The 72,089-nt window shown below is 43.3% G+C and overlaps 1 protein-coding gene and 1 long non-coding RNA gene across 3 annotated transcripts; one reads left to right on the top strand and one right to left on the bottom strand.

Annotated features, from left to right (window-relative positions):
• Positions 1–35,323: 35,323 nt before the first annotated feature.
• LOC147250485 (cilia- and flagella-associated protein 91-like) lies at positions 35,324–44,862 on the bottom strand. Of its 2 annotated transcripts, XM_086222482.1 has the most exons (17): positions 44,756–44,862; positions 44,603–44,685; positions 42,122–42,261; positions 41,938–42,018; positions 41,744–41,800; positions 41,477–41,646; positions 41,207–41,384; positions 40,671–40,828; positions 40,377–40,550; positions 39,632–39,750; positions 39,439–39,552; positions 39,282–39,353; positions 39,045–39,191; positions 36,385–36,606; positions 36,112–36,260; positions 35,926–36,017; positions 35,324–35,744 (listed from the first exon to the last, which is right to left on the bottom strand). In XM_086222482.1, the coding sequence occupies exons 1-17, from the start codon at positions 44,838–44,840 to the stop codon at positions 35,653–35,655; spliced, it is 2,133 nt and encodes a 710-aa protein (XP_086078608.1). In that variant the 5' UTR covers positions 44,841–44,862; the 3' UTR covers positions 35,324–35,652. The 2 variants fall into 2 exon arrangements, with proteins under 2 accessions (XP_086078608.1, XP_086078609.1); XM_086222483.1 differs by lacking the exons at positions 35,324–35,744; positions 35,926–36,017; positions 36,112–36,260; positions 36,385–36,606 and adding an exon at positions 38,295–38,710.
• On the top strand, positions 39,260–51,341 carry LOC147250484 (uncharacterized). The gene is made up of 3 exons (XR_015118994.1): positions 39,260–39,372; positions 40,738–40,913; positions 51,205–51,341. It is a non-coding gene; the product is annotated as an uncharacterized LOC147250484 (long non-coding RNA).
• The last annotated feature ends 20,748 nt before the right edge of the window (positions 51,342–72,089 follow it).

Genomic DNA, 72,089 nt, shown 5'->3' with positions numbered 1-72,089 from the left:
TTACTGAGGATGGAGCCTAAGCCCGTGTGTCCTTGTATGCTGGTCTTGACCTGCGGTACAAATGACAAACAGACTCAGGAGCTTTTCATATTAGTCAAAACATCCATCCATCCATCCATCCATCGTCTTCCGCTTATTCCTACATTAAGGGTCGCGGGGGGCTGGAGCCTATCCCAGCGTCAACGGGCGAGAAGCAGGGTTCACCCTGGACAGGTCACCAGTCCATCACAGGACCAACACATAGAGACAAACAACCATTCACACTCACATTCACACCTACGTTCAATTTAGAGAATCAATCAGCCTAGTCCCCTCTTGATGTCTTTGGACTGTGGAGGAAGCTGGAGTACCAGAGAGAACCCAGCAGGAACAGGGAGAACATGGAGACTCACACAGAAAGATCCCGTGCCCGAGCCGGGACTCGAACCCAGAACCTTCTTGCTGTGAGGTGACAGTGCTGACCACTGCACCACCGCGCCGCCCCAAAACAAACACATTTTTCAAAATTCTTCTTTGTTGCATTTCCATCCCACCAAATCTATCTGCGCAGATGATCATACTTTTCAAAGAATCCATGCAAATATCATTTTACTTTACACAGGCACGAAACATCTGTCTTTGTGTATTTTTCATCGCACATGAAAGATCATAATATTCTGTATTCTCTTTGGTTGTCTCAGTCTTTGAGCAGACATGTAGGCCAATAATTTTCCCCTTAAAACTTTCCAGAAAGGTTTTCATGTTCTGTTTGCAGCCTGGGATGAGGCAGCTGCTTCCAAAGACACATGCTGTTTTGGTCTTACTTAATGGCAGTTCAAGAAATATGAGTCAACGGATGGAAATGAAAGTCAATTATTCTCCCAACTCTCTGTTTAACCCCAGTTTACTGTAACAACATCAGTAATCGATAGGAAGAGAAAACATAATCCACTCTGCTGTGTTTGTTTACCCCTTTCACATCAGCCCTCATAAATTTGTTACCATTCAGAGATGCTGGAGAGAGACTTTAAACCCAAATATTTTTTTCCCCCTTTTAGTGCTTTCAGAAGAGTAGATATCTTTTTCCATGTTGTTGCAAATATCCCAGCAAGGCTAACTATTACTCCTTATGAAAGATTAATGGTGCTGATCATTAATTCAACCTCAAGGCTAACACTCCTCTGCTCTCAGAGGCCATTGATGTTACTTTTTCTCTCCCTGTTTCTCGTTCTGCCTTTATGAAATAGACATCACGCCGTGTGTGTCAGAGTGTGTATGTGTGTTTGAGAGTGAAATGGACTTAGGGATTGCTCACAAAGTGTAGGGGGCGACGGAAGATCAGAGAGAGAGACACGTCGTTTATTTCTACTGAGGGGAGGCTGGTTGAAGATTAGACCACATTCAGATTCAAAGTGTGTTCCTCCGAACCTCAACCTGACAGTCCTAATAGATGCCTGCTGCAGTCCATTCTTTCTTTCACATGGGAACAAGCATTCTGACACATGCTTTGACATTTAATGCTCCAAACATCTCCAACTTGTCTCACTATCAAATCTGATCGTGATGGACGGTCAGACTTACAACCTTACCCTCAAAACACCTTGACATGGGGAGACACAAACCAATCAAATTTGCACAGCAGCCCTCTTAGCAATTGACAGAGCAAATTTTTTCTGCCACTGTTCTTTGATGGTGACACAGAGGATAATATCTTTCTGAACAAACAACAACAAAAAAACCCTTTTTGACATGTAGAAACATCTGGCTTTTGTCTGCATTTTTTGGGAACATCTATCATCTGCATTCACTCCCAAGTCCAATACCCCTGCAGTAGACAGGTATTAATCAGCAATACAAACACAGAACCCAGGTATACGCTATAATGTGAGGCCGGCTTCCAGCGCTTTCAATCTTGGCCCCAAATTGGATGAGAATTTGGGGCTCCACTATCAGCAACACACATGGAGGCAGTGAATGGTGCCTCGGCCCAGGACTTCAGTGACTTTTTGTCATCTCAATCTTAACGTTGGAACGCGCTTCCATTGTTCAGTTGGCACTGACTTGAAAAACAGACAAAAATGATATAAAAAGGCAACCACAGAACACTGTCACTGTCCTCTATGCTGGATCAAACTATATCCAAGGTTACAAACAAGCCCAAGTACAGTCGGAAAATCAAACAAATAAATAGGCCTAACCTTGTCTTCTTGCAATGGGAGGACACTCAATCTTCTGTTTCAAGTGGGCTTTAAAAATGTGCATTAAGTTTTGGAGATTAGCGCTCATGTTTTTCACTCATTAAATAATTCATCCCTCTCAAATAAACAAAATAGTGATGACCGATTTTGACAGCGGCCACCCAAAAGAATTAAAAATTGATTTTGTTTTTAGATCTCATAGGAGCAGATATTTTGTAATTCCATCGTCGTCGTCTTCCGCTTATTCCTCACTAGTAAGGGTCGCGGGGGGCTGGAGCCTATCCCAGCATCTACGGGCGAGAGGCAGGGTTCACCCTGGACAGGTCACCAGTCCATCACAGGGCCAACACACAGAGACGAACAACCATTCACACTCACATTCACTCCTACAGTCAATTTAGAGTATCAATCAGCCTCGTCCCCTCTTGATGACTTTGGACTGTGGAGGAAGCTGGAGTACCAGAGAGAACCCACACAGGAACAGGGAGAACATGGAGACTCACACAGAAAGATCCCTGATGGAGCCGGGACTCAAACCCAGAACCTTCTTGCTGTGAGGCCACAGTGCTGACCACTGCACCACTGTGCAGCCCATATTTTGTAATTGTTAACCTTAAAACTGTTTGTTCACAGAATGAATGTTATTTAATCAATCAGTTGAATACATCCCATAATAATCTGGGCTGTTGAACTGTAAATCAGAATCCAAAACAATGTCAAGTGAATGAGGTTTTTCAATAATGTGAAATTATCACTAAGATGAATAAATAATAAGCCCCTCTTCTGCTCCTCATCACACATTCTTCTCTTTCTTTCTGCTTTTCGCTCCTTCTCAACTCCTTCCCCTCACATCTCTCCTCCTCTTGTCCTGTTTCCTCTGCTGCTCAACAGGTTTAATCCCCCCTTTCCTCTTCATTTTCTAACTCTGTTCCATAAAAGAGAGTTGTCGGCTCGCTTGCTCTGCTGAGGCCGCACAACCGACGGGATTTGTGCTGCTTGCCGCTGAGTTCAGGATACTGCTCTGGGGAGTCGCAGCATGCAGTGGTGAAAGTTCAGGCTGGTTGAGCCGAGTGGTGCCCTGCGCTGCACTTGTCCATTGATTTTCTGTTCAAGTCAGAGAGACGGAAGGGACATGGCACAAAGTTAAAAGTTATTTTAAAAACTTAAGAGGTTTGAAGCAAACATTCAGGGCTGGAACAGGGATACACTGAGAGAAATATCAGTGAAGTGTTGGGTTAAACACCACAGACATCAGGAAAGAAGTTAAATCAGCTGACCTCAGTCAGCTGGGAGGCTTCAAATGCCTCCAAGCAAAAGATTTGTTCAACAAATCGTTCAGTCCCTGATCAGAGCTCCCACCCCACAGTCCGACTCCATGTTCTTCAAACTCTTGTTTTGGCTAATGATGATCCTGGCTTCCAGAAATGCTGCTGCTTTCAAAAAATAGATTCTATTCATAAATCTTAACATTTCAAATGTTGATTGCCTAATGTCATACTTAAATACTAGCTTTTAACTGATCTACAGTTCTGAATTTGTCTTCTGATCAAAAACAGTGGTCTAAAGCTTAATCTGAGGCTTTCCAAAATATTTTTCAAATAAATAATAAATGTAGCAAATTCTGATTAAATGTTAAACCCTGATAACTTCCAGTCAAAGTTCCTCCCATTTCTGAAATAGGCCCCACTCCCTCCAAGTACAGGCATGGATACAAATAATTTTGGTGGTTGTACAGATACAGATAATGGTATTCATGCGGCACGGTGGTGCAGTGGTCAGCACTGTGGCCTCACAGCAAGAAGGTTCTGGGTTTGAGTCCCGGCTGGAGCATGGGATCTTTCTGTGTGGAGTCTCCATGTTCTCCCTGTTCCTGGGTGGGTTCTCTCTGGTACTCCGGCTTCCTCCCACAGTCCAAAGACATGCAGACGAGGCTGATTGATACTCTAAATTGACCGTAGGTGTGGCTGTGAGTGTGAATGGTTGTCTGCCTCTATGTGTTGGCCCTGTTGGCACCCATCCACTCGTCAACCCCGCCTCTCGCCTCTCGCCTGAGGGCTGCTGGTAGCTTACCCCCATGCTCCAGCCCCCTGCAACCCTTAACAGGATAAGCTGTAGAAAATGGATGGCTGGATGGTATACTCACTCATCCCTAATACACACACACACAAGTTTGACTATGAGTCCTTCTCCCACCCCATTTCAGGTGAATTTATCTGCAAGCAAAGCTCACCCACATATACATGACATGTGCTATGAACAAATCTCTAGAGGTGTCTGGAAAAAGAATTCAATTGAAGGCTTTTTTTTCTGTTTCATTGAGCTGACAACAATACAATGGCATTCCGTTGTGTCTGTAAACGCCAGCAAGTTAATGAATGTTTAATTAGAAAACTTTCTCCGCTCTGTGCTTGTGTGTTAATTTAGATGACTGTTTTTTCCCCCTGCAAAGTTCAATTATTCCCAATCTGTTTTCCAAAAAAAAGATCCATCTGTGAGGGTTGATTCTGAGCTTGGAAGGCTGGGTTTAGTTAAGTTCAGCGGCACTGGGGTGAACTTATTTCAGTAGCTGGAACAGACTTCTACATTTTAGAGAACCAGAGCAGTGTTGAGCATGTGCTTGAACACACACACACACACACACACACACACACACACACACACACACACACACACACACACACACACACACACACACACACACAAACAGACGGACACAAACACACAAACAGACGGACACAAACACACAATCAGCTCTCACAAAGACATATCTTCTGTGAGTTTCTTTCTTTGTCTCCAACTAAGCACAGCCTGAGGTAATCATTGGTTTTCATAAACATGTTTTTCATAAACATGTCGTGAACTCAGCTACACACTCATAATAAATGACATATATGGAGTGGCGTGGTGGTGCAGTGGTCAGCACTGTCGCCTCACAGCAAGAAGTTTCTGGGTTCAAGCCCGGGCACGGGATCTTTCTGTGTGGAGTCTGCATGTTCTCCCTGTTCCTGCGTGGGTTCTCTCTGGTACTCTGGCTTCCTCCCACAGTCCAAAGACATGCAAATGTGGACAAGGCTGATTGATACTCTAAAATTTAGATTACATTCATACCTACGGTTAATCCAGACTCTAAATTGACCGTAGGTGTGGCTGGGAGAGCCAATGGTTGTCTGTCTCTATGTGTTGGCCCTGCGATGGACTGGTGACCTGTCCAGGTTGAACCCTGCCTCTCGCCTGAAGGCTGCTGGGATCGGCTTCAGCCCCCCCCCCCCCCCCCCCCCAACAGGATAAGCGATGGAAGATGGATGGATACGCACACACACATATCTATCTATCTATCTGTATAGTTCTTTGATTTTAGCCAAAATTCACAGCTGATTAATTATCACATCACATGCAGGGGCAGGCTGCGATCCATTTCAAGAATCAGGTTGGATTTCTGGAATGTCATACATTTTAATGGTCCACTCATTTCATATGGGGCCACTCTAATGACTCCAAGAAACTCAAGTGTAACCCTGCTATGAGAATCAAGAGCATTATTATGAGTTATTTGAACCTGCTTGACAAAGGTGTTTTATTTCAATGGTCATTGGTTGTATTTGTGGTGCTACACTGGGGTACAGGTTTGAATATATTTGAATGGATGCACAGTGCGATCATAATCCCTATCCAGGTTGAGGGGTGACTCATTCAGACGCCCTCATTTTCTCCCAAATTATTCATTGCCAAGTAATCTTATCAAGCTATCCTGGATGTTGCTCCACCCCTTTTTGCCGCTAGCACTATATGCTAACCCACGCTACATCATCTAGTGATGGACCAGGGGTACGTTGCAGATAAGAGGAGCACACTATTCACTACAATTCCCCGCTCCCCAAAATGGCACCCTGACAGAGGAGATGCTGGTGCGCTGACCAGACCACATGTCCTCATTTGGCCTCCCACGGTGGGAGTCCCACCCAAAGACACAGCCAAATACGCGGGAACCAAACCTGCGGCCTCGTGTTGGAGGCAGAACCGCAGACTGCTGCATTCCATTCAAACCTGTCATTCATAGGTGGATGCGCGTCACAGAAAGGCTGCACAAATGGTGAAATATTTGCTGCTTGAAGTACATTCCCATGTAAGTCCACGATTATGAGTAATTATGGACGAGAAGATTGTTGACATTTGACTCTTCTACTGCTGCAAGCCTACCAAGCTTCTCTTGGCCTGTGAACATTAATCAGAAGATGTTGATGGAGGTTCTCAGTCGTGGTAGTCTAAGAGTTAGGCGTCGGCAACTAGACTTCTTTTTGGAATGGAAGACGTTTCATCAAGAAGCCTTTCTTTTTAAATGAAGAAAAGAGATGCAAGGGTGTCTCCTCTGTGCTCCCCTGTGAAGACCATCCCTCAGTCTGATCCCCCCTAGTCCTGTCTGCTCTGGATGATACAGTATGCAGGTAGGGGGTCTATCAGTGTGAGCAGAGCATGCCCAAGCACCTATCCTGAGGCCCTGTGAGGAAGGAAAGGGGGTCTTAGCTGCAAGTCTGATGACTGAAGACTAGTAAAGAAACCTCTCGATCTTTCTTTTCGTACAACCCACCTCCCTGTGAGCCCCCTGCTTACTCCTTCCTTTCGCTACATCTTGATCAGCATTGGCTTCATCACTTCCTTTACTTCTTCGACATCTCTTTCTCTCTCCTTTTTGTCTCCACATTTTAAATGATTTCATCCAACTCTTAGCCACTTCTCGTCTCTTTCCCCCACTACATTTCTCCAAATACTCTAAAGACCAATCTTAAGACAAGTAATCATTATCACGTGCTACAAGTATGTCAGTGCGTTGTGTTCAACAGTGGCACTTTAGAAACCTTTGCAATTTGTATCAGGATTTCATATAAATAGACACTTTTTATGATATGTTCCATGTCGTAGAAGAAATTCAATAAAAAAAAAAAGCCTGTTGAAAGAAAATTCAAACTTGGCTATGGCGAGGCACAAAACATTTGGTTGAGGTTTGGAAGGTCTGAATACAAAGTTGAGGACTGCACTCAACTCAATCCACTGCAATCTAAGTCCAGTATTTACAGGTAATTTCTCCTCAGCCTTGCATTTGTCACAAATATTGATGTAACACTTCTTCTTCCAGAAATGTTGAGATTATATGTTTTGCAGAGATGTTCCACGCCAGTATCTTATTCTGGTGTCTGGCTAAGAAACATCTCCCAGTGTCAAACACACACACACACTCACACACTCACACACACACACACACACACACACACACACACACTTAGAGGCTTTGAAACACCACGCGTCATTACCTTGCTGAAGAAGCACTGCCAGACTGCCTGCCATCTATCTGTCCCCACTCTTCGGATGAATCATACTTTGTTGGAATCCTCCACCTCCTTTTGGATGGCTGAGGTTACAGGGTCATCGCTTAAAGGGAGGGACTGTGTATTGACAGGGTTATAACAGGCAAAGCTAAAAGGTCTTCTGCTCTTGTATGTCATAAACTCCTGCCTGAGGGCTCTAACTTAGCATGGAGGGGACAGAACTGTGTGTGGATTCTAAAGGAAAACCATTTTCCCCTCAATTCAAAGGAAGGAGGCACAACTTCTTCTTCATTTCAAGTTGACAGGGGAAATATATTTTGGATTTGGTTATGTAATTTCCATTTTCTATGAGTGTCCTGAAAAAAAAGGTGGTTTTGATAGCCTTCCTGCTGCAACCAGCAGCCCACTCAGCTCTGAGCAGAGCCCAGAAAGATCCCCATGGCACTGCTACATCTGCGGCTCTGCTGCTTTTGAGCTAAAAGCCTTGGGGTGCCAATTTACAAGACCTATCTGACTCTGAAGTTAGAGACTGAAATCAGCGCCTGGATGATGCTGTCTTGAAAGCAAAGAGCTGCACTCCTGTTAAGATGTGTAGGCAACATAAGCCATGTATGACTCTCCTAAATTCAAAGGGCATAGACCATCACAGCATGTGTCTAGAGCAGCAAGGTCTGCTGCATATTGAATGAGGATGGTAGGCGAGATGGCTCCTTATCAGTGAGTGGCTGTGACACGAGAGCTGTTGACTTCTTTGAGTTTTTATGCTATATCCTTTAAATATTCCATAATTGTGTCCAGACAGAATGCAGAGTACAAACCCAGACTGCAGAGCAGGATTGATTTATTCAACTTGAATTACGTTACAGGTCAGGAAATATTGACCAGGGAGTCAAGGGGACTTGCCTGCACCATTCAATAGATGGGATGGGTCATCTTCCTTAAAGGGTTGTTAAAGCTACAATTGCCTCTTAGTCTTACATTAAAATGTGGAGATTTCATGCCCCATGGTGGTTCGAATGACCTTTTGAGAGAGTTTACAGCACAGCTCCAAAGCACATCTATGACAAATACAAAACTTTGAATTCTCGTACTGATCACGTAGGTGAATCATCCCTGTAACTGTCTAAAGCCTCAGTTCTACTGTGGAGCATACACAGTGAAGCTTTTCACACTGCTGCATGATAATTCACCACCACCAGTCATTTATGTAAAAAGGGGACATAGTTTTGAAAGCAGATGTAGGGGAAAGGCACAGTTGCCACCATCAGGAAAGTGCAAAAAAAAAAACCTTTCTGCTCGACCATAAAGTTGCTGAATTTATGAGTCGGACTAACACTACGAAATTCACCAAAGCCCTCGACTGTTGTTGCAGCCTCCAACCACAGCCTTTAAAACCAGGGCTGTAGTGCTATTTGTATTAATACTGCACCACACCCTTGACACATGCATATAGGAACACAGGCATGGTTGGCATCGTAGCTCCTTCCAGAGCCCCCTATAGGTCAACTAAGGCCCTGCCGAGGCCCACGTGACTGCTACGGGGCCCACACCTCATGTATCATATGCTGAATTTAGTCTGACCTGGCAACCTTGGAAACTACAATAAACCAGGCGGAGTGCTTGTCATCATAGGACACCATCACAGAAAACCACTTCAAAAAATAAAAAAAACAACCTCTCTGACACATGGCAATGGCAGGGTTCTCTCTGTGTTGATTGGACAGGCAGGAGGACAGAAAGCGAGAGCGTTTGTTCAAGAGCGCGGACGAGTTCATGCCCGTCTGTAACTATGTGTGAATCAATCTATCAGTGGGAAGTGAGCATAGCAGCTGCATGCAGATAAGGCCATTATTACAGCACCATTGTGTCTGACAGGAGAGAAGTCCTTGTAAAAAATTAACTCTATTTTGCAAGGGATTTATTTACAGTAAAAAAGCTACTTGAAGTCGACATCTGTACTGCTTCAGTCCTGTTTGGAGTGAAAATTTTTTTCTATGCTATGGAGTACTGTGACATGATTATTGAGTTGTTTTTGAACTGTGTCTCTTTCAAAAATATATTTGTGTCAACATGGCTCCTGACCAGAGCAAGGCTGACTTATACAAACACTTGAACAGGAGCTTATGTTTCTGTGTAGGTTTTACATTTTGTTAAATTGGCTTTTATTTCAGTAAAGGGTCAGGTCCTTCACTGAATTTGTAGAGCTCTCTCTCTCTCTCTCTCTCTCTCTCTCCCTCTCTCTCTCTCTCTCTCTCTGTATATATATATAATTAGTTTAGGCTGATCTTAATGCGAAACAGACAAAGCCTGGTAAAACCCTTGTGTACGCAGATGTGATCACTGATTGGAGTATTGATGAATTCATGGGGGTGGGTGATGGAATTGTGTAGATCAAAAAAGAACAGCATATTCAGTGACTGAAAATTTTTTATTCTCCATTTGTTTCCCTTTATGCGATAGATGAAAGAGCAGAAAGACAGTTTCAAATCTACAAATGGAAGTGTAATTTCCATTGGCGGTTTAATATAACACACGTCAATTTCTTACTTTACCTTTAACATTGAATTTGCATCAAAATTGCACCCCTATCACAGCAGTACACTCCACACACAGCCTGCTGGAATCAGTTCAGTTAAATCTTTCTGTTGACATTACCATCGTCTGTCACCAATAAGATCAGACTTTTCCCATTTCAAATATACAGTATTCTTCAGTCTCAAAGCTGGTGTGTGCATTAAAACTAGCAAGCTTTAAGGTAGATATGTTCAACAAAAGTACAGAGGAAAAGAATGAGGGATTAAAAAAGAGAAATGGAACCCATGAGAACTAATATTTGTTTTACGCAGTCTGTCACAGCAGTCAAGGCTTCAGAATGATTCCAGCAGGTGCAGGGCTAACAAAAAGGAGTGAGATGTAGACTCATGTCTGGAAGGTCCCTGGTGCAGTCCCTGGATGAGCAGAATCATCAATGTCCTGAAATGTTTGGCTGCAGGGGTGTTTCAGTGTCTGTTTGCCAGCAGCTGGAAGGGTCAGCTTGTTCTGTTAGCGCCAATGAAGGCTGACTGTTGCCTCGCCTCAGGTTGTCTGTGCCAAAAACTAGCATATACTGTATGAGAAGAAATGACTCTCCACACCAGCAGGTGGCGGCAGTCTTTTTTTTTTATTCATTTAATGGGGAAAAAAAAAAACCTGGAAGACCTTGGACAACAGATGAAGCCAGTTTTGTTGACCAATTTCAAGCCACTCTCACTTGGCCTTGTAATGTAGCTACTTCTGATTGAGAATATGTCCCATACAATGTTGAACAAAAGAGGTTTTGTGCTGCGTTGTTCACCTCCAAGCCTCTTGTCATGCACAAGGTCACAGGTCAAAAATGTAATATACGTACCCAAGAAACCTGCAAACGTACCAACCAGACCCAGAGCAGAACTAAAAAAATGAAGGACCTGTGTGACCTGTTATTATCAATCAATCTATCAATCATCAATCTTTATTTATATAGCGCCAAATCCCGAACAAAGGCCATCTCAAGGCGCTTGACACAAACAGCAGGACTAGAAACCTACTCTTTAATTCAAATAAAACAGCGACCCTTCGGTTGCTCGACAGCCACTCTACCCCTGAGCCATGCCGCCGGAGGTGATTGGAAACACAGTGCCACTCACACCAATGCACCTCCAAATGAGGTGCATTTGTTGATTCGATCGTTTGGCCTTTTGAAAACAGAAATATGATCCCCAATACTGACTCTTGATGTTAGCAATGCTAACTTGCTGTCAGCACTGCGTCTGCCCTCGGCTGTCTCATCCTCCCTGAGCACCTACACATGCACCCACAGAATGGCACAAAACAGACACACATCCTTTTAATTGTGGACTCAACAGATCTCAGTTCACTAGGTCTTAGGGAACCTGTGATGACCTCTTGCACAGACTTGCTCATGACACCCAGCCAATTACAGTGATTTCACTTACTCACGGCTACCACAGGAAACACAACATGCCTCGTTGGCTGGAAGAGCAGCTAGCATCGAAGCGCAGGACACACTGGATAGAATGGAGCCACAAATGCTAACTGATTGCTCGACATTGACCGAACAGCACACAATAAGGAGCAGAGAGAAAGTTTACAAACTGTTGGCAGACACTGCCTGAATTTGAAAGCCATGACACCAACATCAAGCCAGTCCCAAGTACTTGTTAGGGTGCTTTTATGCTGTTTAATGTGGCACGGCTGAGAAGTCACTTACATATCTTGTGCGATTGTTTATTGTTTCAATTTGATGGAGCAGAATCAACAAACTGGAGCTAAAACCTTCCCTTCACACTTCCATGGTTCATTTTAATGTTGGCCTCTTGGCTGCACTGTGCAAACACAACAAAGCACAAGAACAATGGAATCCCAAATCCTCCCAGATTCCCCAGCTGAATTCACAATCCATTGTTCTGTTTTCCCTGGCGAGGGTCTTGCCGGCATCACACTGCATCCATCTATCCATCTAGCCAGGCAGAAATAGCAGCGGCGGAAGCACCAGCGGCCTCCGCCCCTTCCATGCCACATTCATCATGATGGAAGTGGTGCACTACCGTTGAGATGCCAGTGAACCCAATCATGCAGAAAATACTGAAACACAAAGTCATTATGTTCCAGTGCTTTTGCTGAAGGTAATTAAACAGCAGATTCACACTGCAATAGACAAAGCGCCTGTAGCATGAGCAGATGTGACTCACACTCACACACACTTTTTATTTGTTCATTACCTGATATTACATCCAATCACCATAATGGTATTTTTGAATATCGCTTTCACTGTTTCAGCAGTAAGAATTCCAAAGATTGAAAAAATGATTTAACAATCACAGTAAAAATGTATTTAATATGTGCCTGCACAATGATCTTTGTAAAGAAAAGCAAGAGCAATAACAGCACCGTTCAGACACCAGGAAACATTCGAAAAAATACTTACAGTATACCAAACCAGAGATATGCACACCTTGTATTCATAGTTGTGGAATAATGTGCGATTAAAATAAAACGTGGAAATATTAGTGGTCGATTACCTGGTCACATCAGCAGACTCCTACGTCACAAAATCTGGTTTGCTATTCCAGCAGGTAGATCGACCCTTGGGAACAATTGAGCAACAGGAACATTTTCTAGTCAGTGATGGGTCGGTTTGCAAACCTGAGCTAACGTTTTGAAGCAATTGTGGTGTTTTGGAAACTAAATGAATGCCACACAAACACTTGACAGCATTGGTAGCTCGGGTGCGTTGTAAGATATTCATTAAAAAGATAATGGTCCAGTCTCCAGGGTAACTATATAGTTGAGAATGGCGTGTGTGTGTGTGTGTGTGTGTGTGTGTGTGCGCCTCATCCAGTCACAGGGTTTAACAATAATGACTAAAAAATTTGAATCAGAGTTAAAGGAATGATGAATCATAATATTCTACCAATGGTACAATATTTTTAGAAGAAAAATGTTACACGATGATGTCTTGAAGTGCAATATCCTGCGATAAAATTAAAACATGCTGGGAATATGAACGAAACTTACAGCTGAAGCTGGAGTGACTCCATGATTGCTCTATCTGCTACATTTGTGTTGGTAGAGAATGTCTCCGCCACAAGTCCCCTGTCTGATTCCTGACTGAAGGGATCGTTTGCAGTTTGTCATCCTCTTACTCTCCTTCCCATTTCCTGTCAGTCTCCACTATCACTTTCTATTAAAACATAAAATGACCCAAAAATAATATGAGAAAAAAATAATATTAACATAAAAAAATTGGTGAATTTCTTTCATTTAGTTTTACTTTTGTTTTCCAGAAATGATGGCATTCTGCTTTTAAGAACCAAGTATTGAGGAGAGAAGGAATAATATTGGGACTGCATTTTGTAAATCCATGAATCATTTGGTCATGATATGTCAGTGATGATTTCTCAACGTGTTTCCGCTGGGGCAAAGAGACATTTGCAGTAGCAACCACTCTCCAGACCTGCAGGAGAGGTGTGGGTCAGCATTACATTAGCTTCACAGCTCAATACGCCAGCAATGAATACCAAGTGCAACAGCTAAGCCAACCATGGCTGGGACACAGCATTCTTATTTGACAAAAGCAAAGGCAAAAAGAATTCAGTTCATTCATCAGCTTTATAATAGATCAGCAACTGATTCAAACACTCACATGAGTCATTCACATACAGGCTTTTTCTGAAAAAGGACAATTTTGGTCACTTACGATGGACTTAAACAAACATAATTTATTATGGCTTTGAAACTATACTTTTCTGCTGGTGATGATATAAAGCAGGTTGAGAATCTATGCAGTCTTTCTTTATGTTCCTTTTTGTTTTAGAAGATGGCTCAGAAACCCATCTTAAACACACTGTGTATTAGCATTTAGCTAAATTGACTCTGTTTTATATCATTTAATATACTGAGAGAGCATCACTTTGTCATTTGTGGTTTTTTTGTAACATTAAAAAAACCATAAATGGATGAATGATTGTGCACCTCTAAATGACCTCGAGATGGTGGCTTGGTGTCTCAGTGGTTAGCAATGTTGACTCACCACAAGAAGGTCCCAGGTTCGAGTCTAGGCTGTGCCAGGTGCCCTCATCACCTATGGAGGGGTGCACTCTCGCCTTCCCCTCAGGTGAGAGCTCCCAGGATGCCACTGTATTGATTTGTTGAGATGCTCCAAACTATGCCAGGATAACCGGCCAGAGTCTTGGTGTCCACACAGTTTCCTTCTTGTTAAGAAACAGATGTTTTCCCCACCTCTGAAATGTGTATTCATCTCATCGAATACAGGAAGGAGTATGTGTGTGTGTGTGTGTGTGTGTGTGTGTGTGTGTGTGTGTGTGCATGCCTTTTATTTCCCTGTCTTGATCACTCACTTTAGCCCCTTTTACACTGCATTTCCAAGGTGGCAACACGACGCTGCTGTTTCGTCCTGTCTGTACATTTATCAGAAACAGAGAAGGGCAACGGAACGTTGTGCATCTGACACACCATCGGAGGTTGTAACCATGTTGAATTAACAGCTGTGAAAGGGAACTGTGGAACAGCTTATTCAAAATGTTGCGGTGGAATTAAGACGCCATCCGCCTGCTGTGGCGCGCCAGGACATTATACTGTACCAAAATGGCAACATCCTTTTTTTTTTCGCCACAATTGCAGAGTCCCTGTGGCCACTGATATGGATGGAAGGAATGAAAGTTTGAGTGTCAGTGGGAGAGAGGAGAGAGAGAAACTCACCTCTTGTCCTGACAGACCAATTGGTATCTGCATAAGAGTACATTATTAAGTGAAATTATGTTAAAAATTTGTCATAAATGGCGGTGATTCATCAGGAAATTTATGTATCAGCAGCAAAACCATCATTTCCATTTTTTTCTTTTGGTGAGTGCATATTCATTATCTCACTTCCTGGTTGCCTTCATTACGATGGCAGACAGATGGTGGTAGTAATTATAACATTTCTTCATAGATGCCGGTGTTAGATGCATGTAGTATTCATGTCAAGCTCACACACGCTGCCCTCATTGTGAAACATCTGCGTACAGTTCAGTTGCAAGAGTGTCTGCTGCTCTCACCCTGCTCACAGCTATCAACAGTGTCCCTGCACTTTGCAACCAGCAGGTAAAAACCACATTTACAACCCAAAGGCAGACACAAACACACACCCACACTCACACACAAACTCCTGTACTCTTTCTTGCCATCGTTAAGACCATGATGTAAGCTTTGGCAAGGCAACAGACATAATCACTTCTGATCCCTGAGCTTCCCTTCACTGTCTTTCCCGTCTTTCACATACACCCCCTCCCTCGCCCGCAGAAAATCCCCCCCCCCCCCCACACACACACACATACACAAAACCACCTTTCAACAGAAATCCCTGAAGATGCGCTTCAAAAACCAAGGAGACCTTTTTGGCGTCTGAGTGCAAGTCAGAATCAGCATTTGCAGTGTGTTGCATCAGCGCACACATAAACACACAGTGATGGGGGGGGGGGGGGTGTCAGCTGGGTTGTTTGTCACAGACACTGTCTCATGGCTCAGGGATCTCATCATCCCTTGGGGCGGGGTTACCTGTAAGTGAATGTCACACCTGGTGCTTCCGGCTGACACTCAGTGCCTTACACTGACATCTACTAAAATGATTGCGGCACCTGAGCCGGGACCATCAGTCAGGGGTCAAACAAGGTCGTTGGTACTCCTCTATGGGGTCACTGCCACCGACCAATGCAGGGTAAAAGCTGCACCCTCGTACTATCACTCATACATCCTGCACTGTAGTACAGTGGATGTTCAAACCTGGTAACGGGTTCCCGTTAGAATCTAAGAAATTCAGATTGTGTGGGGTGTTTTCTTTCCAACCTCTTGTTTCCTAACTTTTTGTTATTTCAACCACTTTTTTAGGTTTTTTTTTTTTCAGCGATAAATTAAACAAAAATACGTCCTTCAAGTATATTTGCTTAATTTGTGGTGGTGGAAGGAAAAAAACAAACAAACAAATAAACCTGATTAAGCCTAAAGTAAGGCAAAATCACTTAACAAGCAACAACTCAGTCACATAAAGGTCCTCTTTGATAAAGTTCTATATTTTAAACCTAAGTCAATCAGTCTTCTGGTGTTATTTTTTTGCCATTGTTATTTTTTGAACCAGAAATTAGATAAAATGCAAGGCAAGATTTTACTTATGCGTAGATCTAAATACCTTAATCTTATATATTTCTATCAGTCGCACATTGATCCATTTGTGTTAACGCACCTAAGTGGTTCTCAAAACACCCATCCTCACCCACTGATGGTGGACGCTGCCATGCAGGACACCAACCAACTGCTGGAGCAGCTGGAGGTTCAGCTGCTTGCTGAGAACACCCATGACAAGTGACCAAGAGAGCTGAGGATCAAACTAGTGACCCTTTGGTCACAGGGCTGGAGCCTATCCCAGCAGCCTACAGGTGAGAGGCGGGGTTCACCCTGGACAGGTCACCAGTCCATGGCAGGGCCAACACATAGAGACAGACAACCATTGGCTCTCCCAGCCACGCCTACGGTCAATTCAGAGTCTGCTAACAGATTTTAATGTCGAACCCTTGTGTAAATGCATTCTTTAAAACATGCAGAGCCGCAGATTGTCAGCCTTGTTTTGTAATTTTCATCAGAATACTTGAGTGAATCCCTCTGGTTTTCACTGAAGAACTTTTCATTTGAAGAGGCGCCCTTGAAACAATAATCCTCACTAGGAAATTATGCATATTCAAACAATAAATGGCTTCACGGTAACGCTTAGACTTCCCCAAGGTAGCCTCCTTGATCTCCTTCAGGAGAGCAGCAGAAGTTAATATTTGCAGCACTGAGATGCGGCAGTGACAACAGCCTGATTGCTGCTGCCAGTTGGAGAGCGCTGTGGCCCTTGAGCCAGGGAATCTGTTTCATAATTCAATCGAAAACTTTGAATGTGTTTGTTGTTAAAAAAAAAAAAAGTCTTGTGGACTGAATGAGTCTTGTACAGAGGTTTAATATTTCTGGGCCACGACAGGCACATTTGACCTTCGATATCAAGAGAAAACTTTCTTACCTGTGTGGTGTTGACAGATACCAGGTTTCTTCAAGAGGAAAACACTTTTAAAAATCCTCCAACACAAGGCTCAGCGCACTGATGTAATTAAATGTAAGTCCAGCTTTGTGGATTTGCATTAATCGTGTTATCAGGGTTCACTCAACTGTGAACTTTGTTAAGTTTTATCAACATCAAAAGTGAGCTGGAAAACATTTTTGGATTCAGAGTTCTGAAACCCGCACAATGGACATGAATATTAGACTCAGGTTCAGAGCTGCAGTGACACGGCAACTCGCCTGTCTATCTGATACTTTTATGATTATTATTATGATTATTATTTGGTTCTTTCACACTAAGCATCAACCTAATGATTAGTATGAATACATCTTAAAGAAGCGGTGTCCTGTCAGCGAAGATGTGGGAGAATTATACGTCAATACAGAGACATGAGATGAAAACATGATCAGATGGGATTGTGTATAAAGAACATGTCACTTTTCAGGATATTTGGCATGCCACATCTACGGATTTCAGTTTCCACGTCTCTTATTGCAACAGACTTCCATTTTGAAGCGATGCCTTGTCATGAGCCTGTGCGGTGACATCATTGGTGACAATTATTTCCAACATAGCACGTAGCAACATATTACAAACTATACACTAAAGTGTGTATCTGAAGACATTTCATGCAAGAAGAAGCCATACAGTAAAAGAGAGCACGCATCCACCACCAGAGCAAAGAGTAGAGCGTCAAACTCTGGAATTATCGTGTTGTTTAAAAACGAGACGAGCTGGAACCAGTCAAATATGATGTCACCATTTTCATTTTTCCTTTCGTTTTATTGCGTAAACTCATTACGATCAAAACCAGAGCAATGACGTGGCAGCACACAGACTCCTGTCACTTTCACATCTCATCTTCACGGCTTACACGTGGACTGTTGATCATAAAGTCAGCAAATAAAGCCACAATTATGACCCTCCTCATCCTCAGTATCAGTGACGTAATCACAACGCAGCCAAAGTTGCCATGATCAAGCTTGACGATGTTTTCAATCCTCCTCACCTATCAAACATCTTTATCAAGTGACATCAGGAAGCGGCGGATGGATGACATCATCTTGTTACAGTGTAATGTCATGTCACTGACTCCTGTTCACACCAAGCAACTCAGGAAAAACATTGATATGTGTTAATCAGAGAGCCCACAGTGATCACAACAGTCTCTCTGTGGCTCTGTCTCTTTCTCCTTCGCTCTCGCTTGTTTCCCGGCTGTCTGTGGATGAAGCAGTGGGGAAAATTTAATTAAAAGTTAAAAGTTGGAGTTGCATTTACCACACACCAAAAGCAAGCAGGTGAAGAAACAGGCCAAAGTGACATCTAGTGTGTGCCTATTGCTGCGAGGCGTGCGGGTCTTAATACCTGCAACCTGCAGACCACCAACTACATAATTAACAATTCAAAACTGTTTTTCTATTTTTTTTAAATTATTTAAACACCAAATAATTTGAAGAAGAAAAAAAAAACGCTGGAGAAACCCAGCAACTCTGCACAAGGTCAGCTGAGATGAACACACTCAGAGGACCTGCTTGTTGCCATGCTTCCGTTACAGCAGTGTTAACACAATATGTCAGGGACACAGGGAGGGAAGTTCGACAATTTTTTTTTTGTCCACGTCCACTAGGACTTGAAGATGGACTGAATGGATTTGGTTGGTAAATGTCACTGTTGCAGGTGCACATCACAACATAGAATTGGAATGTGGTATTTGTAGTTAGAACAAAAAAAAGACAGAGCTGGGAGGAGACTAGAGACGAGTAATGAACAGCTGTGGCTCAAAATATCTCTATAAGTGCATTCAAAATAAGTAAACTGCACTGACTGAATATATGATGGATAATGTGGGTCACAACTTAAGTTACCGACCTAATCAGTAGCAGCTGTAGAGTGAGCTGCACCCGTCAGCCTTCCGAGAAGCCCTATTTGGAAATACTTATGTCTAATTTGGAAATACTTCTGATTTCGGGAAGACGATGGTGGCTTGGGATAAACTTCTGAGCAAGCTCTGTAAGTATTGACAGTGTTTAAATAAAATGTATCATTTGATCTTGCGCCAAGATGCTGTGTGTTCACGTTTCTAACTCCGAACAGTACACAGAGAACAAAGTATAAAGATGTCTGCTGCTGAGATGAATTTTTTTGGTGGATTTGCTTTGGGTTTTTTTGTAGTGTGTAGAGGTGCAGATTATGTGTTTATTCAAAGGACAAGCTATCTTTTTGGGAAATACACTTCTTGTCCGTCATTTTTAGTACAGACAAGCAGAAAGATCCCCTTCTTCCCCTCTTTGGTGCAGAGCTCCAGTCCCTCACCAGAGGGCTGAAAGAGCTCCAGAGCTCCAGTCCCTCACCAGAGGGCTGACAGCTAGTTAGCTTAGCTGCAATGAACACTGGCAGGAGGACACAATCGTCGTATCTTGCATTAGTAAAACTAGCATTGTGCTGGAAGTTCAATGTGAAAAAAGTAATCTCACAAGATATTATTTGATCAGATTCCTGTAGCTACTTGGACCGTCTCAATCTCCTGTCCCATCTTGCTCTCTCTGCTTCCAAAGCCTGAAGTTCTGTGTTCTGTGTGTATTCTGCTTCACATAGATCAGGATAAAGGACTTGGTATGTCCAGAAGAAATCGTGCTCCTCATTTCTCAGCCAAGTCAGCCATGACTGGTAGCAGGAGTCGCTACTTTAGTTCCATACCCTGACATTATTATTGTTTTTTGTCTGAGTTAATAGAACTATTGAGGTAAGGCATCAAATCGCTACATCTAGGCAGGCTTATATATATATATATATATATATATATATATATATATATATATATATATATATATATATATATATATATATATATATATATATATATTTCACCCAAGCAAAAAATAATAATAATTGATGCTCCAGCCTTTCGTAAACTCTCTTTAGTAAACTCACACAACACCTCTGGACTGCTCTCCCGCAATCCAAACCAAGTCCTGTTCGCACATAAGCTCAGCTGGTTAGGGCAGACACATTATGCAGTCTAGCAACATAGAACGTTCTGAAGAATTCCAGCCTTTGTGATCTTTTAAAACGTTGAGTGCAGCCTCAACTGGTGCCTGCATTGATTAGCACGGTGAGCCGTGCAGTGTTATCAGAGCAGATTACACATCATCTGTCCTTGGAAATCAACAATCAGCAGCACATAATTGCATATAATTACTAGAGCGCATACTTAAGAAACTACTCCACATACATTATGGATACATGAAGGCATTTAGAGAACCACAGTAAGCACTCTTCTGACAACCTGAGTCAAAACAATTACCTCAGTGGTGGTAAAGAGAGTCAGCGCCGGGAGAGCACTGCTGGCAAACCGATAAGTCAACATCACGACACAAGTTGAACTGACGCACGCAACAAAGTCACTGCAGCGAGGAACACGTGAGGAAAAGACACTGTGGCTTGAGTTGGTGAGAATCACACACCACCCACACAAATACCCACATGCACAAACAACCACACACACACAGCAGGTGTGTGCCTAAATGCTTGAAAGTGATGTAAATGTGTGTATTCTGAAGGATCTGCTACTAAACCGATTGATATTGTGCTGCTTGATGGGAGCTTTACTTAACATGACACACCTGGCAGCTACTGTGACATCTGTTGCACTCAATTACATCACCATATGTGTTTGTGTATGTGCGTATGTGTGTGTGTGTGTGTGTGTGTGTGAGAGAGAACGTTAAGTGCCTCGACACACTGTTCCTGTACTCAGAGTCCTCTGAGAATCTGTTCAGATTTTACACCTTCTGAGAGCACCCTTTCCTAAGTGAAGCCTCTTCATCCATTAACACGTCGATGAGATGAGCTGAGGATTTGAACTTAAGTGTTAAAATGAAAGTCGGTTCAGCTAATGTTGGCCTCACACACAACTATTTTCCATGACATTTCACTGTTGCAGACAAATTGCTGATATAAGTATAATGTGATGGGTTCTGCTAGAGTTGTAGCTCCTGTCATATTGATGGTTTGGTGCCACTAAGCTGTGTGCACCTCCCTGCTATCCATTATAGCTTCACAGCGTCCTGGATATACACTCATTTACTAAATTAAGAAGCATCCATGTACATAGAAATATTTTCTTGACACCACTAATTTGTGCTGTCACACAATACAAATATCAGTGCCTGCATGTGGATCCTATGTGTCTTCTTACAAAACACAATGCAAAACACCTTCTGTAATAATACTGTCCTTTAATTTTGTGATAAATATTTGTTTTCGTTTTTTGAATACTACAAAGACCTTTAGGCACATTCACTCTGAACATTATTTTGATGACCCTGTTCCTAAATTTGTCTCATGCTTGTCATCACTTTTCCTGTCATCTCTTTAGAAAATACTTTGTAAAACTACATTTGGACATTCTACAGATCAAACAAAAGACATTTTCTCTAGAAGCACTGTAGCATCGCTGTTGTGCAAATACAGAGAAGTTGCCAGATCTGCAGTATTTATAAAAAATCTTGGTGTGTGACTAAAAATTGTCTGTGGATGTGAGAGGGTGTCTTCCGAGTCTTTTCAAAGTCTTCAAATGTATAGTTTAAGGTCAGGTTAAGTGGCCTGTAGCTACTGGTCAAAATTTGTATCTTTTTGTTGTTGTTGTTCAATCTTTATTGATTCTGGAGTGTTACAGTGATGCATTTTTTTTGCAGGTACTCCAGGATCACATTCACACCTGAACCTCAGTCTGATCTGTGCCACTGAGCAGCTCCACTGGAGCAGCGAGGTTAAGAGTCTTGTCCCCCCTAGAGCCTGACAAGAAGATCGATAGGCATCTCTCCTCTGTGTGTGCATTAGAGAGCTGAGTCCCACATAGACAAGCTGACCGCTAGTTAGCTTAGCACAATAAATGTTTGTGGATGGGAAGTGTTAGTATGCCTCCAACTTGCCCACTCAGTTTCCACAACCTGCAGTTCCTCTTGTGTATTCTGGTTTAAATGGATCAGGATCAGGATCTTGGTTTGTCCAGGAGTAATCCTCTTCCTCCTTGCTTACAGAGCATGATAGCAGCAGTTGCTCATGCAGTCATCAACAAACACTCCGGTTTTGGTGGAGTTACGGTGGCGTTTTTGAGATGCTGCAACAAATTCCTTCCCAGAAAGGCAAGAAAAGCACTTCATACTATATGACTGATTCTGAAATGACAGTGTCGTATTATTTAAAATGATAATTTCATGCTTATATTTTCTGCTCACCATCTTTCATGGTGCCCAGCTTTGTAGCGAGGGTCTCAGCTCCCCAGTGCACCACAAAGACGAGCAGGTTTCCTGTCTTCTTGTGTGACTCTGGCTTGGATGACAAATACATTTTCCTTTAAAATAAGATGCCCATAGAAGGAGTTTTAAAACTATTTTCACATTTTAGACAACCAAGTTGACTCTTGTGGTTGTTAGGATAGAAGACATGTTGGCAACATCTATTTTACACATTCAAATTAGATCATGAAAATTAGTATTTTATAAGAGGCATATACAATGAAATCAAAATGTTGGCTCATTAAAATGTTTTCATGTGTGTTTTAAGTTATTTTACCTGTTAAATATCTAAAACTAATCCTGAGACTTGGTAGAACTTAAAAGTTTTAGATTACACTCCAGCAAGCAATGTCATCACGAGGCTGTGTTTGTGTGTGTGTGTGTGCGTGCGTGCGTGTGTGTGTGTCACACACCACTACATGGTGTGGGTACAGTTTGCTGAAGACACATCACATCAGACACAATCTGTGGTGTGATGTCTCTGTTCAAGAGAGGCTCTCATCAACTTGCTCACTACCTCTTCACCAACATCAGCTGTGCCTGCCGCAGCAACACTTTTACTGATTTCATGTATCATAATATTAATTAAAATCACTTTGGCAAAACACACTGTAATAACTGTTTAATTCATACAAGGGAAATTAACTCAGTTGCTAAAAAGCAACACATGAGTTTATTGCTTACAAATCACCACCATCTAGCTGACAAGCGATTCCATTATGATGATGAATCACATTAATGGGCGCTTAAAGGGGAGCCTTGGCCTGGTATGAGGCAGTAATGAACCTCAGGCTTGGGAAGGATGAAAGCTGGACCTCTGGCCCACAGTTAAAGCTTGCAAAACTGCTGGGAAGGATGGTAGAGAGTGTTTGGGAAGAGGAGGTTGAGGGAGGTCAGGGCATCTGTCAGACCCTGTGATGGGAGCCATACCACAGGCGGGGGTTGGGGTAGAGAGGGTCTCCATCAGCAGCCCAAGGCCACTTTGGATAGCTCGAGGCTGCCTGGGTGGTGAAAAGATTACCCTGAAGTCGGAGTAAAACAGGCCCACGACACAGACCTTCAGCCAAGGACACAAGAACCCCAGTCCAGCAGAGACTGCCTCCACACCCTCCCTAGGGGCTGGAGTAGGCCAGCAGACACAGGGACAGAGAGAGAGAGAGAGAGAGAAAGAGAGAGAGAGAGAGGTGGGGGGTGAGATAGGGCAAGAAGTGAGAGGGTTATGGGAAATACAACACTTTGTTTCCTGCACCAATGCACAGCAGTGCAGCGCCCTCCCCTTAACTTTTACACTACAAGACAAAGATAAAGAGAGGGATTCTGGAACAAAGTCACAGCAGTCTTAAAAGTCAAGTAGTATATGAAGGGCTGGAGAGGCTCAAATTACACCATTGATGTTAATCAAACATCTGGCCTTCAGAATATTAACATATCATGACATATTTTTTTATTTAACTGTCATTTCTCTTTCTTATGGTGTGAGTGATTCACACCTTTGATAGTTGTCTTTCAGAGTCCTAAATGGGTGAAACGTCCCGAAATGTTTTTGTTCTGTCTTTTTATTCGTCAGAACCCCTCTCTCTCCTTGGAGGGAGTATTTTCAATGCCTTTGATTCAACCTTCCGTAATGCAACAGAAATCAAATAACCAGGGGTGCATTTGAAAGACGTCCTCCATATACTCTTGAAAAATGCTTCACAATTATAACTGACACATTGAGTCTCCCCGCTATGGATGAGATTTTGAATAAGGGCTACTGCTGTTACATGTGGTACAGTGTTACTGCACACCCTGTGAAAGAGTACGACACATCTACGTCCAAAAACAAGCAAGCAGGAAGGCTCCAGAAACTGGAGGACGCAGCAGATAGATCGATGTTGTGCTTCTCTGAGGGGCCTGAGACACCCCACCAGGCTGATTTGGGAGCACTTAAGTAAAGCAGAGGAAGCAGATGGATGTGCTGGTTGTCAAGTGGGGGCTTGTGGAGCCGGCCCTGGGGCAGCGGGTGTGGCTGCTCCAGGCCCAATGGTAAAATGGGCTCACCTCTGGGGATAGGTGCCAAAAAGGCCGAACACCCATGGAGACAACTGAGCTCACACAGAGAAGACTGAACAGTCACTTCTGGCTCCATGCTGGTCTGGACTGATAGGAAACTCGCACTGAGCTTACAGCAGCAGCAGCAGCAGCAGCACTGTCACATGAGCCCATATAAATCAACAACTACGACTCAACTCGTTAGCAAGCATGGCTCAACCTCAGTCAGTGTCATCAAAATGGAAAAAAAAGTATCGGGATTAAATCAGCTCCTTTTTCCAAATCTAAAATTATACAGGCAATGTTTGGACAGAAGCTTTATCTTGGGGGTAGGGCAGGACTTCTGACTGATTCCCCACCGGCAGAAACATGGATCGGCACCTATGGACGGGCCCACCTCGCACCCTCTGAGATATAAGTTGCTCATGTTAAAAACACCTCTCAGAAAGTCAGTGTCTGTGGATGGTGACAGTGAAAATCATTTGCACCCATCTGTTTGCAAAGAAGGTGGAAACCTTCTATTTCAGTCTGTTCAAATGTCCAAGAAGCACTTCATGGCTTCCTAGTGTCTTATACTGTGATTTGAGTCATTGGGTTGTGTCAGTATGTTTGACCTGCCAACCTCAAATTTGAAGTTTCTCAAGATGATTTTCTGTTGCCATGTGTCAAATGTGCAAAGGTCAAAAAGTCTCCAAATTTGAACTGAACATGAAAGTTTCACATAAAAGAATAGCCTTAGACAATCAAGCACAGCTTTTTGACTCGCAGTCAACAGCTGGGACGTTCCATTTATAAGGATAAGTTTGTTAGAAATTCACACTCTGGCTCATAAAGGACATGTTGCATGCAGTGTGAGGGTTTTGCTCTTAAACAAACCAAAGCGTGTTAATGTTAGCACTCTATCATTCTGACTCTTTGTTTGTGGATTGTGCTGCTGTTTACTTGGTCTGCTCTCTCCTGTGAATTAAGTTCTTTTTTAGTCCAACACTCTTTGACTGGAAATCAGTATAACCTCTTTGCACCTGAGCAGTGTCTGGGTCACGTCAGAAAACAAAATGCACCGCTAAGCATGACCCCTCCCGGTTAAGGTTTCTGTTGTTTACCTCTGGGCTCGCCAAACGCTCTATCACACATTAACCCTGGGGCCTGCCTAACGAGCTTTGGCGCGCGCCGCTCTCCAGCATCATTAAGGAAACACTAACCACAGTGGGACGGCGCATGAGACTGATAATAAACTCTTCCTACCTACTGCCATGCATGCAGCCGGCCAGCTAACACAACCTTTGCGCACCGTCTTAATTGAATGAGCAGGAGAGCGTAAGACAAGTGTCTGGGGAGAAGGTCAGGGGGAGATAAATAAGACAATTTCCAATCCTGAGTTCAATACCCATCAGGGGAAGTAGTGTGCAGTGAGGCAGAGGTTTTACAAGTGCCCACTGGTGCTTAGATTGCATTGACTCCTGCCTCTATTGCTAATACCTCATGTTATTGTGTAGAGTTTAGAAGTGCTACACGCGGCTATGTTTGTAATTGAGTCCTAGCATCTTACAGCTCACAACCTCCTCTCTAAAAACAAGCAGCCCTGATTTACTTTGTCTGCCCTCTTCTGCATGTTGCTGAACTCTTTATTTACACGGCAATCACCATCTATTACGGCCTCTGTGGCTTTTCTGGCTGTGAAAAAGGAGCTCAGTGCCTCCAATAGCTCCGGGGGATCCTAGCAAACAACACTCCTGAGATAAGCTAAGCTATATCGACTGCAGGACTGTTCACCCAGCCAACTATGTTAATCTTTTGGACTTTTTCAGCAGAGGGGATCAAGCTAAGAGGCCTTGGAGATGTTAAAAATGAGCCAGCACTCCAAATGGCATACACTTCAGAGGTAATGTGTTTGGTAGTTAAGAAGAGGACAGTGACTTATTCCCCCTCTGCCTTCAGCCGGCCGAGACGTCTTCCCGCACTGCAAATGGACCATCTGGATCGCCTGTAATAGCTCTCGATCAATCATCAATTTTTAAGGGGCCTTTTGTATTTCTATATAGAGAAAAAGGCAATTAGCTCATTAAGGTTGGAGGAGATGAAAAAGTATGGAGTTATAAACAGATCTAATGGGCAGAATTTAATGAATTTTTGGAATGGGAAAAGACAAAATCCTCAAAGCTCGGGCCGGTTGGCGAGGAGACGAGTGGCGAGGAAGCAGTCCTGACAGCTGTATCTTCCTTTGCAGAAAAATTGCAGTGATTTTAGAAATCATTTAAAATTCTGACAGCCCAGTTGTGAAATATAGATCTGTGCAGGTATTTTGGAGAAGACTTTTTTTTTTTCTTTTTGTACCGCCCTTCCCTGCTCTCCCTGAGAAGCTTTTGGCATGTGTGTTCGTTTCACTATAGCGGGCTACAATTGTGTGTCATCTAATTAGTATTTATATTAATTATCTTAAATTAACTGTCAAAGTGCTTAATTAGCATTATTAATGTTGTGTGGCATAATCACTGAGTGGTGGCTAAAAAATGAGAAAAAAAAAAAACGCCCCACACCCAACTTCATAGTAAGTCATCAAAAAGAGTTAATTACACTAATTAATACAACTTCAGCCGAGGGACTCATTTAACAAAGACTGAACAAAGCACAAAGCAGAGAAACCCACTGAAATATCATTCATTGTGTGGAGTAAAAGGACACCTTATTGTCATCTCATTAGTTTTGCCAGCATCTTCATCCAACTAAGTTGGCAGTGGAACTGAGGAGATGGCGAAATTCTGATGTCGAGTCCCTCAGAGGCCAAGTGGAGGTTGTGTCCCCTGAATTATTAAAGGCTGAATTTAGCAGAATAAAACAAACCATCCAAACATTAAGTGGTCTGCTAATACGTTGACCGTGAGTAGGCAGTAGGGCAGGCGATACTGAGACTCCAAGCTACAAGCCCAGCTGTGACATTTGTTTCATTTTTTTACAATGTGTCAATCAAAAGAGTTGTTCTTTTTGAACGAATCATTCATGACCGATACACCCCTTCTGCTTAGTCAGCCTCAGGATAGATGAGAGCTCATTAAGAAGAGTGTCAGGTGTTGGGGTAGAAGTGGAGCTGAATTTATGCTGTGGGGTAGTTAGTGATGGGGCGGGGGGGGGGGGGCTAGGACTACTCACTCGGTAACCTCACATATTCACACGTTTATTTTAAAAGTTATTTACCTCACAACTGATGTCAGCGATCACAGATGTTTCTTCAGTGCTGGCGTGGTCAAGACTTCTCATGCTTTCCTCATTTTCCTTCCATTTGTCCTCCATGTCTATAAACATTTTGGTTTCCAGAGCATCAGCATTGAAATGTTCATGAATTAAGCATCGCAAAGAAGGCCATCCTGATGAATTGGAAATCCAAGAACAACCTAAGCATGACTCAATATAGAAACCTTTTATTAGACCACATTTCCATGGAGAGAATGTCTGCTTGGGAGGAAAGTCGATCGTCAGAGTTCGAACAAATCTGGTCCCCGATAATTAAATCCATCACATAGTTTTGATGGGGGGGGCTGGGCTTCGTGGCTCTGGCCGCGGGGCGGGTGGCTATGGACGCTGGCTGCCTTGGGTGTCCGTGGCTCGCTGGGCTGGTGGGCCTGGGGTTACTGCCTTCTGGGGCGGCTTTGGGTCTCGCCTGTTGAGGGACGGTGTGGGGGGTGTGGGGGCGGCTTCCCCTATCATGGCGGCACCCTATGGGATTGGGGGTTGGGGGTCCTTGGGCTGGGTTGGGGCCTCCACCCGGCATGGGGGGGTCGGGGGCCCTCTGCTCTGCTGCCGGGGATTCGCGCCGGTCCCTCGGTGGGGTCCCGTGGTGGGGGGGCTGTGGTCGCCCGGTCCCCGGGCTCCGGCCGGGCGTGCTGGGGCCTGCCGTGGCAGCTGGGGCATATTTGCCCCCGGACGATGGGAGGAGGGTGGGGAAGGAAGGTTAGGTGGGGTTGGAGAGGGAGGGGGGTTGGGGGAGGGGGAGGGGGTCGGGAGGGAGGGAGGTAGGGGCTGGAGAGTGAGGTAGAGGTGGACTGCTTGGCGCCTGGGATTTGCTGGCCTGGGGCCCGGCCGCTCCCCCGGGGGGGTGACACCCACATTTGGGAGGGGTTTGCTAGCCTTGGCCCATCCTCGGGCAGGCTGGGCCCTGGCACGGTGTCCTGGACTGCCGCTACTCCGGACAAAGGGAGGATGCTGGGGGACGTCTGAGGGATGGGGGCTGACCTCCTTGATGCTGATCAAACTGGGGGCCCTGACCACGGGCTGCTGGCTGGGGGTTCCGCTGTGCACTGGGGGCCTGGGCCCTCCCTGCCCTCTGACTGCACGGTGGTGGGCCCTCTGCCCGGATCTCCGGACAGTGCTCCTTGGTGCTCCCATCTGACCTCTGGACCAGGGAGGCTAGACTCCCTGTCAGCTGGTTGCAGTGGTGACGGGGTGGTCAGCGGGGCCAGTCTGGAAGCTGACCCCCTGCAGGTCTGGCCCATTCCTCAGCCCCTCTCATTGCCTCTCTGTCCCATCACATCACATCTTATGTATCACTAGGCCTTGAGGGGCTGGACCCCCCCAATTTTAATCACATCGTAGACATTTAGGGCTTGGGGGAGTGCATGAGGATGTACTGGGAGACTCTGCCGTCTGCAACCGGCGGGGCTCCCATGCCCTGGGTGCTTCCGCCAATTTTAACTACATTCTAGTCATCCACATCATCACATCTACATTCCCATGCACAACACGCACCCTGCACCATGTTGGGATGGGGGGGCAGCTGGGGCAGGGAGTGGGTCCAGTGCTGCCTCCTTTGCTAACTGCACCATTGCAGGCCTGGGGGCCTGGCCGGGGCTCTTTGGGGGGGGGGTGGTCCTCTTCCCGGCATGGTGGTTGGGCTGGGGTTGGTCACGGGCCCTGCTGTTGTACGGTGGATCGCCCGCTGGCGGTTTCACTAAGTCTGAGGTGCCCTGGACCGTATCAGCATCTATGGTGTTCTCAGCCCCTGTATGGAAGAAGATGAGAGTATGATTGTTTTGTCCGGGGGTGGCGGTCCTGGGTGTGCGTGCCTTCGGCTCACCCCGGCGGGTGGGCTGGACCTCTCCGGGGAGTGGGGGGTCCCGGCTGGCTGGCTGGTGGTGCCCTATAGCCTGAAGCCCTCCTGCTCTGGGGGGAGGGGGAGAACAGGGGATGAGTAGAGGGGATGGGGATCGAGGGTTGGGGGGGGGGGATAGCTCTGTTCGGGGGCGGTGGGCCTGGTCGTTGTGGTGGGCTGTGGCTGCCCCGCCTGGGTGTGGGGTTGGCATGGGTGTTGGCCTCGCCGCTGGCGGACCGCTTGGGGGGCTCTGGTCGGGTCTCGGGCCGGAGGGGCCCTGTGCCCCTGGGCTCTGCTCATGCTGTGGGGGGTGCCCGGCGGGACCAGGGGTCATCTCTGCCCCGTCTCTCTGTGGGTTGCTTCTGGGTGGGGGTTGCAGCTCCTATGCTTTCCTATGGGTCCTGGCATGGGTTGGGCCTGTGGCTGTTTCCTGGGGGGGTGGCCTGGGTCTCCCCGTGTCCTGGGGGTTTCGGGGTGCTCTGGTGGCCTGGTCCTGACCTACCTGCCATCCTGGACTGGGGGTGTGATGTCCTGGCCCCCCACATCAGCTACAGCCAGCCATGCACAGCATCCAAGACAAACCGTAGCACACACACACACTCACGTACACACGCGTATACACACATACACGCATGGAGCGCACAACTGACCCATGAACACACACTCAGACATTTATCTTAAAATTATATTAAACCAAATGGTAAGCCTGCACCGGAAATTCTGCAACCAATGTTTTTTTTCTTTCTTTTTCTTTTGTTGTTGTTACTTTTTCTTTGTTTGTTTATTTGGTTTTTGTTTGTTTTTTGTGTGTTTTTGTTTTTATTGTTGTTGTTGTTTTTTTCTGCTATTGCTGTTGTTGTTTTTGTGTCCCCCCTCCCCCTTGTCTTCCCTATCCTGTCCCTGTTCTCTCTTCCTATCCACTCCTGAGCCTCAGTCCGGTAGCTTCATCGATGAACCAATACCATTCCCAATAAAATTAAACATAAATGGCGATAGGAGGAGTTTATCAGATTCCTCCTTTGCAGAGTAAAACTGCTTCAGTACAACAAGGCACCAGGAACATTGATGCTGCTTGCCTCAGCTACTGAACAGGACAGGTTAAAAAAAAAAAAAAAGTTCATGAATTCAATAAGACCAGGATGTCACTTTTTCAAAGCAGGATCATTTATCCATCCAAGGCTTATCAACATGGACAAGAGTCAGAGTGACATCCCCCTCTGAGTGGCACTCCCAGGGGGTGGGGTGTGCCGGAGGTAGCTCGCCATGTTGCGGAGATCTTTCTGAAGAAGCGATACGGAGACTCCGCTGAAAATCTGAGAAAATTCTGGAGGCATTTACAGGCTCAAGAGGCTGATAAAAGCAAAAAAAAACAAAACAGCAGTACGATCAGAAGTTGTACTAAATTAGCTTTTCAAATCAAGTCCATGCTGTTTACATAGTATAGTGCCAAATTATTTCAAAGGTAGTCTCATGACATTTTACAAATAGGGCAGGTGGAGCTCTTTAAATTAATACAGTTTAGATTAAGAATATTCAATTAAAATTCATTGAGGCCCAGTTAGAGAACATTTCCTCAAGCAAAGATATGCAACATTTTAATGTCTAACTAGGATTTGGTGCCATATTGACAGTGCTCCTGCATACTCCAATAAAGTGCTATTTTCTCATTGCAAGTAGTAAAGTAAAAAGAGCTGTGTTGAAATATATGACAGAGCTTTTTACAATGTGTATCTTACAATAAACTGCTTAACTTTAGAAAATGTTGCAACTTGAGTTTCCCTTTTGCTCTTTTGTTACCTTCATTTTACATTGGCAAATTTTATAATAATACAAATACAAAAACAAATATTCCTATTACTGAAGCTAATACTGATAATGGTAACAATTAATCATCACCAAGCAGCAGCAGTCCATCTGAGGAAACTCATTTAATTTCACTATCTTTTGCTGTTTGGGAAATAAACACTGTAATTGTTTTCGCCAGCATGTGTTGGACAGATTTTTTTGTTTTTGTCGTTTGCCTTGATGAAGATATAGAGTGCCTTTCTAGAGTTAGTGACACATTGCTTCTAATAAGACATTTTATTTACCAAAAATAATGAGTTGAGCGTCCTGTTTGTCCCAATGTTGCTGCCGAAAGAGTGTCGGCTTCTATGATTGGTACCTGATTGTATTCAAAGAATGACTTTTATCGAACAGCAAAATGAACACATCAAAAGCTGGAGCGCGGACGATTATTTTAAATGATCCTGAAGAAGTTACTGAAGATGTGTCATGGCGTGCAGAGGAGAGAGTATGTAAAATGACCAAGACATCTTTAAAGGAGCCTTCATTGTTGACACACAGGACTTAGTCATCAGTTTCCCAGGACATATTTCAAGAAACTTTTATGTATCCAGACATTCGTTTTGGAAATTCCTGGAATTTCCATAAGTATTTGGTGCTGGTTGGTTAATGCCATTGTATAAAATCTGTTCATGTGCATAAATACACAAAAATCGCTCATTACAATGCATAGCTCTGCTTTTAAACAGTTTATGATTTTATTTTGTAAAGGAGCTTAGTCTTCATTTATTTACCGTCCATTTCTTTGTGTTAATGTAAAGTGAACTATGCATCAGTGTCACTGAAGTGTGCATAATTGTTTATGAAAAATAACAGTTGATGTGATTGTGACTGGACAGATTGCATATTAAGTCGGCTTGTGTTTTATTTATGTACGTGGGACCACAGGGACCCGAAGGTAGAATGAGGACTGAATGCAATCCGGTTAAACATTCCATGCACAATGTGGTGTTTTTGAATCAGATGGGAATAATAGGCTTACAAACTATAAGCCCATGTCCAAATAGATTTAGGTCTATGCCCCTTGAGGCATGAGGATCATTTAACAAACAGCCCTCCCTCACTAATTCCAGACTACTTAAGCTCTTTATAACACAAATATTCAAATGAATAAAAAAATAATTCAAAAAAGTGCCAGCTAACAAACCGGGACTCATAACTCCACAGAGGGAGCAGAACAATAACAGAGAGAAGATGAATAGTAGAAAGAAACCGACTGTCTGATTTGGGTTTTTGGCAGGAATCTGACTTTGCATCCCTCCCACTAGGCTCCGTCTTGAGAGACTGCTTCAAAGACCAGAAATATGTAATTAATATCCAGACAAGTCTCGAAGCACCTCTGAACATCGAGCTGCTGGTTCACCTATTGTGAGATCGGCTCACTCTTTGCTAAAACATGGAACAGACAGAAGGTTGTTGTTTACCCCTCCCGCCTGAGATGTGATATAGTTTGTTATTTACATGAAGTGTTGCAGGTACAAATTAAGGCAGGACCAGCCCTGCACATCTGGGGGCTCCAGGCAGGAGAGGATTTGAAATGACTTCTAGTAGTTTTTCTATTTCTTTCTCTCAATTAACTTGCCAGTTACCACAGCTCAAAACATCTGATACAGTTTGGCTCTTTACATATCCAGCTGACAAAGAACAACATCATGAGTCATCGTAATGATTGGTTTCCACTCCATCAATCAAGTCCAATACTCACTCAGTTACCCCTCTGTGATTAATGACGTTAGCTCTTTTGGTCCCATTTTGAGAAAAATGCCTTAAGTTGGAAAGAAATTATGGAAAGAAATTATGCTGATTAATGCAACAAGCCACATTCATTTTTGTACTTCTTCACCAGCTACCGCATAAACCCCATATTGCACTGTGTACTTTGTTATAATTTACTCATTGGGCCCACTTTTCATCCATGATCTCTGAATAAAACCACATTTATCCATAATAAAAATAATAATAATGAAATGATGGTAAAATTCTTTCTCGCTGATTTTATTTTGAAAGCACGATCACTCCACTGGAATGGATATTTGTGGTTAACTGATGCATAATCATAGTTGACAAGACAGAAAAAAATATTAGGTTGCCTCATTAACTCCTCGAGTTCCCTCATAATAGGAGGAATCGATTACTCACACTCAACCCTAATAGAAAGTCATCAGACATCTCAAGTGTCATCCCAGTCTGTCATGTCAGACTACAACGTGGCACTGCACTTCCTCAAGGCGCCATCAATGTAAATACCAAGTTGGATGTTGATTGGACAAATGGTTGTTTAGATATTCATGTCACAGACAGGCATGGAGAGATTTCTTGTTTTGATAATTAAAGTGCATATAGCAGCAAATTATGATAGCTGGCGAATTATGATTTGAAAAATGATGTTGTTTTCCTGGTTCACGAGAATCCATCCTGATGGCTCCACATGCAAATTAGCATCACAGGTCAGTCAGAGAACTGGAGGGAAGGTCCGAAGATAAAGCAACACCTTGAATCCCATCATGCCCGTTTTCATCAACACAGCTTTAATTGGCAAAATCACTAAAATGCACCTCATAATGGGATTTGGAAAGCGTCTCCTATCTGCAGTGTTTTGCTGTTCAGCATATAAGAGTTTAATGTTTTGCAGTTTTTGCCTTTTATGTTCAGGCTATATAAATAAGACCTGTGACCCTACTAAAAGCCATAACAATCCCAATATTTTTACTGCCTGATCTAAGGCAGCGGTTTCCAGATTTTTTCACTCATGCCCCCCCCAGTAGCTGGAAATATTTTTTTGGCCCACCTAACCTGGTCCCCAGCTAACTGTATAGACTGTGTATATTCCGTGCTCGAGTCGGGGCTCGAACCCTCAACCCTCTTGCTGTGACGCGAGAGTGCTGACCACAGCACCACTGTGCCGCCTGCGGATGTAGATATGCTAATGGTAAATGGACTCAATTTTATAGAGCGCTTTTCTACCTTAGTGGCGCTCAAAGCGCTTTACAGTGTCGTCTCATTCACCCGTTCACACACACACTCACACACTGATGGTGGAGGCTGCCATGCAAGGCACCAACGTACTCATCAGGAGCAACTACGGGTTCAGTATCTTGCTCAAGGACACTTCCACATGGTCACCGGGGTCGAGGATCGAACCAGCAACCCTTTGGTTGCTAGACGGCCACTCTACCCCTGAGCCATGCCTCCCAGATATGAAATGGAAATAGTGTAACTGCATCTTCCAGGTGCAGATGTGTGACGTGTCCCGCAGGTACGTATAGGTACATGCAGAAGGAGGAGAAAAAGTCACTGTGCAGATGTTCGCTCCAGTACACGAGTGTAGCACAAGGTAGTGCAGCTCTATACATAGAACTCACCCAAGAGCATCTTTGTCTGATCAATCTGAATCTAGTGCTTCAGTAATGTTGATTAGATGTGATCAGATATTGATTTCTTCATTATTTTGGTTCAAACCTTTAGTCTTCCAGTCCCCCCCCCCCACACACACACACACACACACACACACACACTTCACTGTGTTTCCCACAATTTAGGAACCACTGATCGAGGGCATTTCACACACATAAATAAATACATATATATATATATTTTTTTTTTTTTTTTAACAAAAACAATCATCCCATGTGCATAACAACTACATTTATTATGACAGGAAAACCTCCCTTTTCAGCCAAACAGCTTAACCATTTTTTAAACTTTCTTCAAATTTGTGCATAGACAAACCCTGAGAACATTTCAGAAAATTAAAATTTATGATTTGGACACAAATGTCTTAAGAACACCTGTGTTTTAGGTGGCTTCTGGCATATTATTAAAGATCAATCAATATTTTTTGGTCATTCAAACCACATTTTGTTTGATTAGTTGACATAATTTTCTAGAGGGAATTAGCTGATCACTCAAATATAGAAAAACTCACAGCAACCTCAATCCATAGCCCCCAGTCCCCCACCCAAGTCATTTTTCTAAACCCCATTCCAATAACTATGCATATTTACATTGTAAATCTGGCTAAAACCGGTCTGATAAACACTGTGAACATGTTAGTCTGACTGAAATCATAGATTTCAAAGTTGGACTAACATATCTAGATAATGTGGTTAGGACTCAAATTACATCAGCAGGTATCCACTTCAGTCCACCCAAAAGTGACCTGTGTCCAGCGTATGTTCCACTGAACCTGAAAAGACAACAGTCAAGGGAAGTATCATCTATTTTTGTTCTCCTCGTTCCACCGTTGATATCCACATATGATGGATCATTCTAGGACTGCTCGGGCCCCCGGATGGCCTGTGGCCACCTGGATTATACTCCGAGCTGCCTGCAAGTGTCTCCGCTGCTGCTGGTGCACTGGAGAAGAAATGACATGGTTAGATGTGTCAACAAGTCAACTGCTTTTAACTTCAACCGATGCTCAATTTTTTGTTAGAAAGGACATTCACTGATACTGTCAACCATGGCCGGTAAGTGCAGTTGTTTCCTATGAGATAATAATGTGTGAATAGAGTGGAAAAAACAGAAATATCCAAACCTCTTTCCTTGATCCGGATCTTCTCAACCTCAGGGATAAGGAAGCTGTACACCAACTCTGACACAATCTCCTCTGACTGAAGATTGTTCCGGCTGCTCAAACACAGAAAAGAGAATTGTGTTTATTGACCAGGGATTTGTCCTTCTGACTCCAACAACCCAGCACATACATTGACTTGTCCCTTACCTTTCCTCAATGGCATAAGCGATGTCATTGACCTCCTTTGCCATTCTGCGGATCTCCTCTCTGGCCTCCTGGTCAGCTGTCTGCTCCAACGTCTCCAGAATGATGTCCTCCAGATACAAATCCACAGTCTCCTGGTGTATTTGCACCATCTGTGAAACAGTGTGATGAAAATGAGCATATGTTAGCATGCAAAGTACAGCACACTCATTTGACATTATTCAAATCATAATATTCTTTGCAGATTAAAAACCAAGATTTCACATGTGTACATACCTGTCTGAAGATTGCATCTACTTCCCTGCGACTGCAGTCCTCTACTTGTCTCCTTCCGCTCTCCTCAGCCTCTAGGCGGCGACGCTCTCTCTCAGCCAGTAGAATAAAGGCGTGGATCCGGCGTTCATCTTGGAGCCGAATCAGCTCTTTGGACAAGGTGTCAAACAAATATTGAAGCTCAACACCCATCACTCCAGCCTGAAATGCCTCCTCTTGAGAGACCTGGGGGTGATAATAATTTTAATGATTATTATTATATTTTATTTTCAATTATTCTAAATATGTCATTGTTGCTCCGGGTACTCCGGCTTCCTCCCACCATCCAAAGACATGTAAATGGGGACTAGGCTGTTTGGATTCTCTAAATTGACCGTAGGGATTAATGTGAGTGTGAATGGTTGTTCGTCTCTGTATGTTGGCCCTGCGATGGACTGGCAACCTGTCCAGGGTGTACCCCACCTCTCGCCCATTGATGCTTGGATAGGCTCCAGCCCCCCCGTGACCCTTACTAGTAAGGAATAAGCGGAAAATGACGATGGATGGATGTCATTGTTGTCATCATCCTCTGCTTATCCAGGTCCAGGTTGCAGGGGCAGCAGCCTCAGCATGGAAGCCTAGACTGTCTTCTTCTCAGTGACTTCCACCAACTCTTCCAGGGGAATCCCGAGGTGTTCCCAGGCCAGCTGAGAGAAATAATCCCTCCAGCATGACCTGAGTTGGCCCCGAGGTCTCCTTCCGGTCGGACATGCCTGGAAAACCTCCCAAGGGAGGCGTCCAGGAGGCGTCCTCACCAGATGCCTGAGCCACCTCAACGGACTCCTCTAAACATGGAGGAGCAGCAGCTCTACTCTGAGTCCCTCCCAAATGACCGAGCTGCTCACTCTATCTTCAAGGGAGAGCTCAGCCACCCTGCAGAGGAAACTCATTTTGGCCTCATTCACGATCTTGTTCTTTCGGGTCATTACCAAAAGCACCATTGGCGAGGGTTGGAACGTAGATTGAGTGGTAGCACCTTTTGGCTAAGCTCCCTTTTTATCACAACGGACTTGTTTCACTGCAAATGCCGCCCCAATCCGCCGGTCAATCTCCCGCTCCATCCTACCCTCACTTGTGAACAAGACCCTGCAATACTTAAACTCCTCCACCAGAAGCAGGACCTCCCCCCCAACCTGGAGTGGGCAGGCTTTCCAGCTTCTGGCTGAAGACCATGGCCTTAGACTTGGAGGTGCTGATTCTCATCCCTGCGGCTTCACATTTGGCTGCGACCTGTCCCAGCAAGAGCTGGAGGTCGTGGCTTGATAGAGCAAAGAGGACCACATCATCCGCAAAAAGCATAGATGACATCTTCCCGCCACCAAACTCAATCCCCTCCACCAATACCAAGAATATCTGTCCATAAAAGTTATGAACAGAACCGGTGACAAAGGGCAGCCTTGGCAGAGTCCAATCATCACTGGGAACAAGTTTGACTTGCTGCCAGACTCTCAGTCCTCCGGTAGAGAGACTGAATGGCCCTTTGTAAGGGGCTATCCACCCCATACACCCGGAGTACCCCCCACAGGGTGCTCCTGAGAACATGGTCATAAGCCTTCTCCAAATCCACAAAGCACATGTGGGCTGGTTGGTCAAACTCCCATGCCCCTTGCAGAGTTGATCCATAGTTCCACGGCTGGGACGAAAACCACATTACTCCTCCTCAATCTGAGGTTAGACTATCGCCCTGACCCTCCTCTCCAGTACCCTGGCAAAGACCTTTCCAGGGAGGCTGACGAGTGTGAGCCCCCAATAGTTGGAACACACCCTCTGGTCCCCTTTCTTAAAGATGGGGACCACCAGCCCAGTCTGCCACTCCAGAGGCATCGCCCCAATGTCCACACGTGTCAACCAAGACAGCCTTGAGATACTGAGGGCTGATCTCATTCGGAGCTCAGCCCCAAGCACTACCCAACTCTGTTTCCTCCATGGAATTTGTGTAAGTGGGATTGAGGTGTTCCTCAAAGTATTCCTTCCACCATCCAATTATCTCCCAAGTTGACATCAGTAGCCTCCTGTCCCCACTGTAAACTAGGTGACAGACGGTTTGCCAGAACCTTTTCGGAGCCAACCAATAGTCATTCTCCATGGCCTCCCCGAACTCCTCCTACGCCAGAGTTTTTGCCTTGGCGACCACCATGGCCGCACACCTCTTGGTCTGCCGGGACCGGTCGGCTGCGTCTGGAGACCCACAGACCAGCCATGTCCTGTTGGCCTCCTTCTTCAGCCTGACGGCTTCCATCACCTCTGGTGTCCACCAGCGAGTTCGGGGATTACAGCCGCAGCAGCCTCTCTAAATATGTGTTCCAACAAATTAAATCACATTAACTGCATGATTTCAATATGGGTTGGTAAAAGTGGAACTGCATCCAATGGTAGAAATTATGTAAATGGAAATTTCAGGACTGGTTACAATCCTGCAAAAAAAAAAAAATACACTCCAAGTATGAAGTGGCAATATAATCAACCTCAACATGTGGCATGAAAATCCTATATATAATATCAAAAAATTGTTTAAAAAAATGTTTTATCCTCTAATGTTCTATCTTCTATCTTCACTGAGCGTCAAGAGACGGATTTTTGCACCAATTCGCTGCAAAGTGGTGTTTGTGTGTGTGTGTTTTCACCTCATGTCTATGTTTATTTCTCAGATTTTTCAGGGTCATTATGACATCTTTGTTAGCTTTCTGCACATCCTGCTCCTCCTTCTGCAGGGCGTGGAAATTCCTCAGTTCCTTGATGAGGTCCAGATGCTTCTTTTTGCCAGTAAACATCTGTATAACAACACAGACAGATGTGAGCAGATGTGGCAACAAGGTTTAACTTATTTCATGCAAGCAAACACCTCTCTGCAAAGTACAAACCTCATGTTGTTTACTTCTTCCTCGCAGTAGTTTCTGCAACCAGATGACTGCAAGCTCCTTCTCCTCGTCACCCTGAGGAGGAACATGAGAGGTATTTGCATCTCTAATACATGCAGGATTAACAAGTTATGTGGAAGTTATTGAGACATTAACTGACCTTTGCCACTTCCTTCACTTTGGGAGTAACAGTATGAGTAATCTGCTTTTCCTTCTTTGGAAGAGAATCCAAGGAAAACGTCCTCATGTGCTCGTCTCCTATCTTTATTAAGGCCTGTGGACAAACAGATGATAAGCCATGTGTATCTAAAAGCTACATGTCAAGACTTACATACTATCAGCTGCCTCTTTACCTCATATTTCTTGATCACACGTTCTGCCCTGCTCTCATGGGGTGTGGCGATGTTGACTTTATGTTTACTTTTTGCCTGCCTTTTGAGGACTGGTGTATGGAGTTCTGACTCTGGTGAACCTGTTATTGATAACACAAAAAAAAGACACAAAGTTACCAAAAATTTGAAAGCCAAATCAATTGATATAAATTAATAACCATGAAATATAGACCTGGATTAAGCAGGGTCCAAAGTCCTTTCAAGTCAAACCAAACACCAAGTGCAAAATGATGCAAGTCAGCTCTGCTCGCCCACGTGTGCACATACAGCCTAAATTTGCAATTTTTGGACAATCAAACTTCTTTGAATAACTTTTTAGCACACGGGTCCAAAGGTTCCACCTTTGGTTGATTTGGGCAAAATTTTACCAAGAGGCTCAACGGGCCAGAAGACTCAACTAAGCCCTAATTTCATGTTACTTGTACTGAGTGTTGCCAAGACATGCAATATCCTGTTTTGACTGTAACAAGGAAAACAAGGAACTTTAGAACTTTAGATGCTCTGAAACTGAGGTCTGGCTATCAGAAATAGGTCAACATAAACATGTTTTATTCAGTAGTGGAAGTAGTGAAATTAAGACCTCATGAAAGTCAAAGAAGGAGAAAAATTCCCCCTGCTGTGATCGCGGCTCAGCTGTGTGTTGTCACCGCATGTCCTAGTGTGTGCACACAGTAGGAAATCTCTTCAAAAACAATTATATTTATACCTTCACTTTTGTCCAAAAACTGGATTTTTAAGTCCTTGTGGGCATTCCTGTTGGTGGTGATGTCCCTACGTGCTGGACAAGCATATCTCTTAGAAGACTGAGCCACATGGCGTTCAACAATGCCACATCGCTTTAGCTTCTCCTCAAAAGTTACAGCCTCCAGTTTTCTCAGGGCTACAATAAAGACAACAGTGGAAGAGTTATTTATGGAAAGGAATAAGACAAAGCTGTCAATAATACGTTTCTTATCAAAATCTGAATTTTATATCCCAGCAGAGGCAATGTTCCACTTACACCTCAGGTAGTCCTTGTTGATCTTGTCTAACTTTGTTCTCTTCTCTTTCATCTGCTTACAATACAGCCAATCCATTTTCTCTTGTGTGACGTCTTCCTGGGCCTTACCATGCTGCATCAGCAAGTCCCTCCGCACAACAAGATGAATCTCTTGCAACCTGGCCAACACCCACAGCAACACATCCAATTTCAGAAATGTGAGGTTCACAATGAGAGCAGAAGTACCAAGACAAGCTCACAAAGGTAAGACTGAGCCAAAAGCCCATGTCCAACATGTGTACAGATGTGTACAAACATGCCAAACCCTTTGAATGTCTGTGTATAACCCTGGGGAGTCACTTTTGTCCAAAAACTGGATTTTTAAGTCCTTGTGGGCATTGATGTAAAAGAAAATTCTTGAGACAATCTGTAAGTATTCATATATGAGACTGAAACTATGGTTACGGCATTTTGTTTTAAGAGACTTTAGAATGCGGACATTTATTTCAAACTTGTGTCTCTTCTTAAAGGGACAAAAAAGGTGAAGTACCACTCACCTGTGGATTTCTCCCTCTCTGAAAGCCCACTCTTTAGCCTCCATCTCTCCTATCATTCGCTTTCTTTTGTCCAGCTGGCACAGGTCATCAGGCAAAGGAAGGGTAGCCTCCCAAGCCTGTCTGGCACGTGCCCGCTGGATAATTTCTACTTGTGCCAGGCCTGCAGGAAGACCGTGACCTGAGGGAGTAAAGGAGAAGCAATGATGAGCACTACTGCTTTAACAAAGTGCATTCCATCACTGGTCATGATCTGAGGTGTAGACTTTGTACCCCAAGTGAAGGCTGCCAGTGTCAGGAGCTCAGATGTAGATGACCCAGGCTGCACAACGTACTCAGGGTTGTATGGGTCTGTTTGGGCTTCACTCTCCCTGTAGTTGGTCTGGACCCCCTGAGTGACATATTTAGGGAGGTTCTTTCCATCAGGGAATTTAAAAACTTCTCTGAGGAGGAAAAGAGAGAGGATGTGGGTTGTCACTTTTCCAGTATAAACGGAACTATAAAAATGGCCAAAAAGACAGATGAACCCATCTAACTTACTTTGGGAAAGAAAGAATTGGTTTTCGGGGAATATGCCTTGCAAATTGAATGGCAGGGCTGAGAGAAATAGAAGGGATGGAAAACCATGTCAGTGACAATACTTGGTGTCAAAAGCTTAGCAGTAGTGGTCAAAGACACAGTGACTGCTCCACAATTAAATTTGCATTTTATCAACAGCTCCAAAGCATTCAAACCTCGCAAAATATTTCCAATGTTCAGCTGCAGTTATATGGCACTCTTCCGTTTTTGACCTGGGTGGAGCATTTGGACACAACCTGTCAAAAAGATACCCAAGAGTCACAGCACAGCCTGCTCAACGAAGCTCATGTTTGTAAAGCGGGAACCTTGAATTAATGAAATAATTGTCCGTGGTGTTACCCAGTCTGATGTGATGTCTTTTTGCCTCGCCAACGACAGTCCATTAATGTTGGCACTGGGTCAGCAGGGTCCAGCTGAACAGGATATGTTGGGTGGTGGGACAGGTTACTGAACATAGCCCCAAACCTGGGCACTTTTCTCTGTGTAAGGAAATTGCATCTGTGAGTGGAACTTTGATTTGTTACTTTTTTGGGGGAATCATATAAAAAATAATCTTCCCTGTGGTGCCAACTGCCAAAGGTAAAATGTAAATGGGAATTTGAAGATGTTTGCTCCTCTTAAAAAAGGAGATGTTGTCTTCATTGAAAGATAAACATAGTTGTCAGTCCTATTCTGTAAATATGGTTGGTGGTTAGATCAGTTCACCAACAAGTAGTTGTTCTACTATGGATTGTACTGAAGTATTATGGCACAGTTGCTCACTACATGTGGCCAAAAATGACTGTGTCACGGAGTTTGAATTAGAGAGTGCAAACTCCTGAATAGTCGTGAGATGCAGGTTGTTAACTTTAACAGAAAAAAAGGGGTGCAGTCGTCTTCCAGACCATTAAAAGTGAATGGTGACCAATTACAAAAAAACAACAACAACCAAACAAAACTAATGAAACCTTGAAAGGCCTTGATATTGCTCCATCCATCCATCCATCCATCCATCCATCCATCCATCCATCCATCCATCCATTTTCTACCGCCTATCCTGTTAAGGGTCACAGGGCTGGAGCCTATCCCAGTGGCTTTCAGGCGAGAGGCGGGGTTCACCCTGGACAGGTCACCAGTCCATGGCAGGGCCAACACATAGAGACAGACAACCATTCACACTTACAGTCACGCCTACAGTCAATTTAGAGTCTGGATTAACCTGGTCCCCTCTTGATGTCTTTGGACTGTGGGAGGAAGCTGGAGTACCAGAGAGAACCCACACAGGAACAGGGAGAACATGCAGACTCCACACAGAAAGATCCTGTGCTGGAGCTGAGGCTCACAACAGGAACCTGCTGTGAGGCGACAGTGCTGACCACTGCACCACCGTGCTGCCATTTTTTACTGCTCATCTGAAGTATTATAAATATCCTAAAGCCTCGACATGCAAGTTAAACAAATGTCATTGAGGCCGCATTCATAGCTTCACATCAAACCTGTTGTCAGTGACGTTTTTCAGAGTGACTTGACATGTTCCAATCATCCCAGTTCCAATCTCAAACCCTCACAGACTCACAGACATGAACCCTCACAAAATTAACTGACATCACCTGGTAAGTGACTAAGTGGGAGAGGCCTGTAAGGGCTTGAACTGGTACAAAGAGGAATGGGTCAGTGCTCTCATGCTACCATGACAACTAGATGAACAAATCAATGTTTCACAACAAGAATTGCAGAATTATAATCATAAAAGAAACAATATGGCATATATTTGGTATACAGCAGAGGGTAACTATGAAAGTAAGAGATCAGGAGTGAAATCACTTACAAAGATAACACCAAAGGTGCCAGGGATCAACACAAAAATAGTTAAAAAAAAAAATTCAATGGGGAGCAGTCTTACGGTATTTTTTCCCAATAAGTTGCTGGTTTAATGTAGGTCTATAAGAAAACTATTATATTTTATATTTAATGTTTTTAACGCCAGCAAATTTATACATAATAAGTAATAAAAAAACATTGATTGTAAAACTGTTTTTCAGACAATATGTCAGTTACATCCCCCAGTAACCATAAAACACATTTTCCACCTCAGCCTTATCTTTATCAATTCTTTCACTATTCCTAGAAACCCTCTGGTAACCACGGTAACCAATATATCAGGCCACCATGCTATGAATAGTGGGTAATTCCCTTGGGAAAAGTCTGCAAAATGCAAAGTTAGGATAAGGGGACAGTAGGGGCTCAAAATGTCACGCACTTCATGATTTGTCATGGGATAGCCCTCGAGTCCCTGCAGACATCATGGGTACCTGCTTCTAAACCCGAATTGCCAGCTTTGTTAAGTTCCTCATTTTCTGCTGATTTGGTTGATGCCTCTTGGTTAATCACGTGTGCATAGAATTCATGATTACTTTGGGCCCTTTTGGCTGTTTTTTTCTTTCTTTGATTAAAAGTTTGGACATGGTCTTTTATTTTGAAAATTGACTGGCTTCAATATGCCATTCATGAGGGAACTTCCTGTCTGGGTCCATCTGCTCTGTGTAGACTGAACCCCCCCCCCCAGGTTTCCCTCTGAAAGCAGCGCTCTACTGGACATCTTGGATGTACCTAAAATGTGCTGCGGCCCTTATGATGGAGGCTGACACACTGACCAGAATGGTCATTTGGTCACCATACACTGAATTTGTTCGGGAGATTACTGCAATGACATTTGCATGTGGGGGAGGGCAGAAAATGACTGAATTTTCATTTTTGAGCTGTCCATCAACCTGATTAAAAGGTAACGGCAAACAATACAAACAATATTTTGGTTTAAAATAGACATTGTTTTATTCTTACTGTTTGTTCTTTAGATGTAGCCTGATAGGAAGTGGGTCTGGACCTGGCATGGTCAGTCTCTGACAACACAGTGTAAACTCGATCTGTGGAACAACAGTTGCGTGAATGTCAAGTAACCTAGCCACTTTTCGGGTAATTACCAGCGATGCTCACCATCCAAGTGGTCATAAACTGGCTCCCGCATAGACACCATTGTATCTTTGTTTTTAGAGATTGTGTGAGTGACAGACCCGCTCATGTTCCGCGTTGGTGTTTTCAAAAAAAAATTGTACACTCAGAAACTGCGTTCACAGTTCAATGCATTCATATTCAAATTGACTTTACTGTGTCGTTGTAATGCGTCATCAGAATTAAGAGATGACAGAATGACTCAGATGACTGGATAGTTATGTGTGTGTATGTGTGTGTGTGAGTGTGTGTGTGTGTGTGAGTGTGTCTCTGAGTGTGTGTGTGTGTGTGTGTGTGTGTGTGTGTGTGTGTGTGTGTGTGTGTGAAATCACAGTCACGTCAGCTTTCACACCTACTTTATAGTTGGGTGCAGCGAACGTCATGTGGTCAGAATAGAAAAGCTGCATGAATTACGTTTTTACTGAGGTCTTATTCTGTCCCCTACAAAGCTTTAATCACACACTGACATTTCATTTGGACCTTTTTTTAGCTTTTTTTTTGTTTTTATGCCACATTTATACAGAAGTTATGTTATCAACCTACTCATCTTCCACTCCTAAAACTTCTGAAATTGCATCCACACCTTTCTTGTACACTGTTGCCCCTGTAAAAAGGCCTTTTGAAAGGGCCCTAAAAAGTCAGATCAAAGTGATATGAGTGAATTGATTCAAAGTGAATTAAGGGATTCAAATCAGAACCCAGACATATATCAAAGAGACATTTAAAACGAAAAGAGAATAAAAACACACCAACTATGTTCTTCTGCTCCTATAGTTGAATGTTGAAGGTTTGCCGTGTTTTAACTCTGACACTAGTCAGCCGCATGTCATCCAGGAAAGGCCTTAAATGCTTTATTGGTTTCTGCGTGATGTCTACCCCCATTCTTATTTCATTCCAGCTTGATGTTGTGTTGGTACTTAGACTTGGTCAATATGATTTTATGTCCCCTTACGCAAATCTAGCTGTACAATAATGTCGGGCTGCATGGTGACAAATTTCATACAATTCACAACAGAACACATTCTTGCAGCTTTGCCCAGATATCCATTACACAAAAGCACATTTGTTCTGTGATAGGATGTCGAGAATAATCATTTGTGAGTTTAGACAAGTCGCTTTACCCCTGCAGGCACTATTGAGCTCCTATGTCACGTCAGCAAGGCCAAAGACATCAAGAGTCATAATAACTGGTGCATGATCGGACACGGATGTAATGATGTTGAAAGTACACTCATCTCGTTCAAAGTAAATCCTTCATGTTTGTGATTTTAGCCCCCTTGTTGGGCTTGAAAATGCTAAATCAGCAGTGTATAAATGGATGAAAGCTGTAGTGTAAATATGGAAAACAGTTCAAGAAGTGCAAACAGAAGGCAGGGTCTTTGCTGTCAGATCATCAGTGTGTTTGTCCTGCTGAGGGTCTTTGGTGGACTGCAACATATCACACGTTGGTGGGTGCTCTCCTGGGGCTCACACACATGCCTCATTATTCCATGTTCATACTGTGCTGTGCAGCACAGAGAACACATTGGCATGTGCATATACACACACACACACACACAAACACACACACACACACACACACACACACACACACACACACACACACACACACACACACTCACTGATATTCCTTATATGAAGTCCACTAAATGCCTCTTCCTGTTTTCTTTATCTCTGTGTGCAACAAAGCTGAGGTCATCGATCTCCCTGTCAAACACAAACTTTATTTCTGAAGTACACTTGGCAAAATGACGTGTGTGGGTTTCAGCTGGGTCAACTTATTGTCATTGAAAGGATAATTAATGAACTAATGGCAGTGCAATGACCTGAAATTCACAGGTTTTTTGTCCACTCAGAGGTGATGTCCCCCCCCCTCTCTCTCTCTCTCTCTCTCTCTCTCTCTATCTATCTATCTATCCATCTATCTGTCTATCTATCTATACATCTATCATCTATCTATCATCTATCTATCTATCTATCTATCTATCTATCTATCTATCTATCTATCTATCTATCTATCTATCTATCTATCATCTATCTATCTATCCATCTGTCTATCTATCTATCCATCTATCATCTATCTATCATCTATCTATCTATCTATCTATCTATCTATCTATCTATCTCTCACCATTCTCAAGACCAATCAACGTGGTGTCTTACTTTCAGAATGAGGCCAAGTGTTCTGGCAACTAGAAAAAGGCTCTGAAGACAGACAGGCACACACACACACACACACACACACACACACACACACACACACACACACACACACACACACGCATACAGAGAGAGAGTCACTGGATGTGCTTATGAATTGAAAGCAGAGGACCTTAAGGACAAGAAAGCCACCGTATCCTATTTGCAAGGTAAATGCAGCCTCGTTACACGGAGAAGCATGAAAAGCAGTGCCGTTGTGGCACATCACATGAAAAGACTCCATTGTTCTGTCGCTACATGAAGACACTCTGTCTCTCCATTGTGGAAATAATAAAGCAGAGAACTCTTGTTCTGTGAGCCTTTCATTTGAACAAAAGACAAACAGTGTCTGATTCACTATCTTATTCATATGAGCCTGTCGCCCCATTCCGCAGGAAGAGAAAGAGCAGAGAAGCGGGAGAACGAAACCCGTCACCTGCTGAAATAGGTGACACGGCTTTGAACTAATCAGGTAGAAGGAATTGTGTGAATTATATGGGATGTGCACTTCCTTGTTATTTCAACATTATTTTAGTGCTGTACTGGTGATTATCCACATTACAGGTCGGTGTTTCTGCCTCTCCTAAGAGTGCCGCAGTAATAATGGCACTTCCATACTCCAACTACAGAGACAGCTGGTGACTTGACTCCGAAGTTTTCTGCACTTTTGTACATGAGTTGTTGACATGTTGTTGAGTTTGTCAACAAAATCTGATCCCCTGCAGCCCTTCTCCTCTATGCATGCAGGTCTTTCAGGAAAAACAGGCATCATCGCACAATGACAAAATGTGTGGCAAAATATGTCATGGATATGGTGATGTCACCACTAAAAATAACGTCTTATTTAATAATTTCTACATAAAAACTTGCAGTGAAAGAGTTTCTTATCATCTCCAAGACTAGTAATAAAGCCACACAGTACTGATAACTTCATGCTTGCTGTGTGGAACAGTTAAAACTTTTCTATGACCCACTAGTTACCTTTTTCACTTTTCCCTAGGTGTGAAGAGATGCTGTCTGGAGTTAAGTGTCCTCCTTGATCTTTCTCTGAGTCCTGGTTGTGACCTTTGACCTCCCTTAATGATTAATAGGACTGGCTGAGTTCGAGTCAGTCAGCAGACAAGGCACCCACACTGAGAAACCAAACCAAAAAGATTAAAAAAAAATCTGAATTTGAAATTGAAGTCAGCAGGGTGGAAGCCTATACCACTTAGTCTCATCAGAATAAAGGTCATGAGGAATAAGGCCTTTAGCACTTTAATATCTCTGGTCCCAGTGTGTCATTGTCGTCGTCATGAAAGCTCCCTTGCTCAATTTGGAGTCATACTCTTATTCTTCCTGGTTCTTGTGATACAACTGCCATGGAAAAGCTCTATTTGCCTTTCTATGAAAACACAAATATGCAGCACAGAGTGATTCATTTGATTTTATGTTGAAAGTTTATCTTCATCATCACATGCTGTCTTAAATACTGTAGCACTGCTCAGCAGACCCAGAAGAAATGACATTATTCATTGTCGACTCCTCATCTCTTAATTCATTCATCACCGTCCAAGTATATGACGCACAACACCAGGTCTTGAACATGGTGGAACACTGGCTGTGGGGGGAGCCATGACTCATGGTGGGGGTGCAGTTGGATCAAGGTGCTGCTGAAGATAGTGGCTTATTGCTGTCATGTTATGACAGAATATTCTGCGGTCTGTATTATTAACTTTCATGAAGAGCGCAATGTTAAATTCAGGCAATGAGAGCTATCCAGTTCCTCCGCAACCCTCAGATCCAGCAGGAAGTGGTGAAACTGACATGCACTTGCTCAGCGGCGGACTACCGTTGGTATACGGTAAGGCTGCTGACTGCTGAGGTAGCAGGTGGCTGCTGATAAAGCTATGGTTATCATGCTGGCATGTGAGAAAGAAAACTAGGATCAAGTGGTTGGATGCGACTTCGGGATACAGTGCTTCAAGTAAACTGATGACACAGTAGTTTAATCTCTCAAGCCAAGTAAGAACTCCTTCATTAATTTTTCTTCTGGAAAATTAACGACTGTAATATTGTTTCAACAAGTCTGCCTTAAAACCAAAAGAACAAAGACCAAAAAGTGTATCATATCTCTCCAGTTCAGTATCAAAACTTTCTTCTTCTCTGTGAATGAATCAGTTCTCAAATACTGCCGTTGGCTTATGAAGCACTGAATGGTTTCTGACCAATATACCTTCAGATCTTCTGCTCTATTATGAACCATCAGACCTCTAAGGTCTGCTTTCTGTCCCCAGAGTCAAAACATAATATGGAGAACCAGCTTTTAGTTTCATGTTCCTCCTGTCTGGAACAAACTCCCAGAGCCCTGCAGGTCTGCTGAAACGTGCAGTTCTTTCTATTAAGGCTGAAGACTTCTATTCCCCAACTCCTATGAAATCAAATTTGAGCACATTGGATCATATTTTTGTTCTCCTACAGTAGTGTATTTGTGTTTCTCAGTTTTTAGCTTGTGGCTTCTCTAAGTTTGTGCTCCATTTAAATGTTAAATTATGTGACCTTTACGTTTTGTCTTGTCTTTTTAACCCGTTTAATGTAAACCACTTTAACAGTTTTGTTGTTCAAATGTGCTTGGCAAAATAACCTTGCTTTGCGTTGCCATTTACAGAGGGAAACAGACAAGGACTTAACATATATACACACACACAAACACACACACACACACACAAAGTTGGAAGCGTTAAATTCCGTATTTATTGTGAAAAACAAGTTAAGCAAAGACCACTCCATTTCACAATGTTGAGAGACTTATTTGTGTTTCTGTTGTGTAAAGTCAGGCCACTAAACCCATGACACATATCATCAGTGGGCGATGCAAGGGTGCAAGTTCACATTTTTGCAGGATGATGGATGCTATCAGATTTCTGCTGTTAACTTTTCACAGCACTCTCTCTAAAGATGAAGTGAAAACTACAGTGTGGCTTGACGCCTGATCAGACGGCCAAAATGTTGACAAAAATTGTTGGACTGTTTGTGCTGTAGTTGGATGCATCCTGTGTACTCCTGGAAGTTGTATGCTCATCTGTTGTCTGCAGTGGTTCAGTTATATTAATCTTTGAAGAGTACTGAGGCAGCACAACACATTGATGCGATGAGAGACGTTTTAATGTCAGATCCCTCCTTGGGCCATTGTACATTCCTCCACCGAGTTTGGTGAAGACTGGCATCACAGTTTATGCGAAATCCCACTGATTGACAAACAGTTAATGTACGTTCACAGATAAATGCCGTGGAGAACCACGTTAGCAGATACGTTACACCCATGGAAGAACATTTTAGCCACAGAGACAGGGACAGAAACAAAGTAATAATGTAGTCCTGGCACTGGATCCTATCTAATAACCATAGATGCACACAGAGTGGAGACCTCCACTCTTCTACTTCATGTAAATATCCTACTGAAACCATCATGTGGGTCTGTGAATATATCTTTAAGTATGAGAAATATGCCTGATTTTTTTTCATTAAAAAAAGGTCCGAGTAATATTTCTTGAGGAATTTATAACTTGGAAGTTCAAGTGTATGACTCTCTCTATATATTGTTTTTCACTACAGCTGAATTTCCAATAAAGATGCTCTCAAGGACACTGTTTTAGCTTTATTGTAAAACAGACAACAAGGAAAGCGGCTAGAAAGCTGCCCATTAACAAAACACATTAACCAACCACAGCTCTGTACTCAAGAATTCTAATTTTAAAACTGCAATTTTGTCTCTTTTCTGCATATCTCTACACATTGCAGAGTAACAAGTTCTGTATGTGTGTTTTTTGGTTTTCTTCCACCAGTTGACCTGACTGATGTGAAACATAGATGCAGTCCCATTCAGTGTTGAATTTGACGTTGTCCAAACTAATTTTTCCCATGTTTTGTCAATGCCAGCTTTTACAGTACACCAGGAGTTCCATTCGCCTCTTTTGCATGATCCTGCTGACAGACGTACTCTGATAAAAACCGAAAGTGTAGCAGGGGTTGATTTAGCCCAAGTAAGACTTGTTTGGCAAGAGTCTGATCAGATCAACTGGAATGACCTGAGCTTTAAGCTAAATGACATTTGTCTATGACACGTTTCAATCTTATCAATTACTTTACAAGGCAGAATGTTTCTCCACTGGTGTCCCCCAGCCATATTAGGGCAGCTCCATTCATTCTACTGTACTTGTTAATGTTAACTAGATGTTTTCTCTCCTCTGAGTCAGTTTTGTCCCTGTGACCGAAGAGTTCACTCTCACTGACACAGATGGACAACAGAGAGATGCTCCGGACAAGCTGCCGTGTGTTCTCCAACCTGCCCTTTGGTTCATCCTCTCACCCGGCCAACTGTCATGTGTGTCACTGTGTGTGTGTGTGTGTGTGTGTGTGTGTGTGTGTGTGTGTGTGTGTGTGTGTGTGTGTGTGTGTGTGAGAGAGAGAGAGGCAGCTGCTGTAGGCCCTCCATACATCATTTACCCCATGTCACATAAACCATGTGGTCTATAATAAATGACATTTTGAGGGCCCACATTTCTTTCCTAAATTCAAATTGATTTTTTCTGAAATTATTTTGTTGATGTTTTTCTGAATTGTGTGTTTTCAAATCTGTCAAATTTCTGCACATTATGCAATGACAATGGGGTTGAATAGTGGCTGAATAAATTCAATTAACAATTTATAATGAAATATGTGCATGAAATGAATTGAAATATATTAACTTAGTAACTTTGAAAGGAGCAACACTAACCTTTTCAACTATGAAGTGAATTTAATGTGTGTGTGTGTGTGTGTGTGTGTGTGTGTGTGTGTGTGTGTGTGTGTGTGTGTGTGTGTGTGTGTGTGGCAGGACAGGCATCTTCAGGATATAGGATAATAGCCTGACACTCGGACTGAAGGGCATTTTGTTTCACTTCATTATTGAATCTGACCAGGCTCCCATTTCAGCTTTTTTTGGAAATAATCGTCGCTGAAATGTTAACCACTCACAGCATTTAAAGTCACTGTCAAGCCACACTGGTCAGTTGGTGTGAACCAAGAGGAAATGTCGGGGAGAAAATTCAAACGACTGCAATATAGACAAGAAATGAATGATATCCCACATGCAGGACCTCACATCTAATGTTCAGCTACTCCAGGCATACTTGGCCTTGGACTATCGGAATCCACAGCATGATGCAGAAAATCGAAGAGCGGCAAAACAAAGCTTGCTGCATGTTAGCCGCGGGCAGCACAGCCGTCAAAAAATATCGTTGGAAGTGGTTAAAGAAAAGGAACCCTGTAATTTGTAACAGGAAACAAAAACGAAACATAATTTAGATACAATTCCTTGTTCATAGGTTCCACTGGCAGTAGCATGCGTCTCAGCTGGCGAACTACTGATGCCCTGCTTGCTTCTCCATTTGTAAACTGAATTTTTCCTTTCATTTTATTAAAACTGTTTATCCGCAGTTGTGGGTTGTGAATGATGAAATGTTGCATGTTTTGTATTCAACATTGTCCTTAACAGGGGGAGAAAGCAACAGGAGATTTTAAATCGCTCAGATATATTTTATTTATTTTCTATAAAACTTCCTAAATTCATTTGGAAGAAGACCAAAGGCATAATCTTTTGTCTTTGAGTCTTTTCAGAAGAAAATCTTCAAGAGCAATATCAGTTTGATCGGAACTTCATCATTGTGGTCCTCCTATTGTTGTTTGACAGTTTTGCACTGAGTTTATTGCATCCTTGCATTCAAGAAAGCTGATGGGCCTGTTTGGAATTCCAACCAGCACAAACACTCAGTATGAAAGACTTTCCAGAGCCTGAATGAATCACTGTTGAAAGATTCAAAAAGTTAGATTCAGGGGCTGGAGCCAGGCTGACAGGATAATGATTTGAATCGGGACAAAGAGGACAAAGATGCAAGCAAGAGCAGGAGAAACTGTACTGAATATAAACGCACAGGCCAGTGAAAACAGGTGAACGAGAGCTGGTTGGCTGAGGAAGCAGGGCCGGACCAACATGGCTGGGCCAGAACAGGTATGAGAAGAGGAAAATGCGAGGATGGGAGAGCAACACAGAATAACAGAAAACATGAAGTAACTGTGACCTTGCAGTGTCTTATAACAATGGGATTGTGGGCCATAATGATGAGATGAAAGATTATGAAGCTCAGGATCCAGTCCAAATCACAGTCACAGTCGGGCTTGTCACATTCAACCGGGAATCTCGGGAGTCAGTGGGTTTCGGTTTGCTCCCCACCATTTTACCAAAACTTGACCTAAAAATACAGTCGCATCAGTCTTCTCAGTTACTTCTCTGTAATAATATAAATAGCTACTGACTCCAGTAATAACAGGCATCATATGTCAGTGCTTGGGAGCGGCATGGCTTGGAGGTAGAGACGCCGTCGAGCAACCCAAGGGTCGCTGATTCATTCCTCACTTCACCCGGTGACCATGTCCAAGTATCCTGGAGCAAGATACTGAGCCCCTAATTGCTCCTGATGGCCCTGCAACAGACTGGTGACCCACCCAGGGTGAACTCAGCCTCTCGCCCAGTGTCAGCTGGGACAGGCTCCAGCCCCCCCCATCACCCCAAACGGATAAATGGTATAGAAAATGGATGGATGGCTGGATATTTCAGCACTTGTTCCTTTTTAGCCCAGTCTACATGTACACTTGAGAGTTTATTGATTGACATTTTTGGACACTTTTACTGTTGTTAGCCATCAGTGACCATTGCTGTATAATTTCATGCTAAATATATGTGGTTGGCTCTTCCGGCATTCTGGAGCCACAAAAAGAAAAAAAAAAAGCACCAGGGGCGAAAATATTAGCTTTGTGAACTAACGGCAACAAGAGCATGTTGAAGGCTAAGTGGCCATGAGGAAAAAATATGTATCAAGGGTACGGCTCTGTCTTCACCAGCCAATGTTGCAAAAGAACAGCAAATTACCACTCAGATGGAGTTTCTCATACAGCAGCTATGAACAGAAATGAGGCAGATTCATTCAAAGACTTTGATGTCACATGACCTTGTATTCAGCAGACAGTACAAGATTAAAAACCAAATACATTAATCCACTCTGTAATACAAACCTCAGCCATCTCATGTCCATTGTGGCACTTGGCTTGCCCAAGAAGTAGTTGGATTTTTTTTTTTTTCCTTTCAACAAAGTTGTTATGAAGTGGAAAGAGATGAAGCGTAGATGAGTGATCACAAGGAGGGAACACAGCAGGGAGCGGAGAGACAGACAATTACAGAAATGTATGTAGGTTAGAGAATTCCTGAAGTTTTAGGAGAGCAAGGAAATGCAATCTGAGGACAAGGAAGTAACTGTACAATAGTTAAGTTCAAAAAGTACAAACCCACCCCACCCCACCCCCAAAGTGTAGAAATACCTCTATGTGAGGCATTTCAGGGGGGGTTATTATCTCACCACCACCCCCTCTTCTGAGAATTTTTCAGTCAAGAGTATATCATTTCATTATGCATGTTCTCAGCCAGGGGACATGTTTTAATCTGCAACTAATGGCAAACACACTGTGACTTGCTTATTTTTAGTTTAAATGCTGTATATGTGATATTATGGGAATTTTACTACGAGTTGCTAGTTTTTGCTAAGCTGCAATTAAATACACGGCTACATCACTTTTCTGGTGGCTATTTCTTTGCTTTAATTCTGAATGTCAAATTATATCCCGTGTTTTAAAATTTCCCTTGAATTTATACACTCACGTTAACAAACTGGGGACAGGAATCTGGAATAATGTACTTCTTGAGCATTTAAATTCATAATTTACAGCAAAGCTAAAACAAAGCATCCCTAGATTGGAGCTGAATGTAAACTGAAGAAGTGATGGCAGCAAAAATGCTTGTGTGTGAGCGTAACACAAATACAGTTTAAGGGTCCCAGTGCCGTGCCAAGTCGCCGGGTCAGGGGGTCAGTTGCCTTAAGTGGTGGCAGATGGTCTGTGGCTTACGTTTAATTAATGTCAGGAACAGAGAGAGGGAGGAGGCCAGCGAGGCAAGCTGATACATATAGAGTGAGCTGGTGTGCCGTCTCGCTGATCGATCTGCAACTGGCACACCATTTATAAAGAACACTATCATCTCCCAATCTGCCTGACATGCATATTAAGTCTACACAAATTAACCCACATTCTCCACACACAACCAGCACACTCACACGGGAGCACATTTATATGCTAATGGAATACCTCTGCTAATGCACAGCAGCAGTGTGTCTGCATTCACACAAATCTATCAATGTGTGTTGCGCCGTGTGTGTGTATGTGTGTGTGCCTGTGTGTGTCTGTGTGTGTCTCTAGGTGGAAGAGAAAGTGGTTTGCATGGGCCACAATCATAGTATGCATGCCAATAAACAGAGGGAGGTGGACGTTACAATCAGTGTCTTGCATTGAACGCATAGGACAATAATTTGGGTACAGTGAAAAGCAGCGGTGTGGTGGCTAACTCAGCAGGAATATCAATGCATTCCTGCGAGGAGGGAAGAGGGAGGACAGCTCTGCCTGTATCCACCTGGCAACAACTGTCACACAGTGTCTCTCAGAGCCAGGAAGCAGATTATCAATGTGCTCTTTTCACCATCTCACTGACCTGTTCAAGGATGCACCCACTGTTTGAAACAAGCCCAACTGTGTAACATCGGAAATTTATTTTCTTCCAGATCACCGCTGTTATTCTGAAGCTTTTACTCAACACAATCACACTCCATTATGTTATGGGATTTGGAGCAATAAACAAAATGAGAAATGTGCGATGATGATGATTGGTTATTCATCCAACCATTTTCTATACTGCTTATCTGTTAGGGGTTTGTGTGTGGGGGGGGGGGGTGGAGCCTATCCCAGTATTGGGCAAGAGGCAGGGTCGCCCTTGACGGGTTGCCACTCCTGAGCCATGCTGCCAACACATATAGACAGACAGACATTCACAGTCAGTTTAGAGTATCAATCAGCTTAGTCCCCATTTGCATGTCTTTGGACATGCAAATCATATAAATCATATAAAAAATAATCTTCCCTGTGGTGCCAACAGGCAAAGTTAAAATGTTAACGGGAATTTGAAGATGTTTGCTCCTCTTAAAAAAGGAGATGTTGTCTTCATTGAAAGATAAACATAGTTGTCAGTCCTATTCTGTAAATATGGTTGGTGGTTAGATCAGTTCACCAACAAGTAGTTGTTCTACTATGGATTGTACTGAAGTATTATGGCACAGTTGCTCACTACATGTGGCCAAAAATGACTGTGTCACGGAGTTTGAATTAGAGAGTGCAAACTCCTGAATAGTCGTGAGATGCAGGTTGTTAACTTTAACAGAAAAAAAGGGGTGCAGTCGTCTTCCAGACCATTAAAAGTGAATGGTGACCAATTACAAAAAAACAACAACAACCAAACAAAACTAATGAAACCTTGAAAGGCCTTGATATTGCTCCATCCATCCATCCATCCATCCATCCATCCATCCATTTTCTACCGCTTATCCTGTTAAGGGCTGGAGCCTATCCCAGCGGCTTTCGGGCGAGAGGCAGGGTTCACCCTGGACAGGTCACCAGTCCATGGCAGGGCCAACATACAGAGACAGACAACCATTCACAGTCACACCTACGGTCAATTTAGAGTATCATTTAGCTTCGTCCCCTCTTGATGTCTTTGGACTGTGGGAGGAAGCCGGAGTACCAGAGAGAACCCACACAGGAACAGGGAGAACATGGAGACTCCACACAGAAAGATCCTGTGCTCCAACCTGAGCTCAAACCCAGAACCTTCTTGCTGGGAGGTGACAGTGCTGACCACTGCACCACCGTGCCACCTGTTATTATTATTATTAGTAGTAGTAGTGGTAGGGCTGCACGGTGGTGCAGTGGTCAGCACTGTCGCCTCACGGCAAGAAGGTTCTGGGTTTGAGCTCAGGTTGGAGCACAGGATCTTTCTGTGTGAGTCTCCATGTTCTCCCTGTGTGGGTTCTCTCTGGTACTCCAGCTTCCTCCACAGTCCAAAGACATCAATTAGGGGACGAAGCAGATTGATACTCTAAACTGACTGTAGGAGTGAATGTGAGTGTGAATGGTTGTCTGTCTCTTTGTGTTGGCCCTGTGATGGACTGGTGACCTGTCCAGGGTGAACCCCGCCTCTCGCCCGTAGATGCTGGGATAGGCTCCACCCCCCCGCAACCCTTACTAGTAAGGAATAAGCGGAAGACGACGACGATGGATGGATTATTATTCGTCGTAGTAGTAGTAGTAGTAGTAAGAATAATAATAATAAAAATAAAAAAACAAGTGCAGTTTTTGTATAAAACCTGCCTGATTGTATTGGTCATGTATCGAGACATGTTCATATTCCACTTCCATTCATATGATGTCATAAAAATGATGACATCAGCACATTTCATTTGGATGGCATTATGAAATTGAAGTTAGTTGTACAAGTTACACTGTAGGAATTAAAGTTTCTTGGTTTTTTTTTTTTAAATTAAGACTTCTTCTGGATGAGTTGAAACAGGAATGCAAATCTGGTATTCAGAAGCAAATATCATGTTTATTTGTTATTTGTAGGGAAAAAGAAACATCTGAATTACTGTGAATGCGTTTTTGCTACTTTGACAGGAAGACAAGTGGATGGTGTGGACACAGGAAGCCTTCGTTGCTGCACCACTGCAACCTACGTAGCAACCTGTCTGTTCAGAACCATGTTTCTGCAGGCCACCTCACCTCACAAAAAATGAACAGAGAAGTCACTGTGATGATCGGACGGATGTGGTTACCGTGGTTAACAGGTTTACTGAATTCACACTTGCTCCGCTTGTCATTCCCCGCAGCACAGCCATGTGTCATTGCTGCAAGTCACCATGAGTTGAAGTTGTTCGGGAACACAATGTTGATGAATAAAATAATTCTCCTTTCACTGAAGTTAAAGGCAATACTTATTTACTGCTGGTTTGACAAAAACAAAAAGAAACCAATATGACATGAAATAACTCATCCATCCATTCGTCCATTTTCCTCTACTTATCCTGTTAAGGGTCACAGAGGGCCTGGCGCCTATCCCGCTTTCACCCTGGTTCACCCTGGACGGGTGGTACAGTCAAGTTTTATTCTAATACTGTCTTTGCAGCAGTCCCAAATCCTTCTTTAGTGGACAGTAATCTATGGTGCTTTGAGCTCAAACTGCTTCACTGAGATTCATGTAAAGAATCACTCTCTTCCCTTACAGGTTCCAGCAGTCCATGGAAGAGTGAAGGACAGGAGGAACGAAGGGAGGACGATGGTGAATGAAGATGCTGGAGGCCGATGCAGTCCGTAATGAATGTGTGAGGGCTGGCTACACCACTATAGGACCATTTGATGCTGAGTTATGTCTGAGGGAGGGAGGGAGAGAAGAGCAAAGTGAAATATGGAGAGGTACCCAGAAATGGAGTGAGGGAGGGAAAACTAGAAAATGGTCAGACAGAAAAATAGACCAATTGAGAGGCTGAGAGGATTTCTGTCCGTCTGATTCTGTCTTTCTGTCTTCATCAATCTGCCCATCTCTCCATCTGTCTATTTATATCACATCCTTCCATTAGGCTGCCCCTCCCACCCAGCCCTTACTTCACTTAGACACACAAACACATACAAGTGTGTGTGTCGACAGGATCTGTGAGCAACACACCCCGCGGGATGCCGAACACGTAGCTGCACGTTCACATTCATTTGATCCTCTTTGTTGCAGCTGTTATGATAGACTTTTCAAATCATTTTACAGTGGGAACTCTGGTGATGTTTCCCATCTAAATGTGTTTCCTGCTGTTGGACCACTGCATACCTGAGAGTAGTCACCTATGTGGGAATCTATCATTTTCTGATTATCATTTTCTTTCCCAACCTGCTCTGTGCTTGAATTGTGAATCTGCTTGTGTTCATCTGTGTGTCAATAGGTGAGCTGAGTTTTAAAAGATGTGTTGCTGTGTGAGGTTACGTCTATGGTCTGCCCTCTATGGTCTGCCCTCTATGGTCTGCTCTCTATGGTCTGCCCCCTATGGTCTGCTCTCTATGGTCTGCCCCCTATGGTCCGCTCTCTATGGTCTGCTCTCTATGGTCTGCCCCCTATGGTCTGCTCTCTATGGTCTGCCCCCTATGGTCTGCTCTCTATGGTCTGCCCCCTATGGTCTGCTCTCTATGGTCTGCCCTCTATGGTCTGCTCTCTATGGTCTGCCCCCTATGGTCTGCTCTCTATGGTCTGCCCCCTATGGTCCGCTCTCTATGGTCTTCCCCCTATGGTCTGCTCTCTATGGTCTGCCCCCTATGGTCTGCTCTCTATGGTCTTCCCCCTATGGTCTGCTCTCTATGGTCTTCCCCCTATGGTCTGCTCTCTATGGTCTGCCCCCTATGGTCCGCTCTCTATGGTCTTCCCTCTATGGTCTGCTGTCTATGGTCTGCCGTCTATGGTCCGCCCTCTATGGTCTGCTCTCTATGGTCCGCTCTCTATGGTCTGCTGTCTATGGTCCGCCCTCTATGGTCTGCTCTCTATGGTCTGCCCCCTATGGTCTGCCCTCTATGGTCTGCTCTCTATGGTCTGCCCCCTATGGTCTGCCCTCTATGGTCTGCTCTCTATGGTCTTCCCTCTATGGTCTGCTGTCTATGGTCTGCCGTCTATGGTCCGCCCTCTATGGTCTGCTCTCTATGGTCCGCTCTCTATGGTCTGCTGTCTATGGTCCGCCCTCTATGGTCTGCTCTCTATGGTCTTCCCCCTATGGTCTGCTCTCTATGGTCTGCCCCCTATGGTCCGCTCTCTATGGTCTTCCCTCTATGGTCTGCTCTCTATGGTCTGCCCCCTATGGTCTGCTCTCTATGGTCTGCCCCCTATGGTCTGCCCCCTATGGTCTGCCCTCTATGGTCTGCCCCCTATGGTCTGCCCTCTACGGTCTGCCCTCTATGGTCTTCCCTCTATGGTCTGCTGTCTATGGTCTGCCCCCTATGGTCCGCCCTCTATGGTCTGCTCTCTATGGTCCGCTCTCTATGGTCTGCTGTCTATGGTCTGCTGTCTATGGTCCGCCCTCTATGGTCTGCTCTCTATGGTCCGCTCTCTATGGTCTGCTGTCTATGGTCTGCTGTCTATGGTCTGCCCTCTATGGTCTGCTCTCTATGGTCTGCCCTCTATGGTCTGCCCCCTATGGTCTGCCCTCTATGGTCTGCCCTCTATGGTCTGCTCTCTATGGTCTGCCCCCTATGGTCTGCCCTCTATGGTCTGCCCCCTATGGTCTGCCCTCTATGGTCTGCCCCCTATGGTTTGCCCTACCAGTAAAACAACCACTCATTCTAAAGTGATGGCAGCTGATTTTTGCTTTCATTTCGATCCTACATATTACAACACTGAAACTTTCACTGCCAGTGTTTTTGAACATTTTCATTCATCTTTCAAGACCCCCAGAATATTTTGTACATTGGTTATGAAAAAAATGAACATTAAAAAATAAAAGACTCATGTATTTGCATTCTTTTTTTTAAAAAAAGGATGTAAGTTCAAGTAGTTTCTTTTTAAAAAACACTTGAATGTGAGTTGGTTTCAAAGAAACCTATTGTTTGGACAAAGCGAAAAAGTGATTATTATTATTATTATAATTATAATAATAATAATTATTATTATTATTGGTGGGGATGCAGACGCTTCCTAGAAAAGCAGCACATCCATCTGCCTCCTTTGCCAGTCTGGTGGCGCACCACAGATATTCTGATTTCTAAAAACACAAACTGAATTTTTAAGAAGACACTTCATTCAAAAAAGCATATTTGCCTTTCAGTTATTCTCAAAAATGGTCAGAATCCAACACTTCTGTGAGCTAGTGTGGCGTGTGACCCACTGGTACATTCAGGTGACCCTACTCACCCACACTCATCAAGTGTGTTTGTGGTTGACTGAGCACACGGCTTGACAAAGACGATGTTCAGGCTAAATGTACGTAGTTGGCTCTTCCTTCATTCTGGAGACATAAAGGAGTGATGCAAGAACCTCTTCATGAGTCCCATACACCCATTTATGCGCAGGTGAAAGGCAAAACATACTATTTGGGTGAAGTTTTGCTGTTAACGTTTGTCACAGGTTAGAACTCACGGTAAAGATCTGGCAACCGTAGAGATCGAGAGACTGTCTAGAGATTAGTGTGCAGCTGATCCCATAGTCCAGTGACTTTGAGTCCAAGTGTAACAACAGTGTAGCATGAAAACTGACCAGTAGATGATGGAAGGGAATCATAAGCAAGTTCAATTAGAAACGGTCATACCTCCAATTGATTTGGTTACCTGGCTACTAGGTTATTTTGTTGTTGTTTTTCAACACAAAAACTTGTACCCTGGGAACTCTCAGAAAAGACTGCTGAGCCATATGACATGATGGCAGTATCAGAGTTGTTATTCTGCTCATACTTCATCAGTATAAAATTGAAAGGTGAATTATAAAATGTAAACCATAAAACACATTGTGGAATAACAAAATTGAATCAACTGAACTGAAATGCTAATTCCATATTTTATACATGTATGCAGATGTTGAGGAAACATGAATGATTTTCAAATACTTTTTTGTATGTGTTATAAAAATACCGACACTATCTGTATGGGAATTCTATATTCTCTATTCGTTTCATACATCATGTGCATTTAGTGCATGCTGGCTAAAAGCCGGCGGTGATTGTAAGCAGGCTCGCAGGATTCTCTGCTGCTCTACTTTCTCAGGGCAGACAAGGTTACATCTGCACACTCAATTCAAACAGAGCTCAGTGTCCAGTGATGGATGGAAAAGAGTTCATGAACGTGTTGTGCAACCAAGAAGAAAAACAGGTCAGATAGAATATCCTGAGAAGGATATGAAACTTAAAAACCTTTGACAGTTACAGTAACATAAGTGTGTGTTGAGGTTTCTTTATCTCCAAGATCTTCTTCATAAAATCTCATTTCTGAGGTCTGTTTATACTGAATTTCCCACAGATCTCATCACAATTTTAGGATTTAGCGTGCTAGATACAGTGGCTGTCACTGCTTTTATTAACTAACTTGTTTTCTTTTTTCCCCCTCTTTTGGTACATTTGTCATCAAACGCACCATTCGCAGCTAGTCTAGTCAGAGCTGGATGACCATTATATCAATTAAGAGCAGAAATAAGCAAATCCAATAGTAGTTGATATGAAAATGTCATGGGTTGTTATTTTAGAATTCAGTTGTCAGTTGATTGAAATGGCTCCTGACAGACTGCGACAGGCACAAACAAGCTGACAGACAAACAGGCTCATGGAGACTGCTGAACAGACAGACAGCAGTACGGCAAAACAGATGCTAGCTGATCTTTTCTTGTCCCTAGGGCGATAGACAGATTGGTCTCCATGGATACAGGATTAAAGCAGCATAAGACCATCCTGCCATGCATACATGCGTATGTTAGTGGCTGATGAGTGCGTGTGCGTGTGGATCCAAGAGGATTTGTGTATGCACCCTGCAAGTATTTCATAGACTCATACGCAGGATGTTGCCAAGTTGATCAAAGTCACCATGAGCATGCTCTCAAAAGAACTATGTGAAAAGAATGTTTCTTTTTTCCATTTTTAACACAAATTTAGGCATGGTTAACACAACATGATGCAGCTAATGGCTCTGGACTACACACACAATAGACAGCCATAAAAAACAAAAATGGTGTTTGTGAGAATGATGCGTGGGTCGGGTTTGTACAAAGTCTTGAAAGTTTGGAAGATGATTCATTTGGACCATCATGTTTTCAGGCTCATGAATATGCTTGAAATCAAACTAAGCACTCATGTAAACCCAATGCCTTTTAATCTCTTATTGAGCTCTGGAAAAAAAAAATCACAATATAATTTGAAGGGAAAATGTCAACATGGTGATAATCAAAAACATCCATCGTCTTCCGCTTATTCCTTACTAGTAAGGGTCGCGGGGGGGCTGGAGCCTATCCCAGCATCTACTGGCGAGAGGCGGGGTTCACCCTGGACAGGTCGCCAGTCCATCATACAGAGACGAACAACCATTCACACTCACATTCACACCTACAGTCAATTTAGAGAATCAATCAGCCTCGTCCCCTAATTGATGTCTTTGGACTGTGGAGGAAGCTGGAGTACCAGAGAGAACCCAGCAGGAACAGGGAGAACATGGATCCTCACACAGAAAGATCCATGCTGGAACCGGGACTCGAACCCGGAACCTTCTTGCTGTGAGGCTACAGTGCTGACCACTGCATCACCGTGCAGCCCGGTTTAAAACATCGAAAGTGCAAATTGAAAACTGATTTAATGTTATTCTTATGAAGCTGGATGGCTCATCGTTATGATCTTGGGTAGGATCCTATTGCATGACCATAGAATCACTGTACCATCAGGCAGAGCACAATCCAGATGTAGTTGTGCGTGCATGAGATTGCTCGTCTTTCCATCCTGTGTCCTGGGTGAGAAACTTCTTGAGACCACCATCAACCAATGAATTCATTTAAACCCTATACTGTAATACATTCTCAACTTTTGTGGCTGCAAGCTTTTTTTTTTAATTATTCTCAACGAATTTTAAATAATATTCCACTAAAAACCAAACTTGTTCTGTCTGAGTTAAAATACAGGAGCACTCTCTCTGAAATCGTGCCAAACATAGTGATCACCTGGATGTTTGTTTTGGTTCTTACATTGTTCTAAAAGGTCTCGCGGAACTGGATGGAAAATTTCCCGCTTTAAATCAAATCCAGTTAACAGCCGACATTACTTAAGTAAATTTACTTTGTTACGGTCCAGCACTGTTCACCATTCAGAGGCTCAAAACGGTCTTTCAGCTTCGGGTGCCACAACATGACGATGTCGACTGATGGGTACGAGTCAAGTGGGTTGTTCAATATGGCAAGAATGCTCCGCTCGCGTTGAGGACCTTGATTGCCCCTCATCCCAAAGCACTTCCTGTACTCCTTTTTTTGGTAACAGAGCCATGCAAGGCTGACTCTCACCTTATCAAACATTCTATGTTAACATCAGCATTGTTACTGGGAGCACATCGCCTTGCCGGCATTAGCGCTTCGCTCAAATCAGTGCTGTAAACACAATATCATAAAGTCCAGTATCTTTCCAGAAACCCTGAAGGTTGTTAAAAACACTCGTATGTGAGTCCCCAACGAATCCCAGTACGATCTGAATGAAAATGATTCTGTCTACTGAGTGATATAAAACCCTGCAGCCTGCCACTTATCATATTCGAGGTGACAAATCAGCAGATTTATTACTATTTCCTCCAGTCATTGTAACCCAGTAGATGGCTCGGACTGAATTAGGGCACAACCGTGGAGGACAAAATGCAGCCTTAGATAAACTGAGAAAATGCGTTTTTTGTGAAAGTTGTGATTTTCAAATCAAAAATAAACAATGCTGGTGAAGCTCCAAGACCCCCATACAACCAGAGCAGTCATCCACCTCTTCTGCCTGGCTAAAGTACTTCTAAGTTGGCCTTGAACAGCACCACAGGCCCCCTGGAGAACCACAATATCCATCAGTATGCTGTGTCTTATGGTTTCTGCAGCCTCTTATTCGCTTATTTTTGAGCGTGGACGTGCAGTATTCTTTCACATGGTGCACAATGATGCTCTTTATTGAATGACAGTGATAACCCCTGTTGCCAGAAAATCTTGTATTAAGGGCGGGAAAGCGTGTCACAAATGGCAGAAAGTCTCTTCAATGACAAAGATTTCAAGGTTAATTGTAGTATTTATAGTCATTATTTACCCAATTTTTTGGGTCTCAAGGATTATTAGGGGGAAAAAAATTAATTAAACCTAATTATTGAGCAGGCAATGTGTAAACATAATATGGTTGTACAAACCATTGTACAATCTGCAATTCACCCAGCCAAGCTGTTTTGAATTTTGCTTTGCCACCCGTGCCACCCTGGGGAGCACTTTAGACTATCACATGCTTCCTGTGTCACAGGTGGAGTCGCCGCCAGCATCTTTCCACCTGTTGGTGAGGACGTAGAGTAATAGAGGATTATGTACCCTTAAAAAAGCTTTACAATCCTTCTGTGCCCCTATGACATTCTGCATCCCACATGGTGTATTTCAGAAGTTATTCTACATCGGATGTACACACCTGAATTCCTGCAACAACTCACCCTTTAGTAGATTTCAGACAAAGACACTCAAAACAATAATTGAGCTGCCAGTCATAGTACGGTCACTCAGTATTGGACCAATTACAAATAATTGTTGTCGCATAACGATCGGGCCCAAACATTTCTAGACAAAGAAAATAGAAAAGTCCCTGGTATGAATATCAAAATTTTCCTTCAAGAGGAGTAGAAAACACCCAGCCCTACTTCTGTTTGGTTATCTCCAGATTGCCACCGTACTTGTCACTCTGCCTGCGGGAGAAAAAGCAAGGATTTCATTATTGACCTTGGAAATAGTGCTTTGACAAGATTCTGTCATTGTCAACTGAAACTCCTCATATATATATATATATATATATATATATATATATATATATATATATATATATATATATATATACATACATACATACATACATACATACATACATATATATATATATATATATATATATATATATATATATATATATATATATATATATATATATATATATATCACAGTCCAGAGAAAATATTGCAGTTTTTACTCTGCAATATTTCCCCAACAGCTTTCTCACTAGTCCATCCTGTCTTTAAATTTAAGCATGCTGCATGTTACAGACTACACTGAGTGATGTTGTAGGAAATTATGTGTGAGAATCAGCGTGGATGAGTTGGCGGAGGTGGCAGCCCGCCCACTAACCTCCCCACTGCAGCCACTAGCGAACACTCACACCCATCTGTCACACTATCCCACTCAAAATCCATTAGATTTGGTTCGAATTCAGCCTCATCCAGCTCGCCTTCTTTGGAGCCACTTAAATGAGGAGCAGCACTGAATAATGATAGGGTGAAAAGTTGTATGTGTGTGGGTCATCGCATGCGGCTAGATTGTAATCATGCTCTTAGATTGTTTCATGTCAGCTATGGATGTACATACAAACACACATATGCATGTGCTGATGTACGCAGGCCGAAGCCCCCTGCAGTGCTATGGATCAATACTGTTTAAAGCGTTGCTGTGCACTGGAAGGAGGGTGAGGTGAGTGTGGCGAGAGTGTGCTCTGAAATGCCAAAGGCCTAATTAAGGATTACTTTAGATGAAGTCCTTTGGTTTAAAAAGGCAGTGAATGGCTCCCGGGAGGCCTCCGCATTAAAATGGCTCCCTTGTGGATCTTTAGCAGGCTGTGATTTAGGCGGGGAGACGTGCACCTAAAACCACAGAGTCTCAAACGCATCAGTCTGCAGAAAGACATCAGCAAACAGGCTCCGTTGGCCAAACCCTGCCTGGCTCGGACATTTACTGTTATCATGATTCAAAGCTCGTGTACATTACACAAACATAGACACACAAGTGAAAGTGACGAGGTCATCATTCCTCTCATCAGACACACATTCTGGTATTTACTAGATTACCTCTGCATGCTGTACTACAGGTGAGCAGCGGCTCATTAGGATCAAGCTCTTTTTAGGGGCATTCTAAATCTAAACGTAGGAGGATTAAAAAACCAACAACATAAAAACCACAAGTTTTAAATCCATCCTCCTGTTCTGTTTTCCTTTGTTTGTATCCATGTTGGTTTGAGGTCTGTGTGGCGACATCATCTTGCTGCGCCCTCTCATTCTACAGTGGTAGACAAGAGATTTAAGGCACCACCTGCTGCTTGTCTCCATGAACAAACCTAATATTGATGTCACAGTCGTGAATGGAAACACAACTCAATTCCCATTTCTCGCCAGTTTACGATAGGTGCTAACTGTTTTCTTAAATAAATCATGCCTTTCAAACTCACTGATGATTTTTCTGGTTCACATTGTTGTCACGGTATTGACAAAGCAGCAAACGCACGCCGTAGAGATTCAGTGGATGCCAGTGCTAGGATAAATGGTATTGGAGGAAGGATACCGCACACTCAGGCTCTACATGCAGAGGCTTTATTGGGCTCCAGTATTCGCTTCAGTTATAGTTCTGTCAATTCATGACTGCACATTTGCACAATGTAGATTACCAGCATTCTCATTCAAGTGGATGTACAATGATGATATCTTGCTAAAATGACACAAAAGCCATATGCACTTGGATCCACTAATCTGAATGTACATTATAAATACATCACAGCGAGTGAAAACCTGGAGGATGTAAAGCTTCATTCTGAAGTCCCGTCTCCTTTCAACATCAGTGAACTCCCTGAGGACCCCTGTCCAGCCAGTTTTCCTCCTACACTCCACCAACACCTGCAGCAACTTCCCCTCACTGTGCTGCTTTCTCTGAAAGTAATACCCAAACTTTTGAAACTTGTACCCACTTCAAATCACACTAATAAGGATTCAGCTGCCCCAGAGATGTAAAATCCCATTTAAAAGGATATGCTGTGGCCTTCAGGTGGTGACAGCACATTGGAGACATTATAGATCCTGTTTCTTTTTGGGAGAGGCTGCTGCGATCACAACCGCTTGCAACATCTGTCAGGTCAAAGTCGAACGCTTCTGCACATTCATTCCCAACAACTGGAAATGTTTCATGTTATAATGTGGCTTAACATTCTTTCTGGTGTGAAAACTGCTTGATATCACTTGATAGAGTGAAACACAAAATGCTCTCACAATCCATACTACAGTTCCAATATTTTTACCATCACTTTCTGGTTTGAATGCCTTTAACAGCACATTGTCACTTAACCATCTCATCTCATCTCATGCTTTGAGAGAAGAATAAACTAAGTAAGTACTCCATTAAGTAGGCATCAAGGTTGATTCTGGCTACATAAAAGCTTAGGGATGGTGCTGGATGTGTGTGTGGGCAATCCAAGCGTTCTCCTTGGGGGTATAGCACTCACTTTTACTAGCGTGATTTATGCATTTTCAGTAACACACAGGTGGCTCTCATAAGTTTAAGTGCTGCAGCAACAATCGATACAAGAATAATGACGTGTCAGTGGAGATAATACTTCTAACTGCATCAGGGTGCCATTTACCTGCTGAGAGGTCACCGAGCTGCCACGGCTGCCCGAATATCAGGCACGACGAATAGATTCAGAGGACTAATTGATGTGTATCCACTGTACACAAAGCACAAACAGTTCAGTTTGGACGCAAACTCCAGTTTGGTTATACAAACAACTCATTTTTCTTCTTTATAAACCCACTTTTGCTTATTTGTTACTGGCTAGAAGAAAGTACTCAGAGATTGCATAAGTCTGCCAAGGAGCAAAATACTGCTAATAGCTACATCCTGCCGTTGGCCTACAACAGTCTTTATGATGTACAGTTTGATCCAGATCACCTCCAAAAGTTAATCACTTGTCTCTCCACCAAATTTAATCAAAATTTGTCCATTCGTTTTGGGTGATAAACTGCTGACAAACCAACATTTTTTTTTTTTAAATTGATTAAAAAAATCCTGGATCTGCCCCTTTATTCGGATCCACTCCAAAAATTAATGAGTTCTTCTTTGGCCCGAGCCCATCCTCCCACCAAGGCCCAAGAAAATCAGTTCATTCGTTTTTGTGCAGTTCTGCTAACGGACATAAAAACAGCACCGAAAACTTTATAGCAGAGAGAATGAAGTGGTTCTCTGAGTCACACAGTAAGAAAATGGCTCTTCAAATGTCCTGAAAATCTATTGCTTTTCGCCTAGTTTTTCGTGAGAAGTGACAATGTAAGGCAGAGGTTAGGAAACACCTTTGTGATAGTCAGGTTCATCAAAAGATGTGCATGTGTGCATTTTTAGTCTACAGATAGAAGAGTGAGCACTCCCCTCTGAAAGAATATCATAGGTGCCTTTTAAACAAAGAGGTTGACATTTAGATGGTGTGTCAGTCCACTCTTCCTGAGTGATAGCAGGGTGGCATCCAGCCTGCACCCTGCTTTTATGTAGCTAAGATTCAAATGACACTCGCAACATCTCATCGGTGACAAACACTCTCACCGCTTTTTATCCGAGCGACTCTTTTTTTTTTTTTTCTTCTGAGCGACTCTTAAAAAGGCATCACAAGCTGGCCGTGATCATGATGAGGATAATAAATACAAGTGGTAGCTAATAAACCTGATATGCTCAGCACAGATGGCTATCACTGTCACATAACGTGCGCGCGCGTGTGTGTATGTGCGTGCACGTGTGTGTGAGTGTGTGTGTGTTCCAGGGGTTACATTGATAGAAGGAAGATAGCGCTGATATGAAAGCTCAGATTTCCCATGAGACATTACAGGACACAAACACACACACACACACACACACACACACACACACACTAACAATGGAAGCTGTGCAGTCTGGAGTCTTCAATGATTAATGTCCCAAGCCAAGCCACATCACAAAGCCATCCCAGCCGAGTGACAAGCCACAGCAGCTTGAAGAAGCTATGTTTGTGTTTTAAAAAGTCATCAATAATACATAGAATCTTTGAATCAGAGTGTAACACTGGCATTTCATTACAAATGCACTATTATTTTTATTAGTATGGCTCAGATGGTTTCACATAATCATCATCCATCAGCAGCTAAAACATTTAATGAAGCTGTTTTCTTTCTCTCAATCAACTCTAAGTGATGTGTTTTTTTTCAAGAGGAATCAATTAAGCTGAGTGTCATTGAAGCTGCCACCATTGGTTGATTTGTGCTCCTATGGTTCCTACATATTCATGAATGCGTCAAAGAGCATAAAATCACATCGTTGTTGAAAGGCTAAAATAAACAATCACAATATAATCCCACATCTAAAAACAACAACAAAAAAAGAAAGTAATCACCATTCCAACAAACCAACATGGGAAAGTCAGGGTCCAACACGAGATGTCGTCCCCTGGGAGAGACGACTTCATGGGTTTGATACAATAAAGCCTCAATGGAAGTTCAATAAGGAAGAGCCTGGACTCTCCTGCTGCAACTGGGGACTCCTGCCTTCATTTCGCTTCAGTACTCTGTCACTGTCCCTTGCTGTCAAAACCCTCATTCACCATTCTGAGGACTCTACATCCAATGTTTGTTTGCCAGTGTTCTTCCTGGTTTAGATACCTCTGTGTTTCTGTCATTCTCTCTCTCTCTCTCCCAGAGATATTTTAGTGTAAACTTAAATCTACCATATTCACTTATTACTGCTGTTTTCATCATGTACAACAATGTCCCCAACGTGAGCAAAACTACTTTGTTAACAAGACAGCTCCTGCAACTGCTAGGAAAAGCAGTACATTGCCTCCCGGCATACTCCAGCTGATTCTAAAATACTGCTTGTGAAACCAGTTCCTAATCTGAATGCATTCCATCTCTAAGAACTGTCCACCTCTGTTCATCCTGATTCAGCCTGAGGCAGCCAAAATCATTCCCTGTCAGTCAGGGGGCTTTACCACCTACCACCTTTAGTTTGCTTGACTTGAACTCTGGTCTGTTTTAGCCCTAGGTGAGCTTCATTTCAGCAGGTGAAAATACATTAATTTTACTCATCTATGCACCAAACAAGCAGGCCAAGACCTTGTTGAATGGGCGGTCTCAGTCCCCTCCCCAACGACCTCCGGTGCCATTTATTAGTGATCCCACCTTGGTTCAAATGAACAAGTTTACTTATAAAGTTACAGCTCCTACAACTTTACAACTTGCAGCTTTGCATCTGGGGATGCGTCCGAGCCTCAAACTGTCCAGGTTTGTTTTGAAGAAAAAATGTCTACAATCCATGGAAATAAAGTAACAGACATACGAAGCGGTGGGACTGCTGGACTTTCTTCCTGTATTTACTGTCTCCCAGACACATGTTGCACTTTCATCTCCCAAGTGTACATCCTCAACTCTTTTCAAATAATTTGAATAGTCTTTAACAAATGTATTTCCGCTTTCTGACACACACACACACACACACACACACACACACACACACACACACACCTGGTTTTTTTTTAAACAGAAATATAAATATGATAAAATTGATTAGATAGGGCTTAAGAGTTAACACAGCAGGGTTGCTCCGACTGTCTCTGCTGCTACCTGTGGAGAGTGCAGGTCAAGGGTTTTGGAGGATGTACTTCATTAGTGCAGCATCATACACTATAGTACGACAAAGAGCTGGTCTCTGACAGTCTCTGGGACGGGTTGTTTGCTGATTCTTCCTCCAGCATTACAAACCTTTGTTCATGTGGCTCTTTCATAAGGAGAAGGGAGATCAGTTTCCCTTCTTTGCTTTAAAAATAGATAAAGGACATCTTATCTGTAAAAAAATATCTGAAATTCATTACTATCTGTCAAATGCTGATCATGAGTTAGTGAAAGTCTGAAAGCACTCCGTGTTCTTGTCAAATCTGACCGATTTCCACTTTTATAAATCGTAAACATTGTGCTTTTTATCAGTTTCTGGAAGTCTTGTGCTTTCCTCCAAACTCAGCGTTTATAGCTGATCACACCAGCGATGACAATGCTCACATTGTGTGTGTGTCAAGGCAAACTAGGTGTGTCTCAGGCTTGAGACCTCAAACTTGGCAGGGCATTTCCTTGAGGCACCAGCAATGACGTGACGTTCATGAGATGAACAGCTGTTGGGTTAATTGATTCAAAGTCAGACAAACAGAAAGCAATGGTTTGCTTTTTATCATGCTTATGAAGGAATGCATTTCTTGTTTGTAGTGACTAATATTAACCAGTAACCTGGGATACTGTTTCATGTTTTAAAAGGCGTTAAACACGATGAGCTCTGTTTCATGTGAGTGCCACAAAAACAAGAATAAATCTGGACGTTTGACATGTTTGACTCTTAGATCGGCAGGTTTTGTGCTCCAGTTAGATGTGAAGTTATTTCGTCTAAAGCCTACTGAGGTTTGTTACCGAGTAATGTGAAGCATCTTGTGATTTTTGCAGATGTGGATGTCACCCTTGTCTGGAGAGTTAATGGTTGTTCCTCTCTCCCACTCGATCAGACTCTCTCCCCAAGGTGTCAGGACGGGGCGATGCCAGTGGGCTGCCTGTCAGCCCTGTGACTCGGAAAAAATATTCTCCGACAGCCATGCAGAGTTGT

Source organism: Aulostomus chinensis, chromosome 13, assembly GCF_037954235.1.
Source record: "Aulostomus chinensis isolate RoL2024-O1b breed Wild chromosome 13, RoL_Achi_v1.0, whole genome shotgun sequence".
Classification (NCBI taxonomy): Eukaryota; Metazoa; Chordata; class Actinopteri; order Syngnathiformes; family Aulostomidae; genus Aulostomus; species Aulostomus chinensis.
Note: the sequence above shows the minus strand (reverse complement) of the source record. Positions and strands in the feature narration are given on the sequence as shown.

Coding starts and splice junctions, on each gene's coding strand:
- LOC147250485 (XM_086222482.1), bottom strand. CDS start 44,840: ATGAGCGGGTCTGTCACTCACACAATCTCTAAAAACAAAGATACAATG. Junction 41,385..41,476: donor ACTGGCAGCCTTCACTTGGG/GTACAAAGTCTA, acceptor TTACTCCCTCAG/GTCACGGTCTTCCTGCAGGC. Junction 35,745..35,925: donor GATCCGGATCAAGGAAAGAG/GTTTGGATATTT, acceptor TTTCTTCTCCAG/TGCACCAGCAGCAGCGGAGA.